This window comes from Aquarana catesbeiana, linkage group LG01, assembly GCF_042186555.1.
Source record: "Aquarana catesbeiana isolate 2022-GZ linkage group LG01, ASM4218655v1, whole genome shotgun sequence".
Classification (NCBI taxonomy): domain Eukaryota; kingdom Metazoa; phylum Chordata; class Amphibia; order Anura; family Ranidae; genus Aquarana; species Aquarana catesbeiana.
In genome coordinates this window covers 100,864,522-100,936,610 of record NC_133324.1, presented here as the reverse complement: position 1 = coordinate 100,936,610, position 72,089 = coordinate 100,864,522, and positions in this window count along the sequence as shown.

Here is a 72,089-nt window from a genome sequence, read left to right as displayed (position 1 = left end):
TTGACAGTCAGAAGTAGGGAAGAGCAAATATGTGGGCCCATTGTAAAGTCCTTTTGTGAACTTAAAGTGATACTAAAGTCTTGTTTTCTTTTGTTAAAAATATATATATATATATTTTTATATTTACCTGCTCTGTGTAATGGTTTTGCACAGGGCAACCCAGATCCTTCTCTTCTCGGGTCCCTCTTCGAAGCTCCTGGCCCCTCCCTATGTGGGCACCGGAGCCAAGCCACAGCTACCTGTGTCCATTCAGACACAGAGCCACAGCCCAGCCCCGCCCCATTTTTTTTCCTCATTGGCTCACTGACTTTAATTGACATCAGCAGGGGGAGGCAATGGCGCTTCGCTGCTGTCTCTGCTAATGAGAAGGGGAGTCCTGGACAGCCAAGACTTGTGTGCAACATCACTGGATCGAGATGGGGCTAAGGTAAGTATCAGGGGGGCTGAGGGTGGCTGCTGCACACAAAAGGTTTTTATCTTAATGCAAGAAATGCATTGGGATAAAGAAAAACTTCTGCCTTTAACTTTAACTTGAACCCTGTTGAAGTCTATAAGTAGTGTAGTCTTCCAGCTGGCTTTCTTGTGGAATAGGAGGACTGATTCCTCCACTTTTCTGCAAGCTGTCCCTGGATAAAATCCTGCTTTTCTACTGTTCTACCTTTCTCTCTCTTTCCTCCTCTACAATCTTTGGCATCCAGGTAAGGTCTGACACCTTATTCCTCCTTAATATCCATACCAGACACTCATTAATGATGAGGATCTACTATATATTTTTCAGGGGGGCCACAATGTTTTTTTTGTGTGGGGTTCCCCATTAACATTTATACCAGAACCTCTAGGGTAAGGGTCTGGTGTAGACCAACAATTTAAAGGAGCACATTACTTAACCATGAAAATAAGTGGGCAATTCTGTAACCACCAGTGTAATGGTCACATTTCACTGATCGTCAATGTAAATGGCTATACTGATCAATGATGTACGTTGTCACTACACTGACCATCTATGTAAGTGGGGCACTACAACAACCACCAATATAAGGAGGCATTAGATTGACCCTCTACACAAAACATATAGAGGCTGGACCATCATAACCACTGAACTTCGGAGGCTGTGCTGTACATTACATGTGCTATCAATGTTTATTTTCTGGCCATTATTATTATTCATTACATTTAACAATGATTACTAAATATGATATACATATTGTATAAAGGAGAGGGGTATTTAAAGAATGATCTGCTCTGGGTGTCTTTCTTTTTTTATGTTGCAGGGAGCAAATGTAAAGAGAGGGCACTTCTGTCGGCCAAAAACCTAACAATGATGCCACTGAAAAGCCATCCATTTCTGTGGCTAGTGGATTGGTGTGGTTTACCAGCAATTCAGAACCTGTGCGGCTCCCATCATTTCCTTGTTACAGTGCAGCCTCTGCTCAGGGTACCAATCGATGGCCCAATTTCTGCTCTCAATGTTTAGAGATAATTGGGAAGTGTAGGGACTGAGCCATAATGAAAACAACGTCTTCATCTGAGTCAAAAAAGATTTACAGGTTTTCACCATATACCATTTTGTCTGCCTAGGAAAAAGCTATATCATTTTAAAGTGCATGTGGCAGATTTTGGCTATTGTGACGTCCAAAAGCTCCTGTAATATATTGCTATATAAAATACTGTGATAATGTATGGATGAAGGGGTAAATTTTGTATTTTGCTCTTCAAATAATTTATGTTTTATTGTATTTGGAAGGGTCATGTTTATAGTACCTCCTCCCATGCTTGCCTCCAGGACTTCTCCCAAGCCTCTCCCATTCACTGGAACTCCTTACCCTAATCTGTCTGACTATCCCCTCCTCTGTGCACTTTTAGACAATCCCTGAAAACCCTTCTCTTTGGAGAAGCCTATCCTGCATCCACCCAACAACTGTACTTTCATTTTTACCATCAGCCCACCCCCCACAGTTATTACCTTTTGTATCACTTGACCCTCCCTTTTAGACTGTAAGCTCTAACGAGCAGGGCCCCTTGATTCCTCCTGTATTGAATTGTATTGTAACTGTACTGTCTGCCCCCATGTTGTAAAGTGCTGCCCAAACTGTTGGCGCTATATAAATCCTGTATTATAATAATAATAGTACCTCTAAACCCGAGAACAAAAATTGAACACACTGCAGCCAGCCCTCGAATGTAATGATGGCATTAGTTTTCAGTTAGTTTTTTTTTATGAACATTTTCTAGAAGCACAGACAAACTTCTATTGATCAGCTTTCTTAGCTATGTTTTGTGAACTATAATTTTTCGAGCGGACTGGTCCGACGGACTTTCCGACAGACTTTTGACGGACTTTTGAACGAACGGACTTGCCTACACACGATCACACCAAAGTCCGACGGATTCGTACGTGATGACGTACGACCAGACTACAATAAGGAAGTTGATAGCCAGTAGCCAACAGCTGACCTAGCATTGGTTTTCGTCCGTCGGACTAGTATACAGACGAGCGGATTTTTCGACTGGACTTAAGTCCGTCGGAAAGATTTGAAGCATGTTTCAAATCTAAAGTCCATCAGATTTTCGACTGGAAAAGTCTGCTGAAGGTCCAATGAAGCCCACACACGATCAGATTGTCCACCGGACTTGGTCCTTCGGACCAGTCCGGTCGAAAAGTCTGCTTGTGTGTAGGCGGCATAAGTCACCATCTCTCTATATAATAGACATGTGGGAGGGGGATTGGCGCTGCGGAAAGAAAGAAGTGTTCTCTAGTCCTAACATATTCTCTGTGAAAATATGTCTCCTCTATAAATGCAGTGCTATGATTATGTGCTGTCACCCATGGAAAGGTAGTTTGCTATGGGCAGGATCACCAAGAAAGAATAAAGACAAAACAAAAAAAAAGAAAATAATGAAGAAAATAATACAGTCACCACATCTAAGACTTGTTAGCTTTAATTGAAAAAATTTGAATTTTTGAGTTTAGTCATGATTTAAAGTGGTAATAAACCACTTGTACCTACAGGTAAGCCTATAATAAGGATTACCTGTATGTAAAATGAATACCTCCTATTCACACTGGATGCAGCCAGTGACCTCACCGGTGCATGCATTCTAAACAGCTTTGCGCCTTAGCCGAGGGCTCCCGCAAACCCGTAAGGAAGACCGGGGGAAGATGGAAGCCCTGTCATCGGTGACACTGATAGAGGGCTTTATTTAAAGGCAAGTCTCTCATAATGTGCAAGTATGTGATGCATACTAGCACTTATGACATTGCCTTGCAGGGGATTTTTTTTTAAGCTGCAGTTTACTACCTCTTTAAGTTTTAGACCAATGTATCTACACGATGTCTGCTTGTTATTATGGCCATACTAGCAGGTTTCTCTATGGCAAAAGTGGGTGTTACCGGCTGTTTGACTCTTTAGAACTTTAGAACATCATTGTAATGTTAGGCTTTTCTACAACCTAACTTTCTTACGGAGCTCACATTGAGAAGAATTCAAGCTCAGCTGCACATTGCTGTGGCTAAACTGGTAGCTTGAGTATATAAAATGGTTTGTGAAGTAGGCCATTCTTGGATAAAAGTGCAAAATGTCTGAAATTGAAAAAACAATGGCAAAGTCTACCCCTTGACTACTAGTTTTTCCATCAACACAAGTGTACTTTAAATGATTAGGCTAAACACTGGCATATCATCCAAACACACTAAAGGTGTGCCAGTAGCTAAAATAAAATGGTGAGATGTTAGAACTATTGTCAGGGTTTTTGCCCTAGTAATCACCGTTACCTAAACTGAAAGTTAGAGGAAAGACACATTTCATAGAATAGAGGGGTAATCTTTCGAATGGAGTGCTTGCTCTAGTGACAACTGTCTAAGCAGACATTTCTCTCAGTTTGGAGAGAGTTCCTCTCACTTCTTGTTGTGTCTATTAGATAGAAAATTAAGAGAAACCTTGACAATTTTACACAGAAGGCAAAATAAAAAAAGAGGGTTTTTACTCTTCCCTAGTCTGTCTACAATGAAAAAAAACAAAAAAACTTTTGGTTTTAGATACTTGTTTTGTCCCTGCTTTTGTCCCATGTTTCCCGGTGTGTAGCTCAACATGCAGTTAAAACCCTCCTATTCTGCAACAAGCCAGACTGAGTGTAATCTTCACGCTTTATTAACAAAACATGGTGGAGGTGAAACTATTAAGAAAAAAATATATACAGATACATATAACCAGTTAATGAAGTATACAGAAATACAATGAATAAGCTAGGCTGCAGATGGCGATAAGTAATTCTCACCAGCAATGCTGCATTTAGGAAATGCAAGCGCATACAAGTTTTAGTCTAACATGTGCTCCGGTTCCTTCTTTTAGTCTCTAAGTGGAGTCTGAGTAACCAAGATGCATCTGTTTCTCTTCCTTAGACTGAAACATTATGGGAACTTTTGTTAAAGGTGAACAGTTTCTAGTTTCTGCAAAACTGTAAATTTACCACCACTCCATCTTGTGGTCAAATAGATATTTCAGGCAAACAACTTCATGATTATTCTGCTGGAGGCAGAACAATTTTCTTATAATAACGGCAAAGGGAGGCATTTGCAGATGGGCATGTACTGCATCTTTTTTTGATATTCCACTGTCCACTCTTTTTCCATTTAACATTTCATTAACATTCATTCATTCATTCATTTAACATTCCATTTGCATATTTTAATTTATTTTTCTATATTCTTTTCTGTATTTCTATTTTGTGTGTGTGTGTTTCTACATTAACATCTATACCAGAACCTCTAAGATAGAGACCCCCAATCTGAAGTGGAACGTCACTTGACCATGAAAATAAGTGGGCATTTCTGTAACCACCAGTGTAAGGTCACATGTCACTGACTAATAATATAATTAGGGCACTACACTGACCACCAGTGTAAATGGGGCACTTTACTGACCACTGATGTAAGTAGGCACTACACTGACCATTGATGTAAGTAGGCACTACACTGACCACCAATGTAACACTACATTGACCACTAGTATTAGGAGGCACTACACTGATGTTCTACACAAAGTATACATCTCCCCAATGGAACACAGACAGAAAAAAAGAGAGTTTTCACTCTTCCCTAGTCTATCTACAATGAAAAAAACTCTGGTTTTAGATATACTTTAACGGCAAAAGGAATAATTTGCACATGCAAGTTTACTGCATTTTTTATTTATTTATTTATTTATTTATTTATTTATTTATTCTTTTTTTTTGTATATAAATGATTTTTTGTATTTGTATTTTTATTATATTTGTAAAAAGAATACATATTTAAAAAAAATCCTGGGAGTGTAGTATTTAAAATAGCAGATTATTCAATAATTGTTTAGGTCTTCATGCTCAATTAGAATTACTCTTATTCCTTTTGTGACCATGTAGCTCTGATGAAAAACAGTGGCTCTTTATTTGCTCTGGCCTTAGGGTCAATTATCAATTTATCATCATGTCCTGAATGTCTAAAATAAAATACTCAGTGCAGAGCAGCTATTGTACAAAATTGACATTAAGTAGATTCTGTGTGCATGGACCTAATAAAAAATAGAACGAGTCCTGCCTGAAAGGCTTTTACTCTCATAAATTCTATTATGCTTCCCTTAGCATTAAATAGTATTAAGCTGGTAACTATTTTTTATTTTACTCTACAGTAGTTAAAAAATATTTTTTTTTTTAATCAGGACATTCTGTTGTTCAGTGTCAATTTTCTGAACATGTGTCTGCATGTTCAATAAATAGAAAGAGATACGGCCCCTGTAATTGTTATCATGTCTGAAACAATTCTGGGTGAAACCCACCACTGTTTGAGTAGAACATTGACAAATGACAACCTTTGTGTGAAACAAGTACGGCTGCTCCTTTACCCTTTTCCCAGTTCAGAAAAAAAATACTATAGAGTTGTATCGACTTGTGTCTTTTTGTGAACAGTTGTGCTTCATCCTTAAGGTTAATTGGACTTGAACGCAAGAAATTAAGAGGTTAGATAGGGTCACAGTGACAGCAGGCACACTGTCTTGTTACTTCTGACAACATTTGGAATGGAATAAATGGATTAGGTTACTAAACTTTTGAGACAATCCAAAACATTTGTTAAGGCAATTGTTTGCTTGGATTTCCAGGATGCCAGCGGTACAGGATTCTTCTTTACACAGCTACATCCTGTTGTTTTATTTTCCCAGAAGTGTAATCAGAGCATTATCACGAAGTATCCACTCAAAAAAGCAATAGGGTCATCAGTTTGAATCCCAACCATGACACTGTTTTGCTTTGGGTACTCTAGTTTCCTCCTACACTCCAAAGACTTGCAGGTAGATTAATAAGCTCCTGTCTGAATTTGCCCTAGTATAATATACACTCAATGGGCACTTTATTAGGTACACCTTGCAAGGGGTCCAAAGTGTTCCTAGAAAATATCCCCCACACCATTACACCACCACCACCAGCCTGAACCGTTGATACAAGGCAGGCTGGATCCATGCTTTCATGTTGTTTACGACAAATTCTGACCCTACCATCTGAATGTTGCAGCTGAAATCGAGACTCACCAGACCAGGCAACGTTTCTCCCAATCTTCTGTTGTCCAATTTCAGTGAGCCTGCGTGAATTGTAGCCACAGTTTCCTGTTCTTAGCTGACAGGAGTGGCACCAGTGTGGTCTTCTACTACTGTAGCCCATCTGCTTCCAGGTTTGATGTGTTGTGCATTCAGAGATGGTATTCTGCATACCTTGGTTGTAACGAGTGGTTATTTGAGTTACTGTTGCCTTTCAATCATCTGGAACCATTCTGCCCATTCTCATTTGACCTCTGACATCAACAAGGCATTTTCCTCTATACAACTGCCGCTCACTGGATATTTTCTCTTTTTTGAACCATTCTTTAAACCCTAGAGATGGTTGTGTGTGAAAATCCCAGTAGATCAGCAGTTTTTTAAATACTCAGAAAAGCCTGTCTGTCACCCACAACCATGCTACATTCAAAGTCACTTAAATTGCCCTTCTTCCTCATTCTGATGCTCGGTTTGAACTTCAGCAAGTTGTCTTCACCACATCTGGAGGCCTAAATGCATTGAATTGCTGCCATGTGATTGGCTGATTAGCAATTTGTGCTACCAAGCAATTGAACAGGTGTACCTAATAAAGTGGACGGTGAGTGTATGTACATTGCTGTGTAATATATGGACATTCTATAAATACCTGTTAGAAACTGGGCGGCACAGTGGTGTAGTGGTTAGCAGTTTCACCTAGCAGCAAGAGGGTCACTGGTTTGAGTCCCAACCATGATATTACCTGCCTGGAGTTTGCATGTTCTCCCTGTGCCTGTGTGGGTTTCCTCCCACACTCCAAAGACATCCTGGTAAGTGAATTGGATCTTGTCTAAAACTGGGCCCTAGTGAATGTGAGTTAGGGACCTTAGATTGTGAGTTCATTGAGGGTAGGGACTAATGTGAATATATAATGCATATGTAAAGCTCTGCATAAATTGACGACGCTATATAAGTACCTTAAATAAATTAATTAATAATTCCCCCTTATACATGAACTTGCTAGAGCATTATGTTACACAAAAAAGACATATAAGAGGAAGATACACCTAAACAAATCTTAACCAAAGTTGTCTCCCATGTTGAGTACACATAGACTGCCAATAAGACCATTGGGATTGATTTACTAAAACTGGAGAGTGCAAAATGTGGTGAAGCTATGCCTGTTAGCCAATCAGCTTCTAACTTGAGTTTCTATGCAGAGCTGCAACAGATTTTGCACTCACCAGTTTTAGTGAATCAACCCCTATATATATCACTTGTGCTAAACAAATGCAATTTTCAATTGCAAGACCTTTACAATCTTCATGACACTAAAAACTGTAGAAGCTGAAAAAATATCTATAATATATGACAAGATTGTAAGATAAGATAGATATACTGGAGAACCTTGAATCACAATATATTCCCTGAACAATAAATTCTATATTTAACATGCTTTTGCAGAATCTGTATTACAAACGGGTCCTTCCATGTGAACGTCTTCTGTTCGAAGATCTGCACAGGGAATTACAACTCTCTGTCTCTCAGATGCATGACAGGGTAGATTGCCTTGAGGGGAGAGCAAATGTGCTTGAAGAAAGCATGCATGATCATGTCAGAGCTCATAATGAATTACTAGACGCACATGAACATCATGCCTCTGAAATACACCACATAAAACTAAAATTGGCAGATTTAGAAGACCATTCCAGGAGGAACGATATACAATTTGGAGGTGTACCTGAATCTATTAAACCAAATGAAATCACTCTTTATTTGCAACAGCTGTTCTCACGACTGCTACCCTGCTTAAACGCACAGGACATCACAATTGACAGGGCGCACAGAATCGCCAAACCAGCACACCTCCCCCCTGACATTCCAAGGGATATTCTAGCAAGAGTGCATTACTTCCATGTTAAGGAACAAATACTACAAGTGGCCAAATCCACTAAACCGCTACCAGCACCGTACACAAATGTCCTCCTGTTTAGCGACCTCTCCAAAGCCACTATGGAGATGAGAAGAGCATTCACCCCCATAACCGCGATATTACAGGAAAAGAAAATCACATACAAGTGGGGTTTTCCGACCAAGCTCCTGGTAACATACCAGCAACAAATAATTCCCATCCTTACTCCCAAAGATGGGTACAAAAAATTTGACCAATTGGAGATTTCTTCCTCTCCCTTCTACTGCGACCGGAAACATGGGCTCCCGTCCGAACCCTCCACCATCCCGGAACCAGCTGCATGATCAATGCGATACCTTCAACAACATTAAGGCCTTCGGTCCTACGCATTCATAGGATCCTATATGGGCACGGTTATAGTGTCGAATCCACTCCCTCAGGTTATAGTGTGCCACGCACACTGATATTGTTGCTATTGCTGTTAATTTTATCTTTTTAGTTTTTTTTGTCTGTTTCTCCTCTCGATTGAACTGCTTGCTACCACACTGTGATATCTTTGATAGTTTCATATAGTTCCAAAAGGTATACCCAGTAACGTTCTGCATATAGTAGACATACTTTGTGTACTTGTGTACTCATTTATTTCCCTCATACACAGTTAAGAAGTGTACAGTGTGAGTGGAATCTCACTCCCTTCGTCTCCATTCAAGAGCACTCCCCACTAACATGGCCATCAATATCACCTCACTCAATGTCAAAGGCCTAAATTCCCCCTTTAAGCGCAATCTCCTATGGAAAGAAGCGATATCCCATCGCGCTGACTAGGGACGAGCCGAACACCCCCCGGTTCGGTTCACACCAGAACCTGCGAACGGACCGAAAATTCGCACAAACGTTAGAACCCCATTGACATCTATGGGACTCGAACGTTCGAAATCAAAAGTGCTCATTTTAAAGGCTAATTTGCATGGTATTGTCCTAAAAAGGGTTTGGGGACCTGGATCCTGCCCCAGGGGACATGTATCAATGCAAAAAAAACTTTTAAAAACGGCCGTTTTTTTGGGAGTAGTGATTTTAATGATGCTTAAAGTAAAAAAAAAAAAGCGAAATATTCCTTTAAATCTCGTACCTGGGGGGTGTCTATAGTATGCCTGTAAAGTGGTGTGTGTTTCCCATGCTTAGAACAGTCCCTGCACAAAATGTCATTTTTAAAAGAAAAAAAGTCATTTAAAACTGCTTGCGGCTTTAATGTAACGTCTGGTCCTGGCAATATGGATGAAAATCAGTTAGAGAAATGGCATGGGTACCCCCCAGTCCATTACCAGGCCCTTTGGGTCTTGTATGGATATTAAGGGGAACCCCGCATCCAAATTAAAAAAGGAAACAGCAGTATACAGGCTCTGAACTCTGAACAGCAGTATACAGGCGGTGCAAACAAGACAGGGACTGTAGGTTTGTTGTTAAGTAGAATCTGTTTGTAATTTTGAACTGGTACATTTTTAACGTGTTTTGCTCCAGCCACAAAATCTATTTTAAGCTTTTTGGAAAACATAGGGAAGGGTTATCACCCCTGTGACATTTGTTTTGCTGTCTGTGCTCCTCTTCAGAAGATTTCACCTCACTTTTTGTCCCAATGACAAATGTTTTTTTGAAAATTTGGGGTTTTTTGTGAAACAATGATTGGTGATAAAGCATCAATGAAAAGGAGAAATGTTTTTCCCATATTAACTCTTACAGGAGAGAATTTCCCTTCCTAGAGGTAGATTTCATCTCACTTCCTGTTGTCTCCTTCCGTTTGCAAGTAGGAGTAGTTTGTAAGTTGGATGTTTGAAAGTAGGGGCCTGCCCTATATACTCAGCAGAAATTTGGGCCTTAGGTGTTGTTGTGGCCACAACACTGTAAGCCCTTTCAGGGCCCTGCTGTGAAATATTAGATCAAAAATTGTAATTACATGCACCTGTTGAACAGGGGCAGAAAAATTGGGCCTTTGGTGGTGGTGGTGCTGGTGCCACAACACTGTAAGTCCTCACAGATACTCTTGGTGGGCGCAGAAACGGGCCCTGCTATGAAATATTAGATCAAGAATTGTAATTACATGCTCCTGTTGAACAGGGGCTGAAAAATTGGGCCTTAGGCCCTGGTGCTGGTGCCAAAACACTGCAACCCCTTACAGATACTCTAATTGGAACGCAGGAACGAGCCCTGCTGCAAAGTATTGCATCAAAAATTGTAATTACACGCCCCTGTTAAACAGGGGCTGAAAAATTGGGCCTTAGGCACTGGTGCTGGTGCCACAACACTGCAACCCCTCACAGATACTCTAGTTGGAATGCAGGAACGAGCCCTGCTGCAAAGTATTGCATCAAAAATTGTAATTACACGCCCCTGTTAAACAGGGGCAGAAAAATTGGGCCTTTGGTGGTGGTGCTGGTGCCACAAAACTGTAAGTCCTCACTCGCTCTTGGTGGGCACAGAAACGGGCCCTGCTGTGAAATATTAGATCAAGAATTGTAATTATATGTCCCTGTTGAACAGGGGCTGAAAAATTGGGCCATAGGTACTGGTGCTGGTGCCACAACACTGCAACCCCTCACAGATACTCTAATTGGAACGCAGGAATGAGTCCTGCTGCAAAGTATTGCATCAAAAATTGTAATTACACACCCCTGCTAAACAGAGGCTTGAAAATTGGGTCTTAGGCACTGGTGCTGGTGCCTCAACAATGCAACCCCTCACAGATACTCTAGTTGGAACGCAGGAACGAGCCCTGCTGCAAAGTATTGCATCAAAAATTGTAATTACACACCCCTGCCAAACAGGGACAGAAAAATTGGGCCTTAGGCACTGGTGCTGGTGCCACAACACTGCAACCCCTCACAGATACTCTAGTTGGAATGCAGAAACGAGCCCTGCTGCAAAGTTTTGCATCAAAAATTGTAATTACACGCCCTTGTTAAACAGGGGCTGAAAAATTTGGCCTTAGGCACTGGTGCTGTTGACACAACACTGCAACCCCTCACAGATACTCTAGTTGGAACGCAGGAACAAGCCCTGCTGCAAATCATTGCATCAAAAATTGTAATTACACGCCCCTGTTAAACAGGGGCTAAAAAATTGGGCCTTAGGCACTGGTGGCGGCGCCCAGAACCAAAAATGTTCTTACAAGCTATCAGCATGATCATTGAGGAGGAAGAGGATAATTACTCAGGATAGTCACTCAGCATCAGCATAGGCAGTCTTTGAAGGGATCTGAGATTTCAAAAAAAATTATTCAGTTACATCAGCATCAAGTGCTTGGTAGCTGGTGGTGATCCAAGACTGATTCATTTTTATGAAGGTCAGTCGATCGACTGAGTCGGTGGACAGACGCACCCTGTGATCGGTTACAAAGCCTCCAGCAGCACTGAATGTGCGTTCCGAAAGAACGCTGGATGCAGGACAGGCCAGTAGCTCAATTGCATACTGTGCAAGCTCTGGCCAGTGATCCATCCTCAAGACCCAGTAACCCAGAGGATTTTCGGTGGGAAAGGTGTCCAAGTCAGATCTTACCCCTAGGTATTCCTGCACCATGTAAAACAGACACTGGCGATGGTTGCTGGAACCGATCATACCTTGGGGCTGCGGACTAAAAAATTGTCTGAACGCATCGGTCAGACGGCCACCGCTCCTTCTTTGACTGACCGAAGCCTCAGCAACACGTTGTCCAGAAACAGGAGTTTGTAACCTCCCAGTCTCTGGGAACGTATTGCACAGACCTTTCTGTAAGGCCTCCCGAAGATGTTTCATCCTCTGCTCCCTCTGCGACGGCAAGATAAGGTCCTCAACCTTACCCTTGTAACGTGGATCAAAGAGGGTTGCCAGCCAGTATTGGTCCTTCTCCTTGATACCACGAATACGAGGATCCTTACGCAGGCTTTGCAGGATCAGGGAGGCCTCCTTGTCCTCTTCCTGTGTGATTGGCACGCAGGAACACTGTCTGGATAAAGCGGGCCTTGAGAGCTAAGGAAGTCCTCCTCTTCCTGCCTCTGTTCTGCCTCAAGTGCACTGTGCATTATTCTATGCAGCGTGTGCTCCAACAGGTGGACAAGGGGGACAGTGTCACTGATGCATGCACTGTCACTGCTCACCATCCTTGTGGCCTCCTCAAATGGTGACAGGACAGTGCATGCATCCCTGATCATGGCCCACTGGCGTGGGGAAAAAAAACAAGCTCCCCTGACCCTGTCCTGGTGCCATAGTCGCACAGGTACTCATTGATGGCCCTCTGCTGCATGTGCAGCCGCTGCAGCATGGCCAACATTGAGTTCCACCTGGTGGGCATGTCACAGATTAGGCGGTTCTTGGGCAGGCTAAACTCCTTTTGGAGGTCTGCCAGCCGAGCACTGGCATTATATGACCGGTGGAAATGCACACAGACTTTCCTGGCCTGCCTCAGGACATCCTGTAAGCCCGGGTACCTGCCCAAGAACAGTTGCACCACCAAGTTAAGGACGTGAGCCAAACAGGGCACATGGGTCATTTGTCCCTGTCGGAGGGCAGAGAGGAGGTTGGTGCCATTGTCGCAAACCACCATTCCTGCCTTAAGTTGGCATGGCATCAACCACCTCTGAACCTGCCCCTGCAGAGCTAACAGAACATCTGCCCCAGTGTGGCTCCTGTTCCCCAAGCACACCAGCTCAAGCACCGCATGGCATCTTTTGGCCTGCATACTTGCGTAGCCCCTTGAACGGCTATGGAGCACTGCTGGTTCCAAGGACCAAGCACAGGAACAGGCCATGGAGGAAGAAGAAGAGGAGGGGGTGGAGGAGAGAGGTGTGTCACAATCATTAGTAGTGGCATTTTGGAGGCGTGGTGGAGGAACAACCTCCAACACTACTGCACCTTGTCCTGCATCCTTCCCAGCTGCCAGCAGAGTCACCCAATGCGCGGTGAAACTTAGGTAATGTCCCTGTCCATGCCTGCTGGACCATGAGTCAGCGGTGATATGCACCTTACCGATGACCGCCCTGTCCAGCGAGGCATTGACATTGCCTTCCACATGCTGGTAGAGAGCCGGAATCGCCTTCCGTGAGAAAAAGTGGCGTTTGGGTACCTGCCACTGAGGAACCGCACATTCCACAAACTCACGGAAGGGGGCAGAGTCTACCAACTGAAAAGGCAGCAGTTGAAGTGTTAGCAATTTTGCCAAGCTAGCATTCAACCGCTTGGCATGTGGATGGCTGGGAGCGGTGCAGCAGCTGGGGCAGGGAAATTTGCCTGGTACAATCTGACGTCGGTGTACCGAAAGCAGATTGCCCACAAGTACTTGGCTGTGACACACCTAATTCTACACCTTCATTCTTCTCAGTGCAGGTCTCAGAGAGGACTGAAGGTATAGTGGGGTTGGAGATTTCAGCTGATGAGGAGCAAGGAGAGGTCCTCTTTGTTCTTTGGTGTGGGTCTTTTAGATACACTTGCCAACGAACTGCATGGCAGGTCAACATATGTCTGGTCAAGCATGTGGTGCCCAAGCGGGAGATGTTTTGGCCACGCGAGATACGCTTGAGACATATGTTGCAAATAGCAGGAGTGCGATCTGATGCACTCGTCTCAAAAAAAGCCCACACCAAAGAACTTTTGGAATAACGCACAGAGACAACAGCGCCCTGCACATGCGGAGCTTTGGGGTGTGATGCAGTCAGTGTGCTGCCCTTAGGCTGGCCCCTGGAGGGCATCTTGCCTCGTTGGTGATGTGCCGCCTCCTCCTCCTCCTCCCTCCTATCAGGCACGCACATTGAGTCAGTGACCTCATCATCCCCTCCATCCTCATCACTGGAGCAAAGCTGGCAGTATGCTGCAGCAGGGGGAGCATGACTGCCAGATTGCTGTCCTTCTTGGGCACTCCCTCTGTCCATGCTCACGTTACTGCCTTCATCTAGCTCAGTATCATCATCAGAGCCTTCTAAACGCTGGGCATCCTCCTGGAGCATGTACCCAACACTGTGGTCAAACAGTTTGAGGGACTCCTCAGGAGGACATGGTGGGGCTAGGGAAGAAGTCACTGATGCCATTGAGCCGAGGGAAGAGGCCGCGTTGGCAGCTGCTTTGCCAGACAAAGTACCCTGAGCATGGGTGAGAGAGGATGAGGAGGATGAGCACGGCTTGGTCATCCACTCGACCAAGTTTTCTGTATGTTGCGGCTCAACACGTCCAGCTGCCGAAAAAAAGGCCAAGCGTGTCCCACGGCACTGTTGCCTCTAGACACAGAGCCTGCTTGCCCTCTTTTATTGGCTTGTGACTGTCTGCCTCTCCTTTTTGGCCTTCCAGACATACTAATGGCCTGTAGCTGCACTAAGCTGGGATATATATATATATATATATATATATATATATATATATATATATATATATATATATATATATATATATATATATATATATATATATATATATATATATATATATATATATATATATATATATATATATACACACATACAGTATACTGATACTGCAGCTAGCAAAATCAACTGCCTGCCTGTAGTATGAGAATACCACCAACCTTCTACAGGTAGCTTTAGCTGAACACTGTGCAAAGCTCGCAAAAAACAAACTTGTAGCTTATTTAGCTGCCTGCGGTAGTGATAGGATCAGGAAAACACCATCAAACTTCTACAGGTAGCTTTAGCTGAACACTGTGCAGAGCTCGCAAAAAACTAACTTGTAGCTTATTTAGCTGCCTTATTTAGTTTTAGCTGAACACTGTGAGGAGGACGCACTACTCTAACTTGTAGCTTTAGTTGAACACTGTGCAGAGGTCACACTACACTAACTTGTAGTTTTAGCTGAACACTGTGAGGAGGACGCACTACACTAACTTGTAGCTTTAGCTGAACACTGTGCAGAGGTCGCACTACACTAACTTGTAGCTGTAGCTGAACACTGTGCAGAGATCACACTAAACTAACTTGTAGCTTTAACTGAACACTGTGAGGAGGACGCACTACACTAACTGTAAATAGTCTAGCTGCCTGATTGTGGTACTAATAGGTTCAAAAGAACACCAGCAATTTTCTTCAGGTAACTGTAAATACTGTAACAAGACAAGCCTGCCTGTCAGTAGGAAGATAACAGGAACGGATCTAGCTAAACTGAATACAGTGTGTGTATATATATATATAAAACACCTGGGATGCATATATATATACACAATAGACTATAAGTGCAGCTAACTCACTGACTGTCCTGCCTAATCTATCTAACTTAAATCAAATGACACTGTCTCTCTGTCTATCTCTTTCAATGCCGGAACACACACTACACAGGGCCGCCAAGCAAGCGGCCTTATATTGTGTGGGGCGTTTACTAAATCCCCTGAGCCATAATTGGCCAAAGACTCCTTGGCTTTGGCCAATTAGGGCTCTCTGTTCAGACGGCGCTGTGATTGGCCAAGCATGCGGGTCATAGTGCATGCTTGGCTAATCATCAGCCAGCAATGCACTGCGATGCCGCAGTGAATTATGGGCCGTGACGCGCCACACGAATTTGGCGCGAACGGCCCATATCGTTTGCGATTTGGCGAATGGGCGAACAGACGATGTTCGAGTCGAACATGGGTTCGACTCGAACACGAACCTCATCCCTAGCGCTGACATATTCTGCATACAGGAAATGCAATTCGCTAAAGACATCCCCCCAAATTGAACGTACAAATGGTACCCACACTGCTTCTTTGCCAGTGCCCCCGCCAAAAAAGAGGGGTAATGATCGCAATTAGCTCATCTGTCTCCTTTCAGTTACACCATTGTGAGGCTGACGAGGATGGTAGGTACTTGATTCTCTCCATAGACAACCAACTCCTCACCTTAGTGAATCTTTACGCACCTAACACTGGCCAAAAGAAATTTTACAATACCCTGATCTCTAAAATGGCTCCTTATAGATCCAACCCAGTGGTGCTGTGTGTTTCAACAAAATCATTGACAACTCCCTAGACACATCTAACCCAACCATGTGCTTTGTCCTCTCTTCTGCAAAATTAAGACCTCTATGACCCCTGGAGGTGCACACACGATATGGAGCGAGATTACGCGTTTTACTCCAACCCCCAGCAGTCTTATGCCCTGTACACACGGGCAGATTTTCTGATTTTTTCTGGTGTTGGTGTCTCTTGTTAATTTCACATTGTATTTTTGAAATTTACCTGCCTCCTCACAAACAAACTATCCTTTTTGAAGGAAAACACATAGGCGAGTATAATAGAAAAAAAATACCTTTATTAAAGGGTCATAACCAAAGAAACAGGGAGGCAATGCTGGAGAAACTGCAGAAATTGGCAAAGCCTTTGGCCCCCAGGGCACACATCAATTATTTTAATGCAAAATTGGTGGCCTAAGGAGTCCTTATATAAGGGAGTACAATCTGATCCAGAAGTCCAGGAGATCGTGAACAGAAGCAGATGACATGTATGTGCCCAGGCTGTGGTCATACAAGAGCCTGCATCTTTTGTCAGACCAGACTGAACCCAGGTCATCACTATCTGGTCTTCCTTAGAATCTTCCTTCCGGGCTGTGGCTCTGGTGTTGGAGGTGTGGCAGGAGGAGGAGGACCTGGAGGAGGAGGAGGAGGACCATGGTTAAACTCACAAACATGGCTTTGGCTTGTAAGTTGGCCCCCCAACCCCTTATTTAGGGCTTGTAAGATGATATACTCACATATTAGGCGTTGGCCCTCTTCCATTTCCAGAATTTTCAGGCTGTAATGTATGCAAAGTCCTCTTGAACACTGTGGGGAGTTCTGAGGGCCGCAGTAGCCTTCCAAAATAGGCCAATTGCTGCCTCCTTCATGTTACTCCTCTTCCTGCCACTTTTTGGTTGAAGGCGGAGGGGAGGGACCTGGGTATCGGTCAGGCTACTGGGCCCGGCCACCTCCTGTCTGAGACTTTCCTGTGTATGAAAAAGGGACATAGTTTTAGTTTTTGGTTCATCAATCACACACAATTTTCATCTCATGATTGTTGCAAATTGAATGTTAATAAATAGAAAAGACTATCATTCTGAGGCCAGCATTTTTCATTCTTGTCGCAATCATTTGTGGCCACTACTGTCTATTGATATGTAAAACACTTTGTGAAATCAGAAATTAGGAATCCAAACTAACATAGATTTAACATCATTAATTTGACCAACAGAAATATTTTGAAGAATGCTATACCTGGCTCAAGCTGGGCTCCTCCACATGTTGCTGCCTGGAAGGCCCAGGTTGGGTGTCATAAGCCTCAGCTGAGGTGGAAGGAAGCATGGAAGGAAGAGTGGAGAGTGCTGGCCTGGGTTCAGTCTGGCATGCCAGAAAATTCAGTATGTCATAGTACCACAGCCTGGGGGCATAAATCTCATCTGCAGCTCCTGATCTCAGGGAATCCTGGACCTTCTTGCGATCCCTTAGATAAGTACTCCTCATGCCACCAATTAGGGCTTTCAAATAGGGGATGTCTGCCGTGGGGATCACCGTCTTCACAAATTCCAGCAATTGATCCAGAGCTGCGTTCCTCTTTGGTTTATTGTTATAATGTGGGTGGTTTACCTGCCACAGACAGGGCAGCTCCCTGAACATATCAATGAATATTGGCATAAAGTCATAATCATTGACTAGATCCATTTTCTCTGCAACACACAACACAAGACAAACCCTAATGTCAGGCTAAACTCTCCTAATCTGGACCCAATATAGGTCTCAGTCTATAAGCAGTATAGGCCCAAGTTCAAATGGTACCTTCGTTATCACGATCGGATACTCCTTCCTTCGCTCACATATCGTACGTACGACGCACGCGTGTTACGCTTTATATACACTGCGCATGCATAAAACTCCGCTCGCCCCTGACATTCTTTCTAGTCTATTACCCGCCTCTTCTCGTTCAGCGCAGTGGGGAAGAGCACATGGCGGAGACACAACAGGTGCGTGATAATTACAGCAACGAGGAGGAGGAGGAAAGCCCGGAGCCAGAAAAATCACGATCCCGGAGGAGAAGATTTAAGGTCTCAAATATGGCCTTTGTAGAGATGGTGGAGATGGTGCGAATATTGAAGAGGGCAGACTATGATGGGAAGTATGGACCTTACCCCAACCCAAATGTGAGAAAGGCCAAGATCATGGCAAAAGTTGTGAAGAGTCTGCACAGGAATTTTGGGATAAGACGATCCAAGGATCAAATGAGGAAACGGTGGTCAGACCTCAAATTAAGGGAGCACGATAAGTATAGAAGGATCAGGAGAGTACTGCAAAAAAGTAAGTAGTTGTCCTGTTTTCCTATTCTTTATCATTATTACGTTTGTGCTGCTCCATGTGCTTTTCTTTACTGTTGTACAGTTTAAAATGGCAACTTTTATGTTCATGGACACATTATTCGTTCATAGGAAACATTGTTCATTCGGCCACTATAACACCATGTTTTGTCCAGATGCAGCCCAATACATTTTTTATGCCCTACTTCTCTTAAAATAAGTTTCTTGTCTAGATGGGTTTGTAACTAGAATGAAATGCAAACAAGATTCTGTGTAAGGAGAGGACACTCAGCAGCTGTTTACACATCTGGACGCTGGAGCACTAGTGTGGGACACAAGAACACCCTTTTTATTAGGGGGCCCCACTCAGGTGCTCCAGTGTATACTATAGGGGTGTCTCCATCTGTGAAGCTTGCACAAAACAGGGAAGTATTCAAGCTTGACAAAGCACAAAAATATTTCTTCATCTTGGAACTCTGCCAAAAGAGACAATTGTACCCCACTTCCAAGCAATGTTTCATATTCCCATTTCTGCCATCAAATATCTGTGTGCTAAGTATACCTATTTTTTTCACATAGGAGAGAAAAGACTCAAAGGACACCACTCATCAGAGAAGACCACAGACCCCCCACCTCAGGAAGAAGGGGAAATCCCCCAAACCCAACCAGAGGAGGAGGAGGGAGACATTATAGAAATTGTCACCACAACAGGTGAGTGTCTGCGACCACAGCCTCAGATAAGAGATGGATGCCTGCATATTTATAATACATGATGTGTTTTTTTTTTCTTCTAGGTGATCGTGATGTTGTGGAAGAGGAATGTAATTTCACAAGTGAAAGTGCTCAGATCCTCATCGGGGAGATAATGGGGTGTAATAGGGATTTAGAAAACATTAAGCAAAACATCAGTGATGTTCAAAACAAAATGAAGAACATCATTGATGTTTTAGGGAGAATATAAAACACCCAGAAATCCCTAACTTATTCCAGGTTTATTGTTGATTTTATGACTAATTTTTGACATATTATAGAAAAGGCAAATTTTGAAGATGCACACAGTGTGTCAACATGTGCTATCTGCCATCACGGGAGATCAATGTACGCGTTTTGTGGGTGCAACACCTTCCTCAATAATAAAGTAGCCGAAAGGAAGGGGTTGCACCCACAAAACATGTCCATTGATCCCCCATGATGGCAGCTAGCACATGTTGACATTAGGCAATTTGTGCACATCTTCAAAATTTGGCTTTTCTAGGGGTGACATCACCCCATCTGCTGAACGCAATATCAAACACAGTTTATAAATACTCATGTCTGATATTGCCTTCACTTTCTATAAAAGTTGAACTTTTTTAAGTTCCAGAGTTGTGTATTTTTTATTGTTTAAAACATGCCTGTTTTACCTTAAAAGGCAATTTCTACTCATTATTAATGTGACCTCAAAATTTGTTATACAACAAACATGTTGGTTTGTTCAAAAACCCTTTTATAAACCCCCATGTGATTGTGCTTTGCTTAAAAAGATTGATAATCAACAATGTGTTGCTTCTTCTTTCAATGCTCAAAAGCATTATTTGGAGTATAAATTTTTGTTCTCAATGGCAATGGGGGTTATTTACTAAAGACAAATCCACTTTGCACTACAAGTGCAGTTTCAGTGCAGTCTCAAGTATACTTGTGGTGCAAAGTATATTTTCCTTTAGTAAATAACACCCACAGTGCTTTCTAATTTTACACAATCATGCCATTTTCAGGACTCCCCAAATTTCGGTCATGGTCAGCTAAAAGAAAGCCAAGCAGTAAATCAAAGCAAATATTTGTTCAGTTTAAAATATATTTTTATTTAAAAAATGTCTCAGACATTGTCAGGAATATCGATGGTCCCCCTACCCGCAAAGTATTCCATGTATTTTAGACGGACCTAAAAGGCACTCTGGGGGGGCAAGCCAGGACGGCCAGTTTTAAGCGCCATCAGGGTTGGTTCATTCTGAATTCCGGCCTCAGGCCCAACTGAGGCAGCATAGTTCACAGAATTTATCCTTAAAAAATTGTGGAGAACACAGCAAGCCAGGATGATTGAGTTTATATTCCGCTATGTATATCGGTGTAAGAAATAGGCAGAACCGGCTGGCCATTATTCACGACCCCGCTGTTAGGCGTCCTCCCCGTCCCTCTGTTGCCATGGACGCGTGCGCCTGCGCAGCATATGTGGCGCAACGTGATTGGTGGCTAGGGCTTCTGCCTTACAGCAGGATCACTGGGTGCTCTGATCGGACACATCTGGGTAGTATTGCCGATCAAGTGCTGTCATGATACCGCTGGATATGCGACCTACATTCTGCGATTTTTACGTTTCAGTGCCCTTGCCAACTTTATGTTATCTCAATGCCTAATTGTTTTTAACACTTTCTGGCGGGATTCTGACGTCATATTGACGTCAGAGGGAGAGGTTGTGTACCTTTTTTTCATTTTGCACATGTTTTGATTGGTGACCACTGTATTTATATTCTGTTTCTGACACTGTTGCACCTTATCACATGCCTGACGAAGGGGTCCTGCGCGGCTCTGAAACATTGCACCTTCCTTTGTGATGTGACTTCTTTTCATTAAAACCTTTTTGGATGACTAACTGCTGATCCATGGTGTGCTGGCGAATATGTACGTACGTTTGATGCTTCCAGGACACAACTGATAATCGCTGCAGCACCCACCATTTCATGAGCCATTTTTTCCAGGAACGTATGCGATAGGAACATTGATCAGTCTGGCCATTATTCCAAAAGTTTCCTCCATCACTCTTCTGGCTCTGGCCAGCCAGTAATTAAAAACTCTCTGGTCCGGGGTGAGGGTCCTCATAGGGAATGGCCGCATAAGATGGTCCCCAGCACAAACGCTTCATCCACAACGAAGACGAATGGGAGTCCTTCCGCATTGTCTTCTGGAGGTGGCAAGTCCAAGCTGACATTCTGGAGATGCCTGTAGAACTCCGTGTGGGCAATGACTCCACCATCTGACTTCCAGTCATTCTTCCTAAGTAGCCGACACCACCGCCAACATCACAATACTATTGAATACCTTGTAATTATAATAGTATGACCCCGAGTTCGGGGGTGGGACTATGTGGACGTGTTTCCCATCAATTGCCCCAACGCAGTTGGGAAAGTCCCACCGCTGGGCAAAGTGCCTAGTGCCTAGGGATTCACCTAACCTTCCCGAGCAAGTCACTGATAACAGTGAACTATGCCGAACTACAAGAGAAGCTTCTGCGCATCTCCAAAGATATGAGTAATTACACTGTCTCCTGGGCTGGTAGAATAGCTCAAGTCAAAATGTATCTACTTCCCCATATTTTGTATATGTTTCGTACAATCCCTTTACCTTTGCTACCCAACCAAATAACACAATTACAAGGGATAATCAACACACATATTTGGCAACAGAAACAACCCAGACTCCAAAAAAACATTCTTTTATTCTCTGTACAAAATGTCCAAGCATACTACAAGTCAGTGCTATTGGACCAATTAAGGGAATGGCGGTCGCCTACCTCGAACAAGACTTGGATCCAAATTGAATCAGTGGCTTTTAATGCAAACCTGAAACATACTCTGATGGCTGCCATACTCACTTTGAAACCACAATACCACTTTCTACAATCTGTAACAGCGACTCTACGAGTGTGGTCAGCCACTACCCAATGATTCAAAGGAATACCTAAATCTATCCTCTCCAAACTCCACATCCAAGCACTGGAATTGATTTCACCGGACTTACCCCTCAAAACTTGGATACAAAAAGGGCTTACCAACCTAGGGCAATTAATGTTCATTTCAAGGTCCCACCCATTCTCACAACTGCAACATTTATTCAACATCCCTACCACAACGTTTTTTTTATACCTACGACTTCAAGCTATCCTCTCCCCACTGGACATTATAAAAGACAACACTAAAATGGATGGCATTTTGAAATTCTACAATACCCCTACTCCAGCAGTAAAGGGAATCTCATGGATATATAAACTTTTGACAATGATCCCTGCAGACTACACCTCTTCATCCATTAACTTCTGCTCATCCTTTACGGACTCCCCACTACAGCCTCCAATATGGCACAAAGCCTTGACCCTTCCTCTTCAAGCATCATGCTGTATCTCCCACTGGGAATCAACACAAAAATTGTTCCATAAGTGGTACTTCACCCAGGGCAGATTAGCTAAGATCTACCCATCTACTTCATCTCAGTGTTGGAGGAATTGCATAGGAAGAGGTACCCTGCAGCACATATGGTGGGAATGCCCTAACATTCAAAGATACTGGCAAGAAGTCTCTACCCTCATCTCTATGGTCTGCAAAGTCCCCTCACCATTAACCCCACTGGATCTTTTTCTGGGTCTCAATATCCCCAAATAGCCGAAATGTGTCAGAATTTTGGCAACTCACATACTAATTGCAATTTGTTTATCACTAGCGAAAAAATGTAAATCACCACAGCCTCCCACCAGGTCAGATCTTATTACTCTGTTGAACAATCACTTCCAAATGGAGTTCTCCTTCACCAAAGCTAACCTAACTACTGCATCATTTCTCCTCAACTGGGAACCCTGGATCACTGATCCGAGAAGCACGGCACTACAATAAACATCACTTCATGAAAACTGGAATCCTTTGTACTACCATCTTTCAACTCGACATGCTGTTACATACCCTTAAACCTAATACACACCTACTGTATACGCCCCGCAACTATATAACTGCTCCACATAGGCACCCTTCTGCCAGGAGCTCATCAAGAGGGGATTTTTTCACTGCAAAATGTATACCTAATAAGCAGGTCCACAAGTTTTCTTTGATTATAAGTTCTAAGTTATGCAGGCATATGCTATTATTGGTTATACATGTTACCTAAGTGTTGACAGTTGATGGTTGATGGGACTGTCTCCTATCCCATGGCACAGTGAGTGCCCAAATTGGGGTGCCGGGGTGTAGAGACAGCACCAACTCCATCAGAAAAACACCAGCGTCATACTTAATTCACTAAGTTTCAAAACAACGTGGCAATGTATACATTTGTTAACCTTGATGCAGGTTGTTAATGTATGCTATATTATTCAATAAGCAATGTTGATATACTACCTAGCTCAACCTTCTGTACTGATACCTTGTGAAAACTTCAATAAAAATGTTTTGTTTAAAAAAACATGAAATATTCCTTTAACTGTCATGCCTGGGTGGTCTCCTTAGTCTGCCTGTAAAGTAGCACATCTTTCCCATGTTTATAACAGTACCACAGCAAAATTACATTTCTAAAGGAAAAAATGTAATTCAAAACTGCTCGCGGCTGTAATATATTGTTGGCTCCCGGCAATATAGATAAAGATCATTGAAAAAATGGCATGGGTTCCTCCACCAGTCCATTACCAGGCACTTTGGGTCTAGTATGAATATTAAGGGGAACCCCGCGCCAAAAATACCAAATAAAAATGGTGTAGATGTCCCCCAAAAATCCATACCAGGCCCTTCAGATCTGGTATGGATATTAAGGGGAACCCGTACAGAAATAAAAAAAAAAATGGCATGGGGTCCCCCAGGCACTATATACTCTGACCAGCAGTGTATATACTATACGGCCTGCCCTATATACTCTGCAGAAAAATTGTGCCTTAGGTGTTGGTGGTGGTGCCAGAACACTGTAATCCCTCATAGTTACTCTTGCTGGGTGCAGGAACAGGCCCTGCTGTGAAATATTATATCAAAAATTGTAATTACATGCCCCTGTTAAAGAGGGGCAGAAAAATTGAGCCTTGGGTGGTGGTGGTGGCGGTGCCACAACACTATAACACCTCACAGTTACTCGTTGGACGTAGGAACGGGCCCTGCTTAAGTATTATTTCAAAAATTGTAATTACATGCCTCTGTTAAACAGGGGCAGAAAAATTAGGCTTTGGGTGGTGGTGGTGGTGCTACAACACTGTAAACCCTCACAGTTACTCTTGTTGGGTGCAGGAATGGGCCCTGCTGTGAAATATTATATCAAAAATTGTAATTACATGCCCCTAAAAGGGGCAGAAAAATTGGGCCTTGGGTGGTGGTGCCACAATACTGTAACCCCTCACAGATACTCTTGTTGGGCACAGGAATGGGCCCTGCTGTGAAATATATTAAAAATAAATTATGTGCCCCATTTAGACAGGGGCAGAAAAATTGGGCCTTGGGTGGTGGTGGTGCCCTAAATGAAAAATTTTGTTTGAAGCTAGCATCATCATGATTGAGGAGGAATAGGATAGTCAGCATAAACAGTCTTCAAGGGATCCCAGATCCATAGCAAATTCAATCAGTTACATCAGCATCAGGTGCTTGATAGCTGCTGATCCAAAACTGATTCATTTTTATGAATGTGAGCCTATCAACAGAGTCTGTGGACAGGCACACTCTTTGATCCATTACAAAACCTCCAGCAGCACTGAATGTGCATTCAGAAAGCACGCTGGATGCAGGACAGGCCAGTAGCTCAATTGCATATTGAGCAAGTTCTGGCCAGTGGTCCATCCTCAAGACTCAGTAACCCAGTGGATGTTCTGTTGGAAAGGTCTCCAAGGTCTGCTCTTTCTCCTAGATATTCCTGCACCATATAATGCTGACGCTGGTGATGGCTGCTTGAAACGATCAGACCTTGGCGCTGAGGACTGAAAAATTGTTTAAAGGCATCGGTCAGCCGGCCACCTTCTCCACCACTCTTCCTCTGACTGAAGGCTCAGCAACAAATTGTCCAGCACCAGGAAATGGTAACCTCCCAGGGTCTGGAAATGCATTACACAAACCTTTCTTCAAGGCCTCCTGAAGATGTTTCATCCTCTGCTCCCTCTGCAAAGGCAGTATGAGTTCCGTAACTTTACCCTTAACGTGGATCAAGAAGGGTTGCCAGCCAGCAATGATCCCTCTCCTTAAAACCACGAATGCTAGGGTCCTTTCGCAAGCTTTGCAGAATCAGGGAGGCCATTCAGCATAACTTTGCAGAGGAATTCGATTCTGAGTCCTCTGGGTCAATAAGGATCACATTATCTGTAACTACCTCCTCCCAGCCATGTACAGTGCCTTGCAAAAGTATTCACCCCCTTGGCATTTTTCATGTTTTGTTGCCTCACAACCTGGAATTGATATGGATTGTTTGAGGATTTGCATCATTCAATTAACAGAGCATGCCCACAACTTTGAGGATGTTTTTTTTTTTATTGTGAAGCGAGCAACAAATAGGAAAAAATAACAGAAAAAGTCAATGTTCATAACTATTCACCCCCTAAAGTCAATACTTTGTAGAGCCACGTTTTGTGGCTATCACAGCTCCAAGTCTCTATGAGCTTCCCAGATCTTACCACTGGGATTTTTGCCCATTCCTCCTTGCAAAACTGCTCCAGCTCCTTCAAGTTGGATGATTTGCACTTGTGAACAGCAATCTTTAAGTCAGATTTTCTATTGGATTGAGGTCTGGGCTTTGACTAGGCCATTCCAACACATTTACATGTTTCCCCTTAAACCACTAAAGTGTTGCTTTAGCAGTGTGTTTGGGGTCATTGTCCTGCTGGAAGGTGAACCTCAGTCCTAGCCTCAAATCACACACAGATTGGTACAGGTTTTGCTCAAGAATATCCCTGTATTTATCACCATCCATCTTTCCCTCAACTCTGACCAGTTTCCCAGTCCTGACTGCTGAAAAACATCCACACAGCCTGATGCTGCCACCACCATGTTTCACTGTGGGGATGGTGTTCTTTGGGTGATGTGATATGTTGGGTTTGCGCCAGACATAGCATTTTCTTTGATGGCCAAAATGTTCAATTGTAGTCTCATTAGACCAGAGCACCTTCCTCCATACATTTTGGAAATCTCCAACATGCCTTTTCACAAACTCAAAATGTGCCATTTTGTTTTTTTCTGAAAGTAATGGCTTTCTTCTGGCTTCTCTGCCATAAAGCCCAACTCTATGGAGCATACGGCTTATTGGCGTCCTATGTACAGATACTCCAGTCTCTGCTGTGGAACTCTGCAGCTCCTCCAGGGTTACCTTAGGTCTCTGTGCTGCCTCTCTGATTAATGCCCTCATTGCCCAGTCCATGAGTTTTGGTGTTCGGCCATCTCTTGGCAGATTTGCTGTTGTGCCATGTTCTTTCTATTTGGTTGTGATAGATTTGATGGTGCTCCTATGGATCATCAAAGATTTGGATTTTCTAATAACCTAACCCTGACTTGTACTTCTCAACAGCATTGCCCCTTACTTGTTTGGAGAGTTCCTTGGTCTTCATGGCAGTGTTTGGTTAGTGGTGCCTCTTGCTTAGGTGTTGCAATCTCTGGGGCCTTTCAAAATGGTGTGCATATGTAATGACAGATCATGTGACACTTAGATTGCACACAGGTGGACATCATTTCACTAATTATGTGACTTCTGAGGGTAATTTGGTTGCACCAGAACTTTTTATGGGCTTCATAACAAAGGGGGTGAATACATATGCACATGCCAATTATCATTTTTTTATTTCTGAAAAATAGTTTTATGTATATACTTTTCTATTTTTACTTCACCAACTTAGACTATTGTGTTCTGATCCATCACATATAATCCAGATTAAAAAAAACATTGAACTAAAGGCTGTAATGTAACAAAATAGGTAAAAAGCTAGGGGGGTGAATACTTTTGCAAGGCAGTGTACAACTCCTTGGGTTTCTGGGGACGGAAAACCATCCCTTGAAGACTGCTGCTGAGTGTTGTGCTCTACATCCATGCTGACACAATCCTCCTCCTCTTCTTCCTGTGTGTTTGGCCGGCCCGCAGGAATGCTATCTGGATAAAGGGGGCCTTGAGAGTAAAGGAAGTCCTCCTCTTAGGCCTCAGTCATCCTATCTGTCCATGTTTTCACATACTCAGAGTCTTGTATTTTTCCGTTACTGGAGAGTCAAACATGCTATTTATGGGTAATCCTGGAGACCTTCCAAATAGTAGAAAGAATGGAAAATAGCTTCACTTTTGGTGCAATTGTATGCATGTACTACCTGTGCAAGTGAACTTTTCCAGTCTTTCTTGGAATCTGGCGACAGGGTCCTAAGTATAGACAACAGGGTACGATTAAATCTTTCACATTGCCCATTGCCTTCTGGATGATATGGAGTTTCAAATTCTTTACCCATGCCATGGTGAATTCTGGTAGGAAATCCAAATTTCAAGACAAAGTCACTGAATATCTTATCGGGAATAGTCTTTGCTGACTTGTTTTTGGTTGCGTAGGCCTGAGCAAACCTGGTGAAATGGTCGATTACCACTAATATGTATTCATAACCTCCTTTACAAGTCTTGAGACGGAGAAATTTGATGGAGGCTAGTTTAAAAGGATAAGTGGTGGTAATCTTGTTCAATGGAGCTCTAGTAGGCTTATGTGGGCATTTGTCTTTCAGACAAGCGCACTGGTGGTTGATGTATTGCTCAGTGTCTCTGCATATGTGGCCAAAATAATCTTTATCTGATCAGGTTTACAGTCCTTTTGACTCCTAAGTGTCCCATTTCTTTGAGTAATTCTTTCAACACCAATTGATGATAAAACTTGAGCAACACTAGTTGAGAACCTGATGATGTTTTCTGTCTTAAGATTCCATCTTCGTCGAGGTATAGTTTGGTCCATTGTTTCATTAGTATGAAGAGATCAAGCGGTCCACCTTGTTGTTCCTGTTTTGATGGGAACCTGTTTTGGCTCTTGTACTTCCACACTGGGCCAATCAGTCTTCTTTTTAGGCTGTTCTTTGGGTATTTGAGCTACCTTATTTTGGGTACCATCTATTGTTGACGTTGTCTGGGCAATGGTTATTGGACACAGCCAAAGCATTTCTTCTTTCTGGCGTACTTGAGGTGCTTGGATTATGCACCCGATAATTTTGGAGTCCACTTCTTGTGAACACTGTTGCATATATTACTTAGGACTTAATGGCATACGTGAAAGTACATCCGCATCCACATTTCTCTTTCCTGGACGATACTTGATGGTGAAATTAAAGTCAGCTAATTCTGCAACCCATTGATGGCCTGTTGCGTTTAGTTTAGCCATAGTGAGGACATAAATTAGGGGGTTATCGTCAGTATATACTACAAAGGATGGACAGTAGGTAGTAGGTAGTATAGGTAGTCTCAGAACGTATCACATATGGTCCACTTCATCGCTAGGAAATCTAGTTTCCCCCGAATGCATGTGATAGTTCTTCTCGGCAGGTGTAAGAGTTCTAGACCCGTAAGCAATTACCTTTAACTTTTCCTCCTGCTCTTGATACAACACAGCTCCTAGTCCTTCTTGTGAGGCATCACAGTGCAGAACAAAGGATTTGCTGTAGTCAGGGTAACCCATCACTGGAGGATGAGTTAACACCTCAATAAGCCGGTTCAGCACTACCTGGTGGTGATCAGTCCTGACTATAGACTGATGGGATTGTAATTGACCTCTTAGCTTTGGTGATGGCTTCTTCTTCTTCCTGGACTGGCTAGTCAGTGCTGATGTTGTGGCCAATGTTGTATCCGCTGACAGTAATTCATAGAGGGGTTTTGCAATTCTGGAAAAGTTTGGGATGTAAGGGTGATAGTAGGAAATGAATCCTGAGTTCTCCAACTATTTTTGGCTAGTTGTTCTTCAAGGTGAGCACAGGCGCAGTGTCTGCTGGATCCATGGAATGTCCATCTTTGGACACGATCTTGCCCAAGAATCTGACTTTGTTTCAGAAGAGTTCACACTTCCTAGCTGTTAACTTGACTCCATGTTGCTGATACTGTTGCGGTACCAACCGGACATGCTCCACATGTTCTTGGAATGATCTGCGCTGAACCAGGTTGTCATCTGTCATCTAGGTATGGCAGACAGATCTCATCCCTCAGTCCCATTAAACAGGTTTCCATGCTGTGTTGAAATTCAGCTAGTGCACAGCTAAGGCCAAAGGCCAAATTCAGATCCACTCATACAGACTCCAAGGTGTGATGAAGGCAGTCAGTGGTCGACTGGATTCTTCCACAAATCCTTGATGGTAGGCTTTCCCTTGGTCTAGCACCGAAAACCATTAACTTCCTCCTAAGCTGTTCAGTATGTCTTGGATCCTAGGAATTGGATGGCAGTCAGGGATGGACTTCTGGTTCAATTTTCTGTAGTCGCAACACAGTCTTAAACTACTGTCTTTCTTTCTGACACACGCAATGGGTGATGAGTACGAAGATATTGACTCTGCAATCCATCCGCGGTTCAGCAGATCCTGCAGGTACTCTTTCACTTCTTGGTGCAGTGGTTTCAGTACAGACATGTAAGTTCTCCTAACAGGTGTGTGGTCTTTAAGGCAAGGTTGCAATTGTAGTGAAGAAATACATCCTACATCAGAGTCAGTTTTGGCGAAAGCATTGCATTCCTCCCTTAACATTGTCTTGAATACCTGTTGATCCTCCTCTGGTAAGTGTTTAATAGGCACTGGTGGATTCCAGTGTTCCTGATTAGCACTGCTTACCGGTGAGTGGCTCGTGTTTTGGTTATCCACTTGACCTTCCAGTCCTGGTCTGGATGTCTGTGGCTGATGAGTTACTGTGTGAGTGGCCACGCCTTACCTGAACTGGGTATGTTGCCTTTATGGGCTTGAGGCACCCCATCCTAGTCTGACCTGGTAAAATAATGTGCCACTTAGTTGTGTCCCAAACCAGGATAGATAGTTTGGAAAATTGGCCCTCTTGGAGTGATAGTAATGTCTCACTAATATGCAGTCCATCAGGCAAATGATGGGCCTCATCAGATGTAAACAAAACTGTCTGATTTTGCAATGCTGGTTTAATGTGAGCCCTACACCTGAGATATGCCACAGTGTTTGCCGGAATTCTTTGGCTCTTAGTACCAGTCTTTTGTGTAGTACCACCCGTTTTCCTGTAATTGGCTTGTAGTAGATTTACAAGGATCTCTGTTTTGGTGGTCGACAGTTAAACACTTTGCTGAGTGCAGAGTATATATATATATATATATATATATATATATATATATATATATATATATATATATATATATACTAGACTGACTGTTTATATATATCAAATACATTGCCACTAACTGAATAACCTCCCTGCTTAATCTAGCTCAAGCTATCTCTCTGTCCACACCAATAACACTACACACGGCCGCTATATAAGCAGCCTTATATGGGGCGTGGACTTTGTCCCCCTGAGCCATGATTGGCCAAAGGCTTTCTCAGTAGAGCATGCTGTGATTGGCCAAAGCATGCAGGTCATGTGCATGCTTTGGCCAATCATCATACAGCAATGCACTGCGATCTCGCAGTGCCATTATGGGGCTTTCCGCGGTGCTCAAATTTTCCGCAAATGCCCCATAAAGTTTGCTGTTCGGCGAACAGGCGAACAGTCGATGTTCAAGTGGAACTTATGTTTGACCCGAACATCGAGATCATCCCTGCTCCTTCGACACAAAATATTTTGTACAGGGTTTCTATATTGTGTATAGGGTCCTAATTTTGGTTTGTCTTACTTCAGAGCATCCCATTTACTCTCTAAATTCTTGTTTATTTTGAAGAAAAACTTCTTTATTTATACAGGGATTATAGCAGAACTTCACCCAAAAGGGAAAGTTCTGATTGTTTGCAATCTCCCTTTTTTTGGGGGGGGCGGACCAGTACCTGGTTTTGACAGGTACCAGCTCTCACTTCCCGCCAGATCGCCGCGGTGATCTGTGTGGAAGTTTGCCCCCCTCCTCCTTCCCCTCGCAGCCTTCTGGCACACATCACAGACTGCGGGACCATTCACAAAGCACAGTGTGGCTCGTGCATGTAACCAGCTGTGAAGTCAGAAGGCTTCACTGACCATTTGCCTTAACCTAAGATGCCAGCGCCTTTGCTTAGGGGTTTTTCTGATGATATGGAAAGATGGAATTTGCTTAGTATTTTGTGACTAGGTCGTTTAAAAATAGAGAAGATGGATCTTCAAACACAACATTTTTATTTCTTTTTCAAATGTTGCCAATCCCCCTACCCACACATATCTTAGGTCCCTTGGAGTTAAAATAAGGGATTATATCTGGTCAGGCCAGGAACCTCAATTGAGCTATTGATCTGAGGAATAGATTTCAGGGGGTTGGACAAGCCAGACTTTTTCGGAAATAATGCCAGGCAATAAAACTATCTAGAATGCTGGATTGGCACTATGGGAAGGCTAAAAAGTCAGTGGGTAGAAATTGAGGAGTAGCTCATAGGTCAAGATCTGGGCAATATGCTTTTGGATACAGAGACAGTCCAGAAAGCTAGACACATTGATTTATTAGCAAAATGCTGTATAGTCCTAAGGTGCAAGAAAAACTGTGGCAAACAGAGAAATGGGTAATAAGCTTGCCCTTGATGCCTCTGACTGCCAATTCTCAATTCATATCAGGGCTAGACAAGCATGCATTCCATTATTGGAAAGTAGATCATACACTATGGTTTTATCATATGATAATGTATATAGCTTTACTCAGCTTACAGGAATGTAGGATAAAATGTGGAATTTCTCAATTCGATTTTTGAAAGTGGAGCCAAGCCCATAACTTTAAAAGAAGTCTCATAATACCACTGCGACCTATATGCCCCAACCATTGCATCTCACTTCTACGTTGTACTTACTTTTAATTATACAGGACACCCTTTCCTTGTATAGCTGAACAAGAGGGAGATTTAGGGCAGAGTATGTTATCAGATGAAACAAAGAACATATTGAAATTAGTTCATTCATTTTCGATAAATTCTTATACTGCTGAGAGTAAATATAAATTGCTGACCAGGTGGTATAATACCTTAGTTATAGCGTTTACAAAATAGGGGATAGTTTTATGGCATCTTTATTTGGAATTTTTTTTTAGCAATGGCAGTGATCTGTGATTTTTATCGGGACTGTGACATTATGGCGGATACATCGGGACACTATTTGACACTGTTATGGGACCATTGTCATTTATACAGTGATCAGTGCTATAAAAATGCATTGATTACTGTTTAAATGACACTGGCAGTGAAGGGTTTGACCACTAGGGGGCTAATGTGTCCTAGGGAGTGATTCTAACTGTAGGGGGGATTGGCTACTAGTCACATGACAGCGATCACTGCTCTCGATGACAGAGAGTAGTGATCTCTGTCATGACACAAGTCAGAATGGGGAAGTGCCTTGTTTACAGAGGCACTTCCCTGTTCTTAGGCTTCGTGACAAGATCACCGGGACACCGGCGGACATCGAGTCAAGCTGTACGCGGCGGGCGCACGTCTGCTATCCCCGGCTCTTAAAGGGGACGTACAGGTACGCCCATTTGCCCACCGCTGCCATTGTGGAGACGTATATTGGCGTGCAGTGGTCGGCAACTAGGTAAGCAATATAAGAAATATAACATACACATTCAGATTTTACAGTTTATATCATAGATAGGATGAAACGTATTTAGTCAAGCAGAATATAAAAACAAATGAAATTGGTGACTTATCTTTTCTTGTATCAGAAACATAGTGAAAATATCACAAAAGGAACACTAGATGAATGTCCCTAATAGATAATAGGCATAGGGTGTGGCACAGGGAGTGACGGAAAGGCAGGAGGGGAGAAGGAGCCGTGTGCAAGGATGATGTGAAGAGAAAGTTAAAAAAAAGGGAAACAAGGGTGTGGGAAAGGTATAAGGGGGTAAAAATGTGGGGCCATGGTCAAAGGCCTATTTAAAGGCCCAGAAAGCCAGGATCAGTATCATTAGAAAGACAGTGTGTGTACCAAATTGCCAGGAGCAGTGATTTTAATAATGCTTAAAGTCAAACAATAAAAGTGTAATATCCCTTTAAATTTCGTAGCTGGGGGGTGTCTATAGTATGCCTGTAAAGGGGCGCATGTTTCCTGTGTTTAGAATAGTCTGACAGCAAAATGACATTTCGAAGGAAAAAAGCCATTTAAAACTACTCGCGGCTATTGCATTGCCGGTCCGACAATACACATAGAAGTTCATTGATAAAAACGGCATGGGAATTCCCCATAGGGGAACCCCGAACCAAAATTTAAAAAAAAAAATGACGTGGGGGGTCCCCCTAAATTCCATACCAGGCCCTTCAGGTCTGGTATGGATATTAAGGGGAACCCCGGCCAAAATTGCTGTTCGTGCTGTGCAGGGGCTTGGTGTTGGGGTTCTTACTTTGACCCAAGTCCAGTCAATGAACAGGACAAGGAGGAGTTCATGGACAAAGAATTGTTTGCTCCAGCGTGACCAATTCTCTCATATGCCTTTGTTGCGGGAGATCTGTGAGAATAATCCTGATGATTTCAGGAATTATCTCCGGATGACGGACCCTGTTTTTCACCGTCTGTTGGCTTTGCTGTCCCCTTATATTACGAAGCAGGACACCTGCATGCGGCAAGCCATCACTCCCGAGCAGAGGCTCATCCCCACCATGGTACTTGGCGATGGGGAGAAGTCTGCAGGACATCAAGTTCTCGACAGGCATCTCCCCCCAGGCTCTGGGGATCATTATTCCAAAGACATGTTCTGCCATCATTCAGGTCCTGCAGATGGACTATATTAGGGTACGTTTTATCCTTTATCATCATATTATATGTATTTAAATAAATGTATATTTAAAATAGATTTGTATTTTAAACTGAAAAATATTTCCTTGTGTTTCTTTTAGCTGTCTCCTAGGTTCTCCAATGTTTTTTTTTTTTTTTGGCCATTTTCTTCAATAGTTCCAACGTAATTTCTTTGATACATGAGGTGACAATCTCTTCTTCAGCTAACTATTATGTTGTGGGTCTGCTACACACACACCTTCTTTTTGTTGTTAATGTATGTAATGCATTAATGATAATAATATTCATCATTTTCAGCACCCTGAATTAATTTTTTGGAGTGACGATAATGGCCTGATTGATGCAAATTATAAAGCACTGTGGGTGTTATTTACTAAAGGAAAATCCATTTGCACTACAAGTGCACTGCAAAAGTGCACTTGAAAGTGCACTGAAAGTGCACTAGTAGTGCAAAGTGGATTTGCCTTTAGGAAATAACCCCCATTGTCACTGTAAACACCAACTTAAGCAAAAAACTGCTATTGAGCATTGAAAGAAGAAGCCACACATTGTTGAGTAGAACATTTTCTACTCTGTGCACATTCACATCTGCATTTAGAAAAGGGTTTTTGAACAAACCAACATATTTTTTGGAATATATATTTTTTTGGGGATAGTAGAAATATCCTTTTTTGTGGTAAACAGGCATGTTTTCAAAACATAAAACAATACACAACTCAGCAACTTACAAAGTTCAACTATGATACATTGAAAACAATATCAGACATTAGTATGTCCAAACTGTGTTCATATTTCCTTCATCAGATGGGGAGATGTCACCCCTGTGAAAGCCAAATTTTGAAGATGCACACAAATTGGGAGTCAAAATGGGGATTTCACTCCTGATCCCATATCTAAGGTCAACATGTGCTAGCTCCCATCATGGGGGATCAATGAATGTGTTTCAGGGGTAAAACCCCTTCCTCTCAGCTACTTAAGTTGCGAGGAAGGGGTTGCACCCACAAAATGCGTACCTTGATTTCCCGTGATGGCAGATAGCACATTATTGCACACTGTGTGCTTCTTCAAAATTCGGCTTTCAACATTTTTTAGAAAAGTTCAAAAAAAATAAAAAATTCAATACTTTTGGTGTGTTTTATATTCTGCCTAAAACATCATTGATGTTTTTGAGTCTTTTTTCAACATCATTGATGCCTTCCTTGATCTTCTGTAAATCCCGATTGCACACCATGATCTCCCCGATGAGGACGTGTGCACTTGCACTTGTAAAATGAGATTCTTCTTCCACAACATCCACATCACCTAAGATTAAAAAAAACACACCATGTATTATAAATATGCAGGCATACATCTATTACCTGAAGCTGTGGTCTCAGACACTCACCTGTTGTGGTCACTATTTCGCCCACTTTATAAACCTCTCCTTCCTCCACATCCTGAGGTTGTGGTGTGGTGACTTCCCCTTCTTTAGGAGGTTGGGGGTCCCTGGTGTCCGCTGACGTCCCCATTCTTTTCTCTCCTATGTGAATAAAAAATAGGTATACTTAGCACACAGATATTTGAGGCAAGAAATAGGAATATGAAACATTGCTTGGAAGTGTCGTACAATTGTCTGTTTTGACAGAGTTCCAAGCTGAGGACATGATTTTTTTCTCTTTCTTCAAGCTGGAATACTTACCTTTTTGGGTAAAGTTTCACACATGGAGACCCCTGGTATCCACTGGAGCACCTGTGTGGGACACCCTAAAAAGTTTGTTCTGGTGTCCCACACTAGTGCTCCTGCGTCCAGATGTGTAAACAGTTTCTGAGTGTCCTCTCCTTACACTGAATCAAGTTTGCATTTCATTCTAGCTACAAACCCATCTAGACAACAATGTCATAAACTTCTTTTAAACCAAATAGGCATGAACAAATGTAGTTAACCTGCATCTGCCAAAAACATTGTATTAGTGAGTGAACAAACAATGTTTACTACAAACGATTACTGTGCCCACGAACCTAAAACTTGCCATTTTAAACTGTACAACAGTAAAGAAAAGCACATGGAGCAGCATGAATGTAATAAGAAGAATAAGAACACATGTCAAAATACTTACTTTTTTGCAGCACTCTCGTAATTCTTCTGTACTGATACTGCTCCCTCAATTTGAGGTCTGACCACCGTTTCCTCAGTTGATCCTTGGATCGCCGTACCCCAAAATTCTTCTGCAGACTTTTCACAACTTTAGTCATGATCTTGGCCTTTCTGACATTTGGGTTTGGGTAAGGTCCATGCTTCCCCTCATAGTCGGCCCTCTTCAAGATGTTCACCATCTCCACCATCTCTACAAAGGACATATTAGAGGCCTGAAATCTCCTCCTGGATCAGGACATTCATCGCTCTGGGCTTTCGTCGTTGCCGCTGTCTTCATGCACTTCTCCTTTCTCTGCCATGTGCTCTCCCACTGCGCCGAAAGAGAAGAGGCAAGGAATATACTAGATAGAAGGTCAGGGGCGGGTGGACTTTCACGCATGCGCAGTGTATATAAAGCGTAACACGCATGTGTTATATGTATGATCTGTAAGCGGAGGACGGAGTAGTGGGAGCTCCGATCATTCTAAGTAGTGGGTTCTCCGATCGGTACAATTTGAACTTGGGGCATCAGTGGCCTTTACTGCATATAGATTGAGGCCTATATTGGGACAAGATTATGCGAGTTTAGCCTTGTCTTGTGTTGTGTCTTGCAGATTAAATGGATCGATTCAACGATCATGATTTCCTCCCCCATTCATTGATTTGTACAGAGAGCTGCCCCCTCTGTGGCAGACAAAACACCCCTTTTATACAAATCCACTAAAGAGGAAGGCGGCACTGGATAAATTGCTGGAATTTGTGAAGCAGCAGATCCCCACGGCAGACATCAACTATTTGAAGTGCAAAATTGGTGACCTGAGGAGCACATATAATAGGGAGCACAAGAAGGTCCAGGATTCCCAGAGATCAGGAGCTGCAGATGAATTTTATGTCCCCAGGCTGTGGTACTATGACAGACTGCATTTTCTGGCAGGCCAGACTGAACCCAGGCCAGCACTCTCAACCCTTCCTTCCACCCCAGCTGAGGCTTCCGACATCCAACCTGGGCCTTCCACCCAGGAAGAAGATGTGGAGGAGCCCAGCTTGAGTCAGGTATAGCATTGTTCAACATATTTCTCAAAACTGTGTGTGATTGATGAACAATAAACTAAAACTATGTCCCTTTTTCATACACAGGAAATCCTCAGCCAGGAGGAGGCTGTGGAAAGTGGCAGCCAGGAGGTGAAAGGGGAAAGTGGCAGCCAGGAGGAGGCAGGGGTAAGTGGCAGCCAGGAGGTGGCCGGGCCCAGTATCCCGACTGTAGGTCCCTCCCCTCCACCTTTAACAAAAAAAGCCCAGGAAGGGGAGAAGCGTGGAGGAGTCAGCACTTGGGTTAATTTGGCAGGCTTCTGCGGCCCTCAGAACCCCCCAGTCTTCTTGAGGCCTATGCCTACATGGCTGCCAACAAAATGCAGGAAATGGAGGTGAGCCAATGCTTCTTTTGTGTGGAAGTGATATATATGGCCCTAAATAAGGGGTTAAGGGGTGAACTCACAAGCAAAACTCACCTGTGTGAGTTGGACCATCGACCTCCTCCTCCTCCACCTCCTGCCACAACTCCAACACCAGAACCACAGCCTGGAAGCAAGCGTGGAAGCAAGCGTGTAAGGAAGACAAGAGAGTGATGGCCTGGGTTTGGTCTGGTCAGGCAAAAGATGCAGGCTGTTTTAAGCCTACAGCCTGGGGACATATATGTCACCTGCTGCTGTTCCCAATCTCTCGGAGTCCTGGACTGGATTGTGCTCCCTCTTAAATGGACTCCTCAGGCTCCCAATTTTGCCTGTCAAATAGTTGATGTGTGCCCTGGGGTACAAAGGCTTCGCCAATTTCACCAGTTTATCCAGCGTTGCCTTCCTCTTTATTTTGTTTTGACTCCTAATAAATATCTATTTTTTGTCTAAAATCATTGGCTATATGTTAAAATGAAAAAAGGACAGTTTGTTTGTGAGTAGGCAGGTACAATTCAAAAAGACAATGTTAAATTAACAAGGGACACCAACACCAACCAATCTCCTTGAGATTAAAAAATACAAGATAATAATGGTGTTGTGGTAACTTGACACACAAAGCGAAAAAAAATATGGAGATCACTAGAAAAAAAAAACAAAAAAAACAGGAGATCTTGATTTAAAAAAAAAAAAAGGAGATTACTATAAACAAAAATTAAAAACATTATTCTCGAGATCTGCCGAAAAAAAAAAAATATTCATGAGATCACAAGAAATAATAAAGAAATCAGTTTGTCAGAACTCTGTGTGAATATCAGCTGCAAAACAACTTCATTCATAATTCTAGCATTATAAAGAAGAAGAGAATGCGCTGCATTGAAAGATTTAAAAATTTGCAGCGTGACAAATGTGCTATCTCCATTACGAACGCTATTTTTACCAGATCGAGCGCTTCCGTCTTGTACTTGATTCAGAGCATGCGTGGAATTTTGTGCGTCGAAATTGTGTACACATGCTCAGAATTTCCGACAATGAATTTTGTTGTCGGAAAATTTGAGATCCAGCTCTCAAATTTTTGTTGTCGGAAATTCCGACAAAAAATGTCCGATGGAGCCTGCACATGGTCGGAATTTGCGACAACAATATCCCATCGAACATTTGTTGATGGAAAATCCGATTGTGTGTACGCGGCATTAGAGTTTTTCCCACATTTTACCCCAGTCCTCCTCCTCAACTGTCTCACCTAAATATTCATACCATTGTTGGGTATACATACAGTGGGGCAAAAAACTATTTAGTCAGCCACCAATTGTGCAAGTTCTCCCACTTAAAAAGATGAGAGAGGCCTGGAATTGTCATCATAGGTATACCTCAACTATGAGAGACAAAATGTGGAAACAAATCCAGACAATCACATTGTCTGATTTTTTTAAATAATTTATTTGCAAATTATGGTGGAAAATAAGTATTTGGTCACCTACAAACAAGCAAGATTTCTGGCTCTCACAGACCTGTATCTTCTTCTTTAAGAGGCTCCTCTGTCCTCCACTCATTACCTGTATTAATGGCACCTGTTTGAACTTGTTACCAGTATAAAAACACCTGTCCACAACCTCAAAAAGTCACACTCCAAACTCCACTATGGTGAAGACCAAAGAGTTGTCGAAGGACAGAAGAAACAAAATTGTAGACCTGCACCGGGCTGGGAAGACTGAATCTGCAATAGGCAAGCAGCTTGGTGTGAAGAAATCAACTGTGGGATCAATAATTAGAAAATGGAAGACATACAAGACCACTGATAATCTCCCTCGATCTGGGGCTCCAGGCAAGATCTCCCCCCGTGGGGTCAAAATGATCACAAGAACAGTGAGCAAAAATCCCAGAACCATACGGGGGGACCTAGTGAATGACCTGCAGAGAGCTGGGACCAACGTAACAAAGGCTACCATCAGTAACACACTACGCCGCCAGGGACTCAGATCCTGCAGTGCCAGACGTGTCCCCCTGCTTAAGCCAGTACATGCTCGGGCCCGTCTGAGGTTTGCTAGAGAGCATTTGGATGATCCAGAAGAGGATTGGGAGAATGCCATATGGTCAGATGAAACCAAAGTAGAACTGTTTGGTAGAAACACAACTCATCATGTTTGGAGGAGAGAGAATGCTGAGTTGCAACCAAAGAACAACATACCTACTGTGAAGCATGGGGGTGGCAACATCATGCTTTGGGGCTTTTTCTCTGCAAAGGGAACAGGACAACTGATCCATGTACATGATCCATGTACATTACAATGATCCCAAACACACCGCCCGGGCAACGAAGGAGTGGCTTCGTAAGAAGCATTTCAAGGTCCTGGAGTGGCCTAGCCAGTCTCCAGATCTCAACCCCATAGAAAACCTTTGGAGGGAGTTGAAAGTCCGTGTTGCCCAGCGACAGCCCCAAAACTTCACTGCTCTAGAGGAGATCTGCATGGAGGAATGGGCCAACATACCAGCAACAGTGTGTGACAACCTTGTGAAAACTTACAGAAAAGTTTGACCTCTGTCATTGCCAACAAAGGATATATAACAAAGTATTGAGATGAACTTTTGATATTGACCAAATACCGTATTTATCGGCGTATAACACGCACTTTTTTCCCCTTAAAATCAGGGGAAAATCGCGGGTGCGTGTTATACGCCGATCCCCTGCGATCCGGAGCTGCCAGATTTTCAAAATCGCCGAGCGCGATTTGAAAATGGCGCCGCCGGTGCCGAAATACACAGTGCCGGTCCTCGGCTCTTCTCGGCCACTTTCGTCTTCACTCGAGCGCCGCCCGAACCTAGCCGAATGTACTCGGCTAGGTTCGGATAGCTCCGTTGGGGACTATGAGTGGAGCCGAAAGTAAACGAGAGCAGAGGACTGGCTCTGTGTATTTCGGCGCCGGCGGCGCCATTTTCAAATCGCGGTCGGCGATTTTGAAAGACAGGATGGCAGGGGTCCGGGATCACGGGATGCGAGGCTGCACTGAGGAAGGCTGCACTGACAAGGCTGCACTGGGGAAGGCTGCACTGAAGAAGGCTGCACTGGGGAAGGCTGCACTGACAAGGCTACACTGGGGAAGGCTGCACTGACGAAGGCTGCACTGACAAGGTTGCACTGGGGAAGGCTGCACTGGGGAAGGCTGCACTGGGGAAGGCTGCACTGACAAGGGCTGCACTGACAAGGCTGCACTGACATGGCTGCACTGAAATGGCTCCACTGGGGAAGGCTGCACTGACATGGCTGCACTGACATGGCTGCACTGACATGGCTGCACTGACAAGGCTGCACTGACATGGCTGCACTGGGGCAAGGCTGCACTGAGAAGGCTGCAATGATGGGCATTTAAATGTAAGTTTTTTTTCCTTCAACTTCCCTCCTAAAAGTTTTTTTTTCCTTAAAATTCCCTCCTAAATTGGGGTGCGTGTTATACGCCGGTGCGTGTTATACGCCGATAAATACGGTACTTATTTTCGACCATAATTTGCAAATAAATTCTTTCAAAAATCAGACAATATGATTGTCTGGATTTGTTTCCAAATTTTGTCTCTCATAGTTGAGGTATACCTATGATGACAATTACAGGCCTCTCTCATCTTTTTAAGTGTGAGAACTTGCACAATTGGTGGCTGACTAAATATTTTTTTGCCCCACTGTATATATGTATGTCGGGAGCTGAGAAGAGGTATGAGAAGCTAATAAAGTACATATAAGCAAGATCATGCCCAAAACGTGTGCGTCATCTCTACAACGTTGTTCAAAGGGTGTGAAAAGTAAAGGGCCTTCTGAGAAATGAATATTATGTTCTAAAAAGTGCCTAATCTGAAGGTGTTTGAAAAACTCTGACGAAGGTAACTGGTACATCCATTGTAACATAGAGATCAGGTGAATTTCTTTGTCTGCAAACAACCTATGGGTACGAGTTGCATCTTGTCCAGCCTAATTTATAAAAAGAGAAGCCTAAGGGTATGCCAGAGGAAAAGCTGAATTGACCGGTACTGAGGTGGTATTAAACCTCTTGAATATTTATGTGAATCCCAGACCTGCATGGTGTGTTTCATTATTGGTTGAAAATTGGACAGGTTTATCCATACACGTTAGTCTATCCAAACCAAATAGGAGACTCGGTCACAGCATGTAGTTTAGGATTTTTGCTAGTTGGGCAGCCTGGTAAAATTTTGCTATGCTCAGGAGGCCTATTCCTCCTGTAAACTTATTACAGATCAATAATGAGAAATTAAAGAGGAACTTTAGTCAAAGATCAAAAATGACATTTAACATTTATGGACTTGACTTGTGTTTCCATGTGAAAATGTTATTAGTGCAGTGCTCACCTGCTATCTGACAGCAGATGTTTTAACTAAGCGCACGTTCTATTCTGACAAATGCAGCAGCTGCAACCCCATGATGTGCTGCTAAATCAAATACCTGCACAAAGCACACTAAAGATATAGCTCTCCTCCACATTCCCCACCCTCCTCCACATTCCTTCACCCTCTTACACACTCCTTTTCCCTCCTTCACACTCTTCCACCCTCTTACCCTCTCAGAACCCCCTCAGACTCCTGGGATTTGTAATGCTGATATCTCAGGAGTCAATGAGAGTGCATGTATGCCATTTGCCTATGTAAAAAAGGGGGAAGTAGAACGGGACCATATAAAAAAAAAGGTATTTAGCAATTAAAAAAACATGTAATATTTAATTGTATTATACCAGAGGGAATAAATTGTAAAAATATTTTTATTTTTACGACTGTTGGAACAAGCTCTGCTTGTATTCCAGGCAAAGAATAATGATCCATGAAATATAATACATTTTTAAATGTTAGCATTAAAAAAACAGATGAATATTGAACATTAACTTTTCCATTTTGCCATAAAGATTGACAGTACAGAACATATATTTTCCTAATAAACCATTTAGATATTCTATATCATGTTTTACTGTTCAGTTCAAATGGCGTCCCTTTTTATTTTTTATATGCCTTAAAGTAAATGTAAAGGGTTTTTTTTTTAATAATATGTTGTTCCCCACCGTCACTTCTGGCTCCTCCTCTTTTTGGTGTGCCACCATAGGAAGCTGCTTCCTATTTTTCCACCACCTGCAGTCACACCTGCCTGTGTCCATAGACATAGACAGTGCAGCTTGGCCCCGCTTCTCACTCCCTCATGACAAGATTTGACTGACAGCAGCAATAGCCAATGGCTTCCTCTGCTATCAAACTGCCATAAGAGGAGAGAGAGAGAGTGGAGGGAGCTGCTAGTCTCAGGCACAGAGCTGGATCCAGATCGGCTCTGGTAAGTATAAGGGTGAGGCGGGGGCCTGGTGGTGGATGCTGCTCACAGAAGGTTTTTTACCTTAATAGAATGCATACAGGTAAAAATCCTTCTGCCTTTAGAACTACTTTAATACTTGTTTTTGCTATAGCATTGAACTGCTTCTATTACCCACTGTCACTGTTGTACACTGCTTCCCTGTTCAGATAGCTGAAACCATAACCTCATGGAATTCTGACTGTGCAGGTGGTACCTAGTGACTAGCAGCCCAGGTTGCTGCCCACTTTCTAATTTTTTTCCTTCTCTACTGTCTTCAGCATTGACCACTGTAGGTTATGTTGTCATCTGAAGGCGTAACAAACTATCCACTACAAAGGTTGCAAAAATGAATCAATTCTGGATACTTATAAATAAATTTTTTTGCCATTGAGTGATACAAATGAATAGGACCTCAACCTCTGTGACTAACACCAGTGACCTCTCTGCTTGCTGGAGGCTCATTGTCTTACATCTACCTTGCTCCTCAGCTGTAATCTATGTGCTTAGAAAAGTAAACTATTCTCCAATAGTTTCATTGTGACACTTTTCTAAATGGTTATGATGTCAATATCCCCGTCATTTCCTCTCTAACCAGTAAAAATCTAATCTTTACCCTTAAACAAAACAAAGTTGTCTGGTATCTAAGCTGCTGGATGTAGATGCATATAAAACATCTGACTTGCTAGCTAAAGATGAGAAACACTATGATACATGCAGACAATACAAAATCAGCTGATATGCTCAGCATTGCATGATACATTTTTACACATTGCTGATGCCAAAATTCCAGGCAATTTTCCAGCAACAGCCAGTTAAGACTACATTTTTTTGGATAGCTGGAGCTAAGACTTTTTAGTAAAATAATTGTATTCTAGACAATTGGAGACTCGCATTGCATGGGTAAGACAGACAAACCAAATACCAACACAGAAAAAACATACGTGTTGTCTATTATAATTCCTTGAACAACGATTTCTAATTTATTTGTATTTTTTACTGTAGAGTGTCCTTAAAGAGAATATGAACTAAATTTTCCATATTAGATAACAGATTTGTGCTTTTGTGTATGCTATATGGCTCAATTAAACCTCTAAATATATTATTGATAAACTACACATGCTACAACTCTGACATAAAGTATAACTAAAGGCAAAACTTTTTTTTTTTTTGCATAGAGTGGAGAGGGAATTGACCACCTGTCAGTTTTTATTGCTGTCTGTGCTCCTATTATGGAGATTCACCCTCTCTATTTGTCCTGTTTACCATTAGCATTGAATGTTAAAGCAAAAGAAAAGCCCACAATTTGGGTTGTCCCCAGACAAGTCATAGAGGGGTAATCTTTCAATGGGTACACTAGTTCTGGTGACCTGAGGGTCCCCAAAGTATTCCCTTAAAGCGGAGTTCCGCCTGCTAAAAAAATAAATAAAAATGAAGCAGCTACAAATACTGCAGCTGCTGTCTTTTAAAATAAGGACACTTACCTGTTCAGGACGCCCGCAATGTCCTCACCCGAAGCTGACCTGTCCCTCGGCTTTGGGTGGAGGCGCCCGCATCTTAAGTAAGGGAGCCAGGAAGTGAAGCCTTGCGGCTTCACAGCCAGTTTTCCTACTGCGCATGCATGAGTCACGCTGCGTGTTCTCACTGCTCCATGCTGTTTTCTGGGACCTGTGTGTGCAGGGGCGACAAAGGAGGGGCCAGGCATGACGTAGATTGCCTCGAATACTGCGGCGATCATTCGCCGGATGTGGGAGCAAATACCTGTATTAGACAGGTATCTGTTCACCCCTCCCCCTAAAAGGTGCCAAATGTGACACTGGAGGAGGGGGAGGAACCGGATAAGTGGAAGTTCCATTTCTGGGTGGAACTCTGCTTTAATTTGCAGGGATTTCCTCTCACTTCCTGTTTGCCTATGGGACAAGAAGTGAAGGGAAATCTTCGCAATGGGACACAGAGGGCAAAAAAAAAAAATCTGACAGGGATTATAACCCTTCCTTGATCAATCCAAAATGAAAAAACTTTTGAAATGTTGTCCCCATTGGAGTGTTTACCTTCAACTCAATGAAAATTTGACAGATGGTCTAAACATTTCCAATTTACCCACATTTTTTAATTTGACTTTGTATAAACATTAATTAGCAAAGCTTAACTGTTCATTCAACCTTAAAAAATTTCGAATATGGTTAAAAAGCCCCCAAATGTTACATTTATATGGGTCCAATTGGATTATTGAACAGTCAAATGAAATTGTGAGGAAACACACCAAAAAAATCCTCATGTAGACCTATGACATGAGCCATGGATGTTTTTTATGATCTATATTGGGCAGTTCAGGAGTGAATAAAATGTTGTCCAAGTACATAAACTTTTTTGATAGAGCAAGTACAGAAATTCTTGAAATATTTATTCACTTTGTATTGTAAATTTTAATTTTCTGTTAAAACAAGGGGTGATTAGGGTGTGCCCTGGCACACTCGGCAAAGCCCCTGCGCACGCCAATGAGCACAGGTGTTGGGAAAATAACAAAATTCAAACTAAAATTAATTCCAAAGATACTTTTTACTATTATTTTTATACACAGAAAATATTTTTATTTTTTATGACTGTTGGAACAAGCTCTGATTGTATTCCTGACAAGGAATAATGTTCCATTAAATATATATTTTTGCATTAAAAAAAAGATGAATATTGAACATTAACTTTCCCATTTTGCCATCTTAAAGATTAACAGTACAGAACATATCATGCTTTAATAATAAACCATATAGATATTCTATATCATGTTTTACTGTTCAATTCCATTGACGTCCCTTTTTATTTTTTATGTGCCTTAAAGTAACTGTAAAGGATATTATTTTATTTTTTTAATAATATGTTATACCTACCTGCTTTGTGCAATGGTGTTGCACAAAGCAGCTCCAGTCCTCCTCTTCTAGGGTTCTCCACTGGCATTTCTGGCTCCTCCTCTTCTTGGTGTGCCACCACATGAAGCTATCAAAAGAAAACTGACATATATTGCCTTTGTTACAGAGCTAATTTAATCAGTGTAATTGATAATTCTTTAGGATTTATTTGTTCTCTGTGAAATTGCTTTGTAGGCTGTATGGTTTCTACACATAAGAATAATAAGCATTAATAAAATGTTATATAAGTACCTAGACTTTTTGATGCATCAAGTACAGATATACTTGAAATATTTATTCCTTATGTATTGTAACTTCTTACAGACATTTTCATTTACCAAAAAGGAAACTCACGTCTGTTGCCTTTGTAATGGAGCTAATTTAATAGGTGTGATTAATAATTCTTTTGTATTTATTTCTGCTCTTTGTGATCACTTCATAGGCTGTGTGGTTGCTCCACATAAGCATTAATTTAGCTTCCTAAGATACAATCATTATGCATATTGTTTATTATGCTATTATTGTTGTAGGAAGTAGAATTTAATGGCATATAAACTAGTATTATAGTTTATGCTACTAGGATCACATTGTTTGGTATTTTTAAATGGGAAAGTTTTATTTGCATTTTAGAGTGTCACATTAAGGCTTGCAAAGATAGAAAAAAATTTCAATAATTATTTTTATTAAATGTGTATAACATTAGAAGAAAAATGCTGTTTCCTAGCTATATCTTTATTGTACACGGTGCTACTCCTATTAAAAAAGCTTAGGAAATTATGTGAAGCTTGCTGACTTCAATCATCCATTTATGTGTAAGTAAGATCCTGTTTTTTGGTAGAATATATTTATTGAAAATTTTAAATTACAGAAAAGAAAGAAAAATGAAAGAAAAGATATATAGTAACACCCATGTTCCCCAGGGCGGGGTAATACATTCTAATCTGACACAAGCACCAGAATGATTAGAAAAAAAAGTAAATAAATGAATAAATAAATGATAATTAACATGGTAAAACATTGTTTACTTTAGTGGGAATAGGCGTGAATGTGGCATAATGGGTGACACTAAGGGATCGGTCATCTTCTGTGACAAGGGGAGGGGTGCAAAAAAAGATTGGGAAATATAAAAAAAAGAGATTGAAAGTTAAAGTTAGAGTCTCCAGTTGAGAAATATGTGAGGGGTTAGTCTGCAGTGACTCAAATGCTCAGTAGTCTTGTATATTCTCAAAACTGAAATGACTACAGCCAGAGATATGAATCAGGTCAAGATTTGAGATTAGACCAGAAATCACAATGAGGTTCCTCAGTAGTTGAGGATAATCTCGTTTACAGATGGAAATAAACAGGATAACATTTAATCAGCCCATATGTGGTGCAAATTTCTATGCTGCAACCACAGACAGCGTTTATAGGGGAATCCCTCCTGCTGAGCAATTGTCTTCTCCCAGCAAATAGCAGCTGCTTGCGATCATCAGAAGCAAATCTGGCAAGCTGGTTGTACCCAAGTTGATTGATCGATCAACTTGGTAGATTCAACCTGCTCATTATTGGTTAGAATCTCGGCTGTTTCCTGCTGAACCAACTGAGATTCAAACCATGTATGGCTGGCCTAACTCATAACAGTTAAATATGAAAGCAAAATACAATGCTAGGTCCTGGTTTCATTGAGTCAGAAAAACATTATTTTCTGTAGTGTCTGGAGACTAGTCTGTCCTTTAGTGATGCAAGGATGGCACCTATTGTCACTAAGGGTGGGGGGCAAATAGGCACAGTGAAGTGAAGTGAAATGGTTACCCCAGTGGTAGTGGACATTGGTCAATTGCTCGATTGAGTGCACAAAGGATACGCACCTTGTAAGGATCTTACAGTAGACCCAACGCTGTATCTTGACCCAGGCCAAGAAGGCCCAGGCCTAGGGCAGCACTATGCAAGGGGGCAGCAAAACAGCCTCCTCCCACCTCCTTTATGAAAAAGGTCCCCGTCAGTCTTATGGGACGGACTGGGCCGGAGGGTAGGGTCCAGGAGACAAATCGATCTCGCGCCCTCATAAATTGGCCACTCTACTGCCGGTGTGATAATACCGGCCGGCAGCCAGTGACTGGCCTGACGTTCAGGCAAACCGGCAACCACACTTAATACAACTGGAGGCAATAGTAGTAAGTGTGGCAGGTCTAAGCAGCCTAATGCACCGCCTACCCTCCTCCGTGGCATCCTTGGGAGGAAGTTATGATATATAATGTAACTTACTCCCAGGGCTCTCTGTGTCAATTGCGCAAAGAAGAGAAGAGGGAAGCCCCCAGGTATGGCAGCAGAGGGTTCTATGTGGTTTCCTTCCTGCTTGATAACTTTGAAGAGATATTTAATGTGATTACAGGATTATTTCCTTGTGAGTCATACTTGAAGCGCTAATGAATCGTATCTGTTGTCCTGGAATTAATAGGGTTAAATCTTGAGAGCTCCGGTGTTAGTGTAATGAAAATACCGGGCTTTTGTAGTCTTCTGGATGAGAAGTAAAGCTGGAATGTATACTTTTTTTCCTCATGGTTTTTGTAACCTGCTGATTTGTCTTAGGTTTTTCTCTATAGGAACATCTTTATGCCAGTTAATACTGTTTGATTTAGCAAAATGTATTGTAATTAAACATACACAGGTTAAAGATCTTTCAGTCTGTGTGTTGACATATTTTGGGGTAATTTTTTGCCTGATTGAGTCCTAATTCTTTGACTATGAAACTGGCTTGTGAATGTCACATGACCACCATCAAATGAAACATCAGTTGGGCAGGTCCCCATCCCAGGTGTACCTCCTGGGATAAATTGCACCGACAGCCAATAGCGGTACTTGTGTGGTCAGATCAGCATTGTATGTCCAATAATCCAGGACCACAAATATGGATTTAGCCCAACCCTATCTGTTGGCCCAATGTGATGTTATTGAGGGTTATTTTAGCAGGTAAATATGAGCACTTCCACCACTGGAAGTGCCTTTGTTATCACTTAGCACTGGCATTTGTTCTGACATCAGTTTGAAATGTTTCAGTGATTATTCAGAATTCATTGACAGGTGCACTTGTCCTCCTTCTGACCTGCTTTTACAGTACCTGTGCTTCATGCAGATTTTGCATTCCAATAGACTTGCATAGGTATGGAAAACCTAATTGAAGCAAGCAAAACCCTCTGAACACAGGAGCTTAGGGTCCATTCACACCAGCCACTGTTTTTCAACGTGTGTGGTGTTGATGCACTGATACCAGTGCAGTGCAGTGCACTGTTCTTTTTTTTTATTTGCAAACAAACTTTATTGAATTGGCACATTTATAGACTTCTATTGGCTGCCATGTGGTGACCCGTGCTGTGCAAGGAAAAAAGTACTACATGCAGTACTTTTTTCAGTGCACACCACCTCAGCGCAGGTCATCATTATTCCTTGTCTTGTGTTGAGGGTTCTGTGGGGCTGCATGGGAATAAAGCAAACACAGTAACAATCTCTCCTGCGCTCAGGTGTCCATGAACCAAACATGTGGTGCGACCGCCTAAAAAGGTAATGCCTACTGTCTTGCAGCCCTCCTTTGAACAATGGGTATTCAAGCTAGAAAAAAACAGAAAAGAAGGAGGGCGCACCAACCTAGTGCATTACCACTAATAAACTTTAATGCAGCATAAAAACAGCAAAAATAATACTCACAAACGAGCTTGTATAACCAGCTTTAAAAAGGGCGCAACAGCGCTGTTTCTGTAAATCGACACACCAGGACCTATTGCCAAGAGGGTCAAACCGGTGCAAACGCTTGCGAGCCGTTTGCACCGGTTTGACCCTCTTGGCAATAGGTCCTGGTGTGTCGATTTACAGAAACAGCGCTGTTGCGCCCTTTTTAAAGCTGGTTATACAAGCTTGTTTGTGAGTATTATTTTTGCTGTTTTTATGCTGCATTAAAGTTTATTAGTGGTAATGCACTAGGTTGCTGCATGGGAATAGCCACAGAACAAAGTTCCACTGCACCTGGTGTGAAAGGACCCTTAAGCAGGCCATAGATTATGCAATTTTCTTTCCTGCAACCATTCCCCCATCAACACTGACTGTGGAGTTATCATGTTCACCAGGTTGGGTGCATGGGTAAACATCCCTGCCGGAAGAACATAGTGATCGCTGCATGTGGGAAGGGGTGTGGTTTGACAGGAACAGGTGGGTCATATTTAAATTAGAGGGTGCACAACTTAAGTCAGGCCTAGGGCAGCACAAAACCTAAATACACCACTGAGTAGACCTCAGTTGGTAGATACACTTGCACCCTTCCAATAAAAAAAAAAAACTTTTTCTCTCACCTTAGCCATAATATCTTCTTCTTTTTTTTCCATAAACAATTTTATTGAAAATAGAAAGGACAGTGTACACAATGAAAGCATCACAACTATTTTTATAAAATTCCATTGCATTTAAATTCACCATAGATAACCTATGACTAGCAAGCCATGGAGTAAGAACAAAACAAAACAAAGCAAAACAGAAATGGAACACTCAATCCTAGGGATCAGGTAAGTAAGAGGTGTTGTGTCAAATAAGGGGACATAGGGCTCCTATGTCTCTCCACGTATGGATATTCTAATCCCGCAGTACACTACTGACAGGGTGTGCCAGCAGAACCATATAAAGTAGCAGAATGGACAGGCTCTTACAGAAAAGAGGGAGAATAGGAGAAAGAAAAAGAAAGAGAGGAATAATAAAAAAAATAAAAAAGAGGGGGGGGTTGGGATAAGAAGGAGAGAGAGGATGAGCTGAAGGGTAGGAGGGTGGGGGAAGGAAAGAGGGTACAGGGCATAGGGTTATGTCATGACCAGTGTCTACTTTCCAATTTTGCCTTATGTCTCGGTCTAAGTTTCTTTTACCTCTGACGACCAATGCAGTATCAATGTGAGTTTAAGAGTCATAGGCTTGAAAGCGTTGAATTGTTTTGAAGTGGGTCCAGCATGCCCACGTTTTCGTAAATTTTTGTATTCGCTCTTGGGAGATGTAAATAAGCTCTTCCATCTCCTCTATTCTAGAAATCCTAATGCACCATTCTCTAATCGTTGGAATGCGCGTAGATCGCCAGTGTACCAGAATGCATAGTCTTGCCACATTTACCTTATGCATGACCAATGATTTATATTATTATTTTTTGGTTAGATGAGTATGGTGTAAGAGGTACTGTGCTGGAGAGTAATCTAAGGCATACATAGTAACATGTGTAAGGACCTCATGTGAAGCATGGTTCCCTTTGATTTTCCACATCTCCAGCATGTATCTGGGATAGATGGGGAAAATTTGTGTAGGCGTGATGGAGGCATATACTATCGGGTTTCAATTTTGTGTATGGAGAAAGTGTTGTATCTGTCTGTATGTCCAGAATGGGAAGGAGTTAGAAAGGAGCATAGACACCAACTTCTCGTGCAAACGAGGGGATCCATTTAGGGAGAATTGATGTGCTAACACCTTGTCATGAAGCCACTCTTGACGTAGGAAAGAGCCAGAGGCACCCAGGGTGAAGTTGTGGTTTCCCCTTAATGTAGTTAGAGGTCCCAGGCCCAAGGAGAATGTCACATCCTTTGCCGTCTGTTTAAAGGCCCCAAGGGAAGATTGGATGAGAGGGTGTATCGAGGTCTCCCCTGGCCAATAATGGGGGAGTGTCCAAGGTAGGGCACTAAGGGAGAGTCATGTGAACAATTTTTCTAAGGCCACCCAGACTTTCCCGGTCTCATGGATGTTCCAGTTGACGATTCTCATGAGGTGACAGGCCAGATAATATTTGTGGAGGTCTGGCAATCCAATGCCTCCTTTAGTTTTCAGGCATGTGAGAGTACTCTCCAGATAAACAATGAGCAAGCTCAGACCCACAGTGATCAGAATATTTAATACCTTAATGGGGCACTCGCTTGCTGAAGAGATCGAGATCTATTATGTCCATAGAATGCCCAGTTTCTGCAACCCTACCCACACACAACTACATGATGTCCATTTGCTTAAGATAAAAAAAGATATTATGGGGGCGTGGTTTAGCTAAAAACAGGACCTGCAATCTCTTTTCCAGTACATTCAGACCTTTCACGTTAATCAAAACACATTTCAATGATAGAAGGTTTTGGGATTTTTTAAAAATCTTTCTGCATGGTACAATTGTAGTTATGCAGAGTTAGAGTCAAAGCTGTTAAAAGCTTGTTTACTATTCCACTTTTTAGGGGCATCTTCAGACACAGAGGCGGCCTAACTGGAGATAGAGCTGGTATAGATAGGGGATGGGGGGGTAGGGTCAGGAATGGGGTAGGGGCTTGTGAATGTCACATGACCACCATCAAATGAAACATCAGTTGGGCAGGTCCCCATCCCAGGTGTACCTCCTGGGATAAATTGCACCGACAGCCAATAGCGGTACCTGTGTGGTCATATCAGCATTGTATGTCCAATAATCCAGGACCACAAATATGGATTTAGCCCAACCCTATCTGTTGGCCCAATGTGATGTCATTGAGGGTTATTTTAGCAGGTAAATATGAGCACTTCCACCACTGGAAGTGCCTTTGTTATCACTTAGCACTGGCATTTGTTCTGACATCAGTTTGAAATGTTTCAGTGATTATTCAGAATTCATTGACAGGTGCACTTGTCCTCCTTCTGACCTGCTTTTACAGTACCTGTGCTTCATGCAGATTTTGCATTCCAATAGACTTGCATAGGTATGGAAAACCTAATTGAAGCAAGCAAAAGCCTCTGAACACAGGAGCTTAGGGTCTATTCACACCAGCCACTGTTTTGCAACGTGTGTGGTGTTGATGCACTGATACCAGTGCAGTGCAGTGCACTGTTTTTTTTTTTTATTTGCAAATAAACTTTATTGAATTGGCACATTTATAGACTTCTATTGGCTGCCATGTGGTGACCCGTGCTGTGCAAGGAAAAAAGTACTACATGCAGTACTTTTTTCAGTGCACACCACCGTAGCGCAGGTCATCATTATTCCTTGTCTTGTGTTGAGGGTATTATGGGAGCCTTACTTCAGCTTGTTCAATTAAGCTTTGACAATAAAACCTGGAAGCTAATTCTATGCAGAGCTGCACCAGATTTTGCACTCTCCAGTTTTAGTAAATCTCCCCAATGACTTGTCTCTGCAAATAACTAACACTGGCTGAGGGAACATGGAAGAAGTGGGAAGGTCTAGCTAGGGTTAGCTAACTAGCAGGTAAAGACAATAGCTACAAAACAATGGCTACTGGACGGAGGCATTCTTTTGAGCAACAGCCTTTTCTGTGGACATAAAGGTTGGAGACCCTTGGACTCTTTTGGCAGACCACTACCCTTTTAGAATAGTGAACTTGTCCCTGCACTGGATGTGTATATATTCATATTTACATAGTTACATAGCATAGTTACATAGCAGGTGAGGCTGAAAAAAGACACAAGTCCATCAAGTCCAACATATGTGTGTGATTATATGTCAGTATTACATTGTATATCCCTGTATGTTGTGGTTGTTCAGGTGCTTATCTAATCGTTTTTTGAAAGCATCAATGCTCCCTGCTGATACCACCGCCTATGGAAGTGAATTCCACATCCTTGCCGCTCTTACAGTAAAGAACCCTCTACGCAGTTTAAGGTTAAACCTCTTTTCTTCTAATTTTAATGAGTGGCCACATGTCTTATTAAACTCCCTTCCACAGAAAAGTTTTATCCCTATTGTGGGGTCACCAGTATGGCATTTGTAAATTGAAATCATATCCCTTCTCAAGCATCTCTTCTCCAGAGAGAATAAGTTCAGTGTTCACAACCTTTCTTCATAACTAAGATCCTCCAGTCCCTTTATTAGTTTTGTTGCCCTTCTCTGTACTCGCTCCATTTCCAGCACATACTGCTGCAATGCGGAGGATAAAGGAGATAGTAGTTTAATGGAGAACATTAAGAGAAAGAGAAGGTAAGCTGGAATTTGTAAAAGGCTCTTGTAATAGTAAAGTAAAGCAGCTACCATTTCGCAAGTGCTATACAATTCTAAACAGCAACCTTATATCAAAAAACATTGCTTAGATTTAACTGGGTCTTAATGACCTAATAGTGAGACCAAACGAAACAAAATACAACACAACAGCAGGGCGTCAAGATACTGTTAGAAACAACACGAATTGTCCACAAGGTACAGGGAGAATGTTAATACTTCTCCACGTTTGTAGTACAGCCCGGTACCTGAGGAAGCTTTGCCATTAGTACTTAAAGTTCTCTTTAAATATAGCATGAGGTCAGCACCCCAAAGACTAGACAGAAAATAGTAGCTCTGCCCCCTTCATACTTCATGTTCTCATGTTTCTCACATCTTAAGGAATGTCTAATATGCAGGGTGTAACATATGGGGTTCCCATGGCTCACAGATGCTGACCATCAAGCAACCAAAGTTAAGCATCACTCTCTAGATAGTTATGAATGCATAATTTAACAGATATTGATCATGGTCATGTCCATGCCTAGTTATTGCTAAATATGGTTCATCAACAGGCTCCAGAAGGGAGCTTTTCGTATTACTGGGAGGGATGGTGGAATGCAAATATCAGCATTGGTGAGCCGCAGGACATAGCTATATAGACACATATCATACAGGCATTTGCAAAAAAAAAAAAGGGGGGATTTCTGTTAGTTGAAGTCCATCTATCCATTGGCAACCAAGCTAAGAGAGGAGGGAGGAGAGGGGAACACTCTCAAAACCAGACGTAAGAGTAAAATTGTCCAAAGGTAAGTTCCCTCCATCCCTCAGAGTCTTCGCTAGGCAAATTCCCAGATCGTTCTCTCAGAGGCAAGAAAAAAAGTAATTCCTGATATTGACATTGTGAGCTCTCCAGCTGGAAGTGTCTGATATTCTTCCTAAATTCCGATGTATATGATAGTTTTCGTAGCAATGAGCGGGCCCCAGAGAACATTCCAGGCTACTGGGGTGTTGAACAGCTCGCATCATATGATTTTAATAGTCTGCTGGGGTTTTAAGTCACGTTGTAAGAGCAGGCACTAATTTAGGCATACTGACACCCAGTAACCCCCGCACTAGTCAGCTCACCCTAGTCGTGCTTTATAAAGAGGGGTGAGTATGGTTTGAGCTGGATTCAGCATAGCTCTGCATTCGGAGTTTAGATATCTGCCCACAGTCTGGTTATACAAAAGGGAAGTAAACTGGGTTAAAACATCAATAACTGAGTTTATAGGCACTTATGAGCAGGCAGAGAAGAAAGGGGCACCCGGTTCTAGATGGCCAGGTAAGGGGTTACTTTAGCAACAGAATTTTTAATCATGTCAAAAATGCTGACAATGTTATCAGAAAATATAAATCTATTTATTATTTAATTATAGTGCAAAACATCAAAATTGGTACGACAACCTATCAATTAAAACATAGTATTAAAAAGATCCAAGATGAAGCTACGCTATAGGCATTAGCGAAACGCATTGACGTCATCAACGCAGACCCGTCACGGACGCCGGAGTTTGAGTGAGAGGGGTTATGAGGAGTCAGCCATGAGTAAAGGCATGAATGACCTGAAACAGCCAGACTGACCCGCCTGACCCGACTCTCCAGAGGATCAAAGACTTCCACCCTTTCTCGTGGATCTGTACCTTCTTGGGGACGCACCTCTAAGCGGGATACTCACACAGCTGGCCAGCGCCTTGGCACCCGATCGGGAAGGAGGTGAAGACATCGGAGCTTTGTATCTCCCACCACCCCTCCAGCCACTGACGCCACTCACAGAGCCGACTCATCATTGAGCAGAGGAACCCGTATTTACAGCACAGCTTCCCCTCCATGAAGTGTACACTACGACGCTGCAATACATTTGATCCAACCCATCGGACCATCTTCTAATGATCCAGAACAACAAACGGTACTACATTTATTAATGGCGGTTTCTTGCAGTTCTTTGATTTTTATTGCCAGTAAATCTTGCCATATCATCTATACTGACTGTCATTCCAAGCCCAATTTTGTCAGAAAAAGAAACTCAAGTCATTTTTCATCATTCTATTGGACTGACTTCTGGATATTTACCATCTTCATGCTATTAGCCAGGTTATTAACATCATTCTAGCTATAGTATAAGGGTCCACTCACCACTAGCAGCCCGCATCTCCCTTCTCCTCCCCCCTCCACCCACCCCCATTTACCTCCATTGGATCTTTCCAGCTGTCACACGGTTCTTTTTGGCCAACATGGGACACTAATACCCTACCAAAAAGTAATATTTAAATAATTTGTTACCAACTGACAGCTCGCAAGATCCAAAGCGTCCGGACGTTGTCATACATTGTTTGTTTTTGTTTTTTGTTTTTTGTAATGTTTTTCATTTTGTCCAGTTTGTCCAATTATCATGTACTCAGGTATTAGGTATTTTTAATACTATGTTTTAATTGATAGGTTGTTGATGTTTTGTACTATAATTAAATAATAAATAGATTTATATTTTCTGATAACATTGTCAGCATTTTTGACATGATTTAAAATTCTGTTGCTAAAGTAACCCCTTACCTGGCCATCTAGAACCGGGTGCCCCTTTCTTCTCTTATGCAGACTACGGTTACAGCAACAGACACTATATTAGTGTTTAATCAAGTTGGTCATTTAATTTACCTGACCACTCCCAGGTGTTACTTGTTCCATCAATCCCTTCTCCCTTACCCTTTTTCCATCACACCCTTACTTTAGTTTACTTATGGGCAGGCAACCACACGGACTCTGATAGGGCCTCCGGCCTCCAGGTGATCCCTGCGAGGAGTTGATGAGTATCCAGGGCTGCCTGATTTAGATCTCGGCGAGACACGTGGGCGCCGGGTGAGGAAGGATCTGGCCCCCGTCATCTGGAGCATTGCCTTTAAGTTTTCAGGGAAGGTCAAGTTGCTCGCAGAAGGCTTGGAGTACCTCTGGTGTTCGCAGGAGAGCAGTGCCTCTAGCGGAGGCAGACAAACAAAATGGTAATTTCCAGGTGTACTGGATATTTTGGGATCTTAGTAGTTCCAGCAGGGGGCACAACGCACATCTGTTCTGCAAAGTGATTTGGGAATGATCCTGGAATAATTTAATCTCATTACCATTGTGCAATATGCAGCCTCTTTCCCTTGCCTTTTTAGAATCTCTTCCTTGAGAGGGAAGTTAACAACACAGCATATCACATCCCTTGGGGTTCATTGTCCCAGGGTTGGGGCCTAAGAGCACAATGCAACCTCTCCATGTCAATAGGGGAGACCACAGGGCGATCAAGCAAGTCATTAAAGATGGTACAGATCGTTTGTGGCAGGGTCCATGCATCTATGTCCTCAGGCACTCCCCATACTCTAATGTTATGTCTGCGGCCCTGGTTGTCAAGGTCCTCCACTTGGCGATGTAAGTCAAAGAGATGTGATAATTGAGTGTCATAGGTGCGTTGTACTTGCCTTATAGCTGCAGCATGGAGCTGTGTAGTCTGCTCCACATCTGTGAGGCGATGAGCTACCACCTGAACATCTGACTTGAGATCCAAAATTTTGTCCTCCAGGGTATTCGTGATGTCGAATGCCACTCTTTGCAGGTGAGGTAGGCTCAAAGGTGGGTTGGAGTAGATGCTAGGTGTATCTCCCCCAAGCTGTGAGTCAGATCCGATGCCCTGAGAGCACGGCCCTGGGGACTGGGAGGCCCCGTAGTTGTCAGAGCACAGGGTCTGGAACAGCTCAGGGATATTGCAGCTGAGCTGCGATCCAGTCTCCTTTGATAAGTGGGATGCTGAGGTGCTCATATTCGGCATACCCATAGTTGAATGGTGCGACAGGTTCCCCAAGATCCAGAAGATAATCCTTGGCTTGCAGGAGCTCTTGGCTTAAGCAGCCATCTTAGGCCCTAGCCAAACCACGCCCCCATAATATCTTTTTTTAGCTTAAGGAAATGGACATCATGTAGTTCTTAAATAAAGGAATTGTCAAAAACCGTCTCTTGTCATTTTTAACATTTTTGACAGTTTTTTTGTGAAATGGTAGGGGTACCCTTACCATCTCACACAGGGGGGAGGGACGGGATCTGGGGGTCCCCTTGTTAAAGGGGGCTTCCAGATTCCGATAAGCCCCCCGCCCACAGACCACCACAACCACCGGCCAAGGGTTGTGGGGATGAGGCCCTTGTCCTCATCAACATGGGGACAAGGTGCTTTAGGGGGGACCCCAAAGCACCCTCCCAGTGTTGAGGGCATGTGGCCTGGTATGGTTCAGGAGGGGGGCTGCTCTCTCGTCCCCCCTCTTTTCCTGCGGCCTGCCAGGTTGCGTGCTCAGATAAGGGTCTGGTATGGATTTTTGGGGGACCCCACGCCAATTTTTTAAAAAATTTTGGCCGGGGTTCCCCTTAAAATCCATACCAGACCTGAAGGGTCTGTATGAATTGTGAGGGAGACCCCTACGTCATTTTTTTTTTTTTATTTTGGCACGGGGTTCCCCTTAATATCCATACCAGACCTGAAGGGCCTGGTATTGAATTTAGGGGGATCCCCCACGTCATTTTTTTTTTAATTCTGGTTCGGGGTTCCCCTGTGGGGAATTCCCATGCCGTTTTTATCAATGAACTTTTATATTTATTGTCGGACCAGCAATTTATTAATAGCCGCGAGTAATTTTAATGACTTTTTTCCTTTGAAATGTCATTTTGCTGTCAGACTGTTCTAAACACCGGAAACATATGCCCCTTTACAGGCATATTATAGACCCCCCCAGGTAGGAAATTTAAAGGAATATTACACTTTTTTTGTTTGACTTTAAGCATTATTAAAATCACTGCTCCCAAAAAAATGGCCGTTTTTAAAACTTTTTTTGCATTGATCCATGTCCCCTGGGGCAGGACCCGGGTCCCCAGACATTTTTTATGACAATACCATGCAAATTAGCCTTTAAAATGAACACTTTTGATTTTGAACGTTCGAGTCCCATATACTTCAATGGGGTTCTAACGTTCTTGCGAAGTTTTGGTCTGTTCACAAGTTCTGGTGCGAACCGAACTGGGGGGTGTTCGGCTCATCCTTAGTAGACAAGCCATTGCCACATCTACTAAGCAAGCTCCAGTTTCAGTTCCTTTATAAGCTGTTAATGTCCTTCTTGTTCTTATCTGTTCAGGCCAAATGAATATAGAGTCATACATTTGGGCATATACACTCCAGTTGAATGACAGCCTTCCCTCCTCCTCCATGCCCACTAAATAGCTAAACACAATAGGGGCAAGATATTACATGCTGATTGATAGAGGTATCACCTCCCTATAATTTTTTCCCCCTTTTTTATACATCTGTTTATTAGGTTTCCAAATGAATATACAAATATACAGAGGAGTTGCACAATCCTCATAGGGGTATACCATCCAATCCAATTCAAAATAGGTGCATAGTACCAAAAACTATTAAACCAAGACAAAAACATATGAGAAAATTGTGTGTGTGTGTGTGTGTCATGCGAAAAAAAAGGATAACAGACAAATATTGCCCCATATCAGGACAGTACCCTAGATTAACATATCGAACCCTAGACGGAAATCACTGGAAATCACACCTGTACTAGGAACCTCAGTTTTGTACAGACTGTGATATCAAAAATAGTGCAGGGACATCTTTCCTGAGTGTCGTGGGACATGGTACCCCATTCAAATAAATGGGATCTCGTGTCCGTGCAAACTGAGGCCCACATGGCCGAACAGGTGGGAACCTAGCCTTGGGCTCGATTCACATCTATGCATGTTGCTTTTGAGCGTTTCTGCAGTGCTTTTTGTGCTGCTTGCTGAATTTTTGGACATGCGTATTTGACGCTATTTTACCGTGATTTGCATTTACCATTTTTCAGTTTGCATTTTTTTAAAGGACCAATTGGAACACATCATTGCTTATATCACAGAATGTCAGGTGACATTTGTACTTCCTTCTTCCTCCCTAGTCTTGGTGAGTTTTGGTGCTTAGATTATCCTGGCTTCAATGTCCCTTTTTCTAGCAGTAGCCACAGCTACTGCTGCAGTTTTGCTTGAAGAGGAAGCCGAGGAAGAGGAACAAAAGAGAAAACATTGATTTTGGGTGCATCCAGTGATTGCCAATAGGGAGCAGAGAGGGCAATTCTGGGTAATTTACAACGACCTCCGAGCCCATGAACACAAGTTTCTGGATTACACACGGATGTCTATTAAAAGGTGAGTTCTTGATTTTGTACCATTACCTACCCCTACTCTTAACCCTAACTCTGGTTTAGAGTTAGGTTAGGGTTAAGTCGGGTTAGAGTTAAAAGTTGAGTTATGGTTAAAAGTCGGGTTAGGGTTAGGGTTAAAAGTCATGTTATGGTTAGGGTTAAAAGTCGGTTTAGGGTTAAAAGTCAGGTTAGGGTTATGGTTAAAAGTCAGGTTAGTGTTAAAAAAGTCAGTTTATGGTTAAGAGTCAGGTTAGGGTTAAAAGTCAGGTTAGGGTTAAAAGTCGGGTTATGGTTAAAAGTCGGGTTAGGGTTAAAAGTCAGGTTGGGGTTAGGTTTAAACATTGGGTTAGGGTTACAAATTGAGTTAGGGTTAAAAGTCAGGTTATGGTTAAGAGTCGGGTTAGGGTTAAAAGTCAGGTTTTGGTTAAAAGTCAGGTTAGGGTTAGGGTTAAATGTCGGGTTATGGTCAAAAGTCGGGATAGGGTTAAAATTCGGGTTAGGGTTAAAAGTCAGGTTAGAGTTAAAAGTCGGGTTGGGGTTAGGGTTAAAAGCCAGGTTAGGGTTAAAAAAGTCAGGTTATGGTTAAGAGTCAGGTTAGGGTTAGGGTTAAAATTTGGGTTATGGTTAAGAGTCGGGTTAGGGTTAAAAGTTGGGTTATGGTTAAGATTCGGGTTAGAGTTAGGGTTAAAAGTCGGGGTAGGGTTAGATTTAAAAGTCAGGTTAGGGTTAAAAGTCGGGTTAGGGTTAAACCTCAGGTTAGGGTTAAGAGGCGGGTTAGGATTAAAAGTCGGGTTAGGGTTTAAAGTCGGGTTAGAGTTAAAAGCCGAGTTAGGATTAATGTTAAAAGTCAGGTTAGGGTTAGTGCTAAAAGTTAGGTTAGGGTTAGGGTTAAAAGTCGGGTTAGGGTTAAAAGTCGGGTTAGGGTTAAAAGTCGAGTTAGGGTTAAAAGTCTGGTTAGGGTTATGCCGCATACACCCGGTCAGAATTCCCGACAGGAAATGTTCGATGTGAGCTTGTTGTCAGAAAGTCGGAATTTCCACTCACAAATGTTTGAGAGCAGGTTGTCAAATTTTCCGCCAAAAAACTTTGTTGTCGGAAATTGCGAGCGTGTGTACACAAGTCCGACGCACCAAATTCCATGCATGCTCGGATTCAAGTACGAGACGGAAGCGCTCGGTCTGGTAAAGCTAGCATTCGTAATGGAGATAGCACATTCATCACGCTGCAAATTTTTAAATCTTTCCATGCAGCACATTCTCTTCTTCTTTATAATGCTAGAATTATGAAGTTGCTTTGCTGCTGATATTCACACAGAGTCTGACAAACGGATTTCTTATTATTTCTCGTGATCTCATAGAATAATCTTTGTTTTTGTTTGTTTTTTTTCACAAGATCTCCAGAATAATCTTTTTTTATTATAGTGATCTACTTCTTTTTTTTCTCAAGATCTCCTGAAAAACTTTTTTTTTTTTATAGTGATCACCATAATATTTTTTGTCGTTTTGTGTGTCAAGTTATCACAACACCATTATTATCTTGTATTTATTAACCTCAAAAATGTTGGTTTGTGTTGTGTCCCTTGTTAATTTGACATTGTATTTTTGAAATGTACCTGCCTACTCACAAACAAACTGTCCTTTTTGAAGTAAAACACATAGCCAATTATTTGACCAAACAAAAATTAAAAATTTATTAGGGGTCCTAACAAAATAAATAGGAAGGCAATGCTGGAGAAACAGTTGGAATTAGTGAAGCCTTTGTACCCCAGGGAAGACATCAATTATTTGACCGGCAAAATTGGTAGCCTGAAGAGTCCATTTAATAGGGAGCACAATATGGTCCAGGACTCCAGGACGTGAAATGGCATTTAAAAGGGCAAGTTTCAGGTTCATGGGGACAGTAATCGTTCGTAGTAAACATTGTTCGTTCGACCACCAATACGATGTTTTTGGCAGATGCAGGCTAACTACATTTGTTCATGCCTATTTGTATTAAAATAAGTTTAGTACATTGTTGTCTAGATGGGTTTGTAACTAGAATGAAATGCAAACTTGATTCAGTGTAAGGAGAGGACACTCTGCAGCTGTTTACACATCTGGACGCAGGGGCACTAGTGTGGGACACCGGAACACCCTTTTTAGGGTGTCCCACACAGGTGCTCCAGTGGATACTAGGGGTCTCTCCATGTGTGAAACTTTAACAAAACAGGTAAGTATTTCAGCTTTAAGAAAGGGAAAAAATCATGTCTTCAGCTTGGAACTCTGCCAAAACAGACAATTGTACGACACTTCCAAGCAATGTTTCATATTCCTATTTCTGGCCTCAAATATCTTTGTGCTACCTTTTTTTTCACATAGGGGAGAAAAGAATCAGGACATCTGAGGACACCAGGAACCCCACACCTCCTAAAGAAGGGGAAAACCTCTTCATGAACTGGGCAAAATAGTGACCACAACAGGTCAGTGTCTGAGAGCACTGCTTCAGGTAATAGATGTATGCCTGCATATTTATAATACATGGTGTGTTTTTTATATTTTTTTTATTTCTAGGTGATGTGGATGTTGTGGAAGAAGAAACTCATTTCAACAGTGCAAGTGCACAGATCCTCATCGGGGAGATAATGGTGTGCAATCGGGAATTAGAGAAGATCAAGGAAAACATTAATGATGTTGAAAAAAGAACATATTTGGGGGGCACACCATACAATGTGTTTAAATTCAAGATGGTGCTGCTATAAGACCTACAAACAGTACAAAATATTTTACAGCGCACACATACAAGAATGACATTTCCTGCAGGGCTAGTTAAGAACACCTGAACATATTCAAAAAATACGGGGGTTTGGTCACACTATATGGTCATATAGTGCTAAGCCCACTTACTGCGACAAAGTACCCCAAATTAGTGGGTCCTACTCTAGTAATAGAATGGAAGATCCTTTGTCTCAACCATGGGAGCTAAACTCCTCTATGTGGGAGAACTGAAGGGGATACATCCTATACACTGGTGGCCACTAAATAAGAGGTAATGAGGAGGGGGAGGGGTGCTCCAGCCCTAAAGACCTGGTTAGGGCCTATTACAATATACAAGAACATATTTGGGGGGGGCACACAACACAATGCGTTTAAATTCAAGATGGTGCTGCTATAAGACCTACAAACAGTACAAAATATTTTACAAGAAATGTCATTCTTGATGTGTGTGCGCTGTAAAATATTTTGTACTGTTTGTAGGTCTTATAGCAGCACCATCTTGAATTTAAACGCATTGTATGGTGTGCCCTCCAAATATGTTCTTGTATATTGTAATAGGCCCTGACCAGGTCTTTTGGGCTGGAGCACCCCTCCCCCTCCTCATTTAAGTGCCATATTTTTAAGTGCCTTACTTTTACCTTGTCCATGTGAATAGCTATTTGGCCGTTCTTTTTTTTATATTTATATTAAAATTACGTTTTGATACTGCACTTAGATTGGCGCATCTTGTCTTTTATCTCCACATTGCCTTTCAGAGTTTTGCTTCTACTCCCAAGAAAGCAGCCGCTGGTGCATAGTGTCATTCTCATTTGAACTTTATACTATTTAATTGCTATTTTTGGGACTTCCTAGGTTTAGCGTATATGGGTCCTGTATTGCCAATACTTATATGCCTTATTGTAGCCACATTTTGTCTTTTTGGACATTTTGAACATTTGGGACATTTTTTTGATATCCTTATTTCTTCCTCATGTTTGGTTGAGATCTTGTGCCATTTCTCCCTTTTTCACATGTTAATATTAGGCATGGGATCAGGAGGGAAATTTTGACTCCCAATTTGTGTGCATCTTCAAAATTTGTCTTTTACAGGGCTGACATCACCCCATCTGATGAAGGCAAGATCAACACAGTTTGGACATACTAATGTCACATATTGCCTTCAATTTATGAAAGTTGAACTTTGTAAGTTCCTGAGTTGTGTATGTTATGGTATTAAACATGCCTGTTTAACCAAAAAAATACCGTCACACATAAATGTTGTACACCAAAGATGTTGGTTTGTTAAAAAAAAAAAGCTTTTCTAACGCACATGTGAATGTGCACGGAGTAAAATGTTTTATACTCAACAATGTGTGGGTTCTTCTTTCAATGCTCAATACCAGTTTTTGGAGTAAGTTGTAGTTACAGTGACAATGGGGGTATTTACTAAAGGCAAATCCACTTTCCACAACAAGTGCACTTTCAGTGCAGTTTCAGTGCAGTTTCAAGTGCACTTGCAGTGCACTTGTAGTGCAAAGTGGATTTGTCTTTAGTAAATAACCCGCAAAGTACTCTAAAACTTGCCCCAATCAGGCCATTTTAGGGACTCAAAGCAATTAATTCATGGAACTGAAAAGGATGATTATTTTTATCATGAATGCATTACATACATTAACAACAAAAACAATGTGTGTGTGTGTGTGTGTGTGTGTGTGTGTGTGTGTGTGTGTGTGTGTAGCAGACCTACAATATAATAGTTAGCTGAAGAAGAGATTGTTACCCCTTGTATCTGTTACCCGTTTATTATATTTAAGATTTAATATCTCAAAGATATGATGTGGGTTAAATGAGAGTTCTTTGACCAAGAGTGAAAGTTCTAATATAATAACATTTATTAGGAAGTAGTTGAAAGCATCTATCTAATGCACAAACATCTATCTATAGTCTTACACCAAAGGAGGAAATAGTAGGTTAAAATACAAGAATTATATGGAGGAATACAGAGTATATTCCTTAAAACATTAATCTACAAACATATTCAGTTACAAGTAAAACAGACCTTTTCCATAATTACCCTTTAGTTCCATTCTGATGGCTGCTTTCCCATAAAGTGAGGGTTTTTTCCCAGCTAGTCTGTGTATATCAATACAGGCTGATGCCTCATTGGTCGGCATAGCATGACTTCTGATTGGTTAGCTTCCCTATACTTTGCCTAAGTCAGCCCCCTTTAATGCAAATCCTTGTGAGCCAGAGATTGACTTGAATTTTCCCAGGAAGTTAAGTATTGATTACAGGTTGACCTCGCTTCATTGCATATCCCAGCATGGGATCCTTTGAAGTGAGTTTGTGTGCAACAATGAGGTTTGAATCCTATTGTTTGTACACAAAAGCCTGGGCTCCATCTTGTCTGGTCTTCTCATAGATATGTGTGAAGATACTATCTTCCGGCCTGCATAGATACAAGCTAAATGATATATATTCCTAATTACAATATTTTACAGCTATTAATGGAGATTTCACATAAACTCATAAGGCAACGTATCAAATAAATTACGTTTGCACTATTGAAGTAAATGGTCAAAAATAAAAGGCCATTGGATAACCTAGGAGACAGCTAAAAGAAATACAAGCAGTAAATCAAATGAAATATTAGTTCAGTTTATACCAAAAAATGTATTTAAAAAATATTTTACACATTTTCTGGCATATCAATGGCCCCCCTACCCGCAACGTACTCTACATACTTTGCAGGGCGTCTTACTTCACAGGCGCTTTGGGGGGGGGCAAGTCAGGATGGCCAGCTTCAAGAGCCATCAAGGCTGTTGTATTTTGAAAGCCGGCCTTAGTCCCAACTGAGGCCACATAGTTTGTTGCATGAGTATGCAGCATGCAAGGGCAATATGATTCAGTTTATATTCTGCCATGTTGATTGCTGTGAGAAATAGGCGGAACCGGCTGGCCATTATTCCAAACGCATTCTCCACCACTCTTCTGGCTCTGGCCAGTCGGTAATTAAAAACCCTCTGGTCCGGGGTGAGGGTCCTCATCGGGAATGGCCGCATCAGATGGTCATCCATCCCAAATGCTTAATCAGCCACGAAGACGAACGGGAGTCCTGCCACGTTGTCTTCAGGAGGTGGCGAACCAAAGCCGCCATTCTGGAGACGTCTGAAGAACTCCGTCTGGGCGATGATTCCACCATCCAACATCCGGCCATTCTTCCCCGCGTCCATATACAAAAATTTGTATGTCACCGACACCACCACCCACATCACAATACTATTAAACCCCTTATAATTGTAATAGTATGACCCTGAGTTGGGGGTAGGACTATGTGGACATGCTTCCCATATATTGCCCCTCTACAGTTGGGAAAGTCCCACTGCTGGGCAAACTGAGATGCCACATTGCATGACATTGCAAGCAGATTAGACACAAAAATTCTTGGCCAACGTAAATATAACATTTATTTTAAGGAATATTTAAAGACAAAAGTATAAGGTCCACTTATCAGATTCCTCTCCCCCTCTGATGGCCCAGTGTAAACATTTTAGGGGGGAGAGATATTTTGGACAGGTAACCCTCTCCACTTCATTGAGAGCTGAATGCATAAATAATGTATGTTACTTTGGCCAGCTCCTCCTTACTTACACTGTTGGCAGCCCACGGGACAGGTAAGAAGTGTGACAATCCAAAAATATGAATACACACTGTCCTAATTGAAGCACATTTTTACATTATGCAATTAACTATCAAAATAATAGGAGAACAAAACTTGAAACAGTACCATTTGAAAGTATTTAGGCAGGCACTTGCACTACATGCTTTGGTGAATTCATCCATACATCTGACCACAAAAGAGGTAGTAGTGTGTATGGGTTTGGCAAAGTCAGCAGATAGAGTATTGGTATCGGTTGACTTAGCGGTTGGGGTTCCAAATGAGTTTTGCTCCCCCCCAAAAAAAGCCTCTTGCACTATGCATGAATTTAAGGACAAAAATAACATTTGGACACATTTTAGGGGGTGTTTAGGGTAAGCACTACAATGAAGATGACAAAATACATTGTTAAGTGAATAGGCTAGGTGTGTATAGGCCCAGGATAGCATGCTGAGGAGGTTAGTGAAGGCAAATATGCATGAAGGACAAAAAAGGAGCATTAAAAGCGTCAAGCATGCATGAGGACAAAGAGGACATTCACAGCATATTATTATCATGGTAATTAGGGAATGATGAAATAAATACAATACATTAGCAAACATTAAATACATAGAATGTGATGTTAAAGGATAAAACTTACCTTAATATAGTCCTTCTGCAGGGCCTGTAGATTGGCAGAACGGGTCTCTGGAATAACGATTCCCAGAGCCTGGGGGAGATGCCAGTCAAGAACTTGTCCTGGAGACTTCTTCCCAATGCCAAGTACCACAAGGTGGCAACTAGCCTTTGTTCAGGAGTGATGGCTTGCTGCATGCAGGTGTCCTGCTTCATAATATAAGGGGACAGCAAAACCAACAGACGGTGTAAAACTGGGTCCGTCATCCAGAGATAATTGCTGAAATCGTCAGGATTATTCTCATGGATCTCCCACAACAAAGGCATGTGCGAGAATTGGTCATGCTGGAGCAACCAATTCTTCGTCCATGAACTCCTCCTCACCCTGTTCATGGACTGGACTTGGGTCAAAGCAAGAACTCCAACACCAAGCCATTGCACAGCATTAACTCTACAATGAGTATGTACCCGCAACATGGCTAGAAAACGGTCAGCTGAGGAAAAACAGATACGAACTATTAAATAGAACGCACTGAAAGACAGAAACTAACTGACAACATGCACTGAAGAACAGATATGAACCCACAAGCACAAACTGACAAGCAGTAATGAACTGAAAAGCACGAGGTTGAAAAGCGCGAATCATTTCTCACTAAACTTCTACTAACACAAGATAAACACGAGATTAGCAGAAGGAGCCCAAAGGTTGGCGCACTGGCTATTGAACTTCCTTTTTATAGTCCCGCCATATGTGTTGCACATCACCGTGTTCTTGATGTTCGGAATTTCTGACAACATTTGTTTGACCATGTGTATGCAAGACAAGTTTGAGCCAACATCTTTTGGAAAAAAATCCACGGTTTTCTTGTTGGAACGTCCGATCGTGTGTATGCGGCATTAGGGTAAAAAGTCGGGTTATGGTTAAGAGTCAGGTTAGGGTTAGTGTTAAAAGTTGGGTTATGGTTAAAATTCGAGTTAGGGTTAGGGCTAAACGTCGGGTTAGGATTAGGGTTAAAAGTCAGGTTAGGGTTAAAAGTCGGGTTACAATTAGGGTTAAAAGTTGGATTAGGGTTAAAAATTGGGTTAGGGTTAAGGTTAAAAGTCGGGTTATGGTTAAAAGTTCGGTTATAGATAAAAGTTGGGTTAGGGTTAAAAGTCGGGTTAGGATTAGGGTCAGGTTAGGGTCAGGTTAGGGGTAAAAGTTGGGTTAGGGTTAAAAGTCGGATTATGGCTAAGAGCCGGGATAGGGTTAAAAGTCGGATTAGGGTTAAAAGTCAGGTTAGGGTTAGGGTCAGGTTAGGGTTAAAAGTCGGGTTATGGTTAAGAGTCAGGTTAGGGTTAAAAGTCGGGTTATGGTTAAAAGTCGGGTTAGGGTTAAAAGTCGGGGTAGAATTAGGGTTAAAAGTCAGGTTAGATTTAAAAGTCAGGTTAGGATTAGGGTTAAAAGTCAGGTTAGGGTTAAAAGAGGGGTTAGGGTTAAAAGTTGGGTTAATCTTAACCCTAACTTGACTTTTAACCCTAACCTGACTTTTAACCCCAAACCAACTCTTAACCTTTACCCTAGCCAGACTTTTAACCCTAACCCCACTTTTAACCCTAACCAAACTCTTAACCCTAACCCCACTTTTAACCCTAACCCAACTCTTAACCCTAACCCCACTTTTAACCCTAACCCAACTCTTAACCCATACCCTAACCCCACTTTTAACCCTAACCCCACATTTAACCCTAACCCAACTCTTAACCCTAACCCCACTTTTAACCCTAACTCAACTCTTAACCCTTACCCTAACCCCACTTTTAACCCTAACCCTGCTTTTAACCCTAACCCAACTCTTAACCTTAACCCCGCTTTTAACCTTAACCCAACTCTTAACCCTTACCCTAACCCCACTTTTAACCCTAGCCCCACTTTTAACCCTAACCCAACTCTTAACCCTAACCCCACTTTTAACCCTAGCCCAACTCCTAACCCTAACCCCACTTTTAATGTGAAATCTCCTGACTAAATAGGCTCAGTGCAGGTGCTTGTATAGGTGACATTGTGCTTGTGGTTTTCTCAATGCCCTTTTTTGCCCACACAGTTTTGATGCTTTGCTTGGTTTACTCAGCAGCAAGCTGCAATGTCAGAACACATCCTTCAGGGAATGCATTCCACCAGTTGAAAGGCTAATTATTACACTGAGGTAATTTTTTACTTTTTGGATTAAGCTTTAACCCACAAAGCGGTAATCAAATGAACAGGCACAGTAAGCGTGTAACTAACCAAATAACTTTATTTTTGTTGTTTATTTTGAATTTTGCCACAAATGTATAACATGAAGAATTGCTTCATTCTCTCAAACCCAAAATTGTTCAGATCACAAAAATTTGGGTTTTCTTTTTTCACATTAAATAGGTAACTAAGTAGTAGGCTCATCCCTATTTCAATGTAAAACACACTTTTTTTAGTTTTCCACCATATGTATTTTAATTACTAAAAAAAACACAGAACTGGGATTTGAAATTAAAAAAGCAAGGTAAGTAAATGGGTCTTGGGATTCTTCAGGTTGTTGGGAGGACAAAGAAGGAGCACTTTCTCCATAGTGTTGGTCCGGAGCAATACTTGGAGCATTTGGGAAATGGTAAGGTGGCCCCCTATTGAACACATCTGGTGCTCCAGGATACTGGTGGCCCAAGTGCAGATGTTAGAGGAGGTTGTTTGTGATAAAGCTGTCTAAGTGGTGGTCTATATGGGTATGGATTTCCAGGTCTGTAAGTTTTCTGCATAGGCATCTGGTAATATAATGGCAGGTATGGTAAAGGAGCATAAGTGGCTGTCAGCATTGGCTGCAGTGGAAGATTTCTGTCTGTTTGGGAACTGTTTTGGGGACTGGGGATATATCATTTGAAGCATTGCATCACTGACATTTTCATCTCCATTTTCTGGTCATCAGGCACCTGGTCAAAATAGGGCACAAGGGTATTAGCAAATTGTTGGGAGAGAGACAATTGACCGGTAAACTGATCAGACAGGTCCTTTAATAAAGTGTACATTTTCTCTGTCTGTTTTTCATTTGCTCATTTTGTGGCACCCCCCCTCTTAGTTGTGCACCAATTGGGCACTGGTGCAGTAGCCCACCCATCCTGTTCCTCTTCTCCAGCTATCTCAGCCATATGCTGATTTGGAAATTCTGTGTTTGGAGGCTCCTGTGTTGGCGCTGATGGGTCTTCTTCAGCAGGTTCATTGTCCTAGCAGATATCTGTGCTGCAAATCACAAAACAAACCAGACCATTGTTTTTTTAGGTGGGGCGGGTAATAATTGTAGAGAAACACAAATTCCTAATACCCTTTTAAAAAAAATTACCTTTGCATCTCCAGAATGGGTCTCAAAAATTCAAGGTCTTTGGCATATGAATATGGTGTGAAGGACTTTGCAGCCGAACCACTTCTCACGCTCCGTTCCTTTTTTAACTGGCTGTTAAAGCTATCCTTGGCGCTCTGCCTTCTTGTTTGCAAAGTGTTTACTGCAAAACAATGAAAACATATTTTTTTCTCCAGAGGCCTCAGACCGTTGTTGGAGATGTAGAGAGGATCGGGGGACACTATTTCACATATTTTGGTCCTGTCCTAAGATTAGACAATACTGGCTGGAGGTACAGAGGATATCTCAAAAGTTCACAGCCTTTCTAATACCAGATGACGCCCCATTTTTTCTGCTTCATTGTTCACAAATCCCCCGGCAGGCATATAAAAAATCTGTGTTATGTCACATGGTTAATGCAGCTAAAGCCTGTATTACTCTTAGCTGGAGGGATCCCAAACCTCCTTCCATCGCTCCGTGGCTAAATAGGGTAAGGAACATCAGGATTATGGAGGATCTTGTAAAGTCAGCACAAGACAGAAAAAAGCAATACACTAGAACATGGGCAGACTGGGATCAATTCGTATATTCAGAAGAGGGGAGGAGACTGATGGGGAGTGCTCCTGGGGAATGATGGGTCTCACATTGGTGGGTTTTCACTTTGTTTTCACTTTGTACGCCTGTCTCCTCAGGGAGCGGAGGATGACCCCTCCCCCCCCTTTTTTTTTCTTTTTTTTTTCTTTCATTTTTGATTTGTTTTTTTATTTTTGTGGGTTTACTGATTTATTTACTTTTGAAGGTTTTTTTTTTGGTAAAATATAAAAAGAAAGAAGGATCTCTCTTTTTTGAGTGGATATATACATATAACTATAAGTGGATGAAGATGTATATATACATGCTTATATAACTATGGATTATTAAGTTGGTACAAAATGTACGGCAGTTAAAAGCAAATGTGTATATGATACTGGATTACCTGCCTCCTTTTGAATAAATAAAGAATATTAAAAAAAAAAGAAAACATATTTTTGTTCTCATTTCAGATACCTGGCAACTGGACACTCCATTTCTAGTCTGCATTTTCAGTTCTTGCTTGGGAAATCAATTGCTAGCTACCTAATCTGGGGCATGTGCTCCATCATTTGGAACTTTCTTAAAGAGGTGGTCTTCCCGAAACCTACAACTGATGAACTGGCAAAGATAGCAGATATCTTCTGGCAACAGGGAAATTTCCCAAATTGCGTGGGTGCTATTGACAGCAAGCATATACGCATTCAGAAGCCAGTAGGCAGTGGCAGCAGCTTTTATAACTATAAAAAATATTTTTAATTTGTGCTTTTTGCAATGGCGGATGCCAATTATTGTTTTGTATATGTCGATATTGGGTCCTACAGCAGAAGTTCAGACTCTAGTATATTTACCCACTCAACCTTAGGGCATCTTCTGCAAGAAAATGGGCTGGGACTACCAG